General features: G+C 37.1%; 1 protein-coding gene across 2 annotated transcripts; it reads left to right on the top strand.

The window, feature by feature from the left end:
• The first annotated feature begins 25,455 nt into the window (after positions 1 to 25,455).
• On the top strand, positions 25,456 to 54,979 carry LOC121427506 (SPRY domain-containing SOCS box protein 4-like). Of its 2 annotated transcripts, none has more exons than XM_041623936.1 (3): positions 25,456 to 25,556; positions 47,516 to 48,490; positions 50,677 to 54,979. In XM_041623936.1, the coding sequence occupies exons 2-3, from the start codon at positions 47,749 to 47,751 to the stop codon at positions 50,802 to 50,804; spliced, it is 870 nt and encodes a 289-aa protein (XP_041479870.1). In that variant the 5' UTR covers positions 25,456 to 25,556; positions 47,516 to 47,748; the 3' UTR covers positions 50,805 to 54,979. The 2 variants fall into 2 exon arrangements, with proteins under 2 accessions (XP_041479870.1, XP_041479868.1); XM_041623934.1 differs by lacking the exon at positions 25,456 to 25,556 and adding an exon at positions 37,306 to 37,696.
• The last annotated feature ends 17,110 nt before the right edge of the window (positions 54,980 to 72,089 follow it).

Here is a 72,089-nt window from a genome sequence, read left to right on the forward strand (position 1 = left end):
TATAGTTCATGTAGTAAACAGCGTTGAATGAAATTTTACAGTGTACAAAGTTGTGATATTTCTCTTTTATTTGGGGGGGGGACGGGGAAATTAACAATTTATTATGATTAACCCCCGCCCCCATCCGGATATCCAGTCATTGCCCTGTCAATTGCACAGTAGGGTAGAACAATCACATATATTTCTTATTTCGACTTAAAATTTGGTAAATTGGTAAGATAACATTACCTTTCCCCGCAATAGGTGTTTTCAGACCGCCTCAAAGTTCATAATTTCCAGATATTCTCTGATCAGGAAATTAAACCTGATATACCCAATCAGAAAATACCAGGTATTTTGGACAATGTGAAAGCAAATGATTTATAATAATAACAGCATTTATGAGACACTAATTTATCTAGTTTCCTATTCAATGGCGCACTAAATATTACCCCGGCTGTAGCTCCAGCTGCTAAAGGTGCTTGGTGCATTCAAGGAATTAATCCTGCCGGGTACCTATTCACCTCACCTGGGTTTATTGCAGCACAATGTGGATAAATTTCTTGCTGAAGGAAAACACGCCGTGGCTGAGATTCGAACCCACATCCCTCTCATTGAAAGACGAGATTCGTAACAACTCGACCATGACACCCCCACAAATTACTTGTAATATCCCTGAAAGAAAATACCCTTTATTGAATGGTAGGTACTTGCTAAAAATACAAGAACTTTCACAGGGATTTTTCCAAGGTCGTGGGGATTTTGGCAGTGTGAAAGCAAATTACAAGAACTTTTTCTCAACCATGCGAGCAGTCCGGGGCGAACGCTGTGGCCTCGCCTGCTGATCAGACCACAGTGCGCTTGCTCGTAACCTTGAGAACCTACTCCAAAAGGGTCTGCTTCGGGATGGTGTGAATGCAAAAAATTATCAACAGGGATTTTTTAGGCCTGAACAAGTTTTTGTCTCACCTGCGAAGCAGAGTGAGACTATAGGCGCCGCTTTTCCGACGGCGACAGCGGCGGCGGCAGCGGCGTCAACATCAAATCTTAACCTGAGGTTAAGTTTTTGAAATGACATAACTTAGAAAGTATATGGACCTAGTTCATGAAACTTGGCCATAAGGTTAATCAAGTATTACTGAACATCCTATTAGAGTTTCATGTCACATGACCAAGGTCAAAGGTCATTTAGGGTCAATGAACTTAGACCATGTTGGAGGAATCAACATCAAAATCTTAACCTGAGGTTAAGTTTTTGAAATGTCATCATAACTTAGAAAATATATAGACCTAGTTCATGAAACTTGGACATAAGGTTAATCAAGTATCACTGAACATCCTGCATGAGTTTCACGTCACATGACCAAGGTCAAAGGTCATTTAGGGTTAATGAACTTCGGCCGAATTGGGATATCTGTTGAATTCCCATCATAACTGAAAGTTTATGGATCTGATTCATGAAACTTGGACATAATAGTAATCAAGCATCACTGAATATTTTGTGCAAGTTTCAGGTCTAATGATTAAGGTCAAAGGTCATTTAGGGTCAATGAACTTTGGCCGAATCGGGGGTATCTGTTGAATTACCATCATAACTTTGAAAGTTTATTAGTCTAGTTCATTAAACTTGGACATATGAGTAATCAAATATCACTGAACATCCTGTGCGCGTTTCAGGTCACATGACCAAGGTCAAAGGTCAATGAACTTTAGCCGAATTGGGTGTATCTGTTGAATTACCATCATAACTTTGAAAGTTTATGGATCTGATTCATGAAACTTGTACATAAGAGTAATCAAGTATCACTGAACATCCTGTGCGAGTTTCAGGTCACATGATCAAGGTCAAAGGTCATGTAAGGTCAATGAACTTTGGCTATGTTGGGTTTTTTTGTTGAATAACCATCATATCTCTGTAAGTTTATTGGTCTCGTTCATAAAAAGTGGACATAAGAGTAACCATGTATCACTGAACATCTTGTGTGAGTTAGAGTAGTATTCAAAGTCAGCACTGCTGCTATATTGAACCGCGTGATGCAGGTGAGATGGCCAGAGGCATTCCACTTGTTGTAATTTAACAGGTATTCTGGAGATCGAGGCAGTCTGAATACACCTAAAGGTTCAGGTTGTTTTTCTTTCAAACATTTCACTTGTTATGAGTAGTACCCAGGACACTTGCTCTCAATTTTTTCTTCATCTTCGTTCCCCCCCCCCCCCCTCCTTCCTATCCTTGGATTTTGGTCCAGTGACTTTTGGACACCAAGCAGTCCAGTAATAGTTGAATGTCTCCCTCTTTAGTTTATTTTGTGAGAACAAAATCAACATTGGAAATTGGTAATCAACATGTAGGGTACATTCAAATATCATTGCAATGACTTTAATATATCGGACAAATAGAAATTGAATGCATAATACAATAAGCTACTTTTTTAATGTTTCATACATTACTTGCGCACAGTACATTTCCCAATCCAACTTAAAATGAAATTGAAAAACAAAGAGAAATACACTGATGAAGCAAGATGGAGTGGACTTGTTAACATATATGGCCAGCACTAATATTCGCCACTCTTGCATGGTGCTGAATCATGTTTTGCCAAATTTCCCTAGAAATTCACTTTTGATACTGCGCATACATACGCCATTGTCAGAAAACTTTAATGAGATCTCAGAGGAATGTATTCAGTGATCTGTATACATGATGATATATGATATGTTGGCCTTGGAATTCTAAAGATGAAAGTGTATCACATTGTACTTTGTCAGAATTCTCTAAAAAAAAAAATCACTTTTAATGCTGTGCATACGCGATATTCAGAAAACTTGAATGAGATGTCAGAGGTGTGTACTTAAAGTTCTGTATCCATGATGATATGTAGGTATTTTATTATATATAGACACACATCGAGCTCTGCCAGATTTCTCAAGAAATTCACTTTTGATACTATATGCGATTTTTAGAAAAATTTAATGAGATGTCAGAGAAATGTATTTAGAATTCTGTATCCATTTGCCTCGGATTGATTTCATCTCTCAGCAATTATTCATCTGCCACTATTCATTGGCGAGCATCTTAAGCTTCATTAGCATCAAATGGATGCAGTTGCCATGGCGATGTGTCGTTTTGGATTGGAGTGAGTCATCATCCAATGTTTGGAAGACAAAAGCTAGACCCTGAAGCAGAGAGAGAGGGAGGGAGAGGGGGGGGGAAGAGAGAGGGAGGGGAGGGGGGGAAGAGAGAGGGAGGGGAGGGGGGGGAAGAGAGAGGGAGGGGAGGGGGGGGGGAAGAGAGAGGGAGGGGAGGGGGGGGGGGAAGAGAGAGGGAGGGGAGGGGGGGGGGAAGAGAGAGGGAGGGGAGGGGGGGGAAGGGGGAGTGAGTCTGTGTGTGTGTGTGTGTGTGTGTGTGTATGAGAGCGAAGGAGGGAGAGAGGGGGGTAGAGAGTGGTGGTTTGTAGACCTGTATGAGTGCAAGAGAGAGAGAGAGAGAGAGAAGGGAGGGAGAATTGAAGAAGACAATGATCGATATGTGAAAGACACAAATGATCTATACAATAATTATAAACAATGCATTAAAAGGGGGAAGGGGATTATATATATATGACCAAGAAGAATACATATGAAAAGGGGGAGGGAGACAGGGGATATACATGTACATGTATCTAACTGTGTTCCGGTATGCCTAAAAATATCACTGTGACTGTTCAACTACTGCTGGGTAAAGGGACCACACGCTCGAGCTGCAAGCAGGGAAAATTGAATTATTGGTCATCAGCAACATCCATGTACTGCAGTAAAAGGCAGGTGAGAAAAGTAATTGTTATCAAGAATTCAGCAGCGCAGTATACTCTTTCGCTTGAAACAAAAACCTGAAGTATATATATATTCATGGAATTATAAACAAGGTACTTATTTGTTTTCATGGCATGGAATATGCTCTATTCAATTGCGTTCTAGTTCTTTACATGTCTCTCCGTATATTCCACATGATTTGTAAATATTTGTGAATTTTGTAGTTGTTGAGGTGCTCAAACCTTAGATTAATTGCTTTTCATTAATGAAAGTGCCGTCATCCTTGGAAAATATGCTATTTTTGTGTATTAAAGGGATGGTCTGGGCTGAAAGTACAATGTATGTATAGCCTTATAAATAAAGTAGAATTCACTGAGCAAAATGCCGAAAATTTCTTCAAAATTGGATAACAAATAACAAAGTTATTGAATGTTAAATTTTAGCAATATTTTGTGAAATCAGTCATCATGAATATTCATTAGGTGGGCTGATGATGTCACATCTCCACTTGTTCTTATGTAATTTATTATATGAAATTAGGTTTATTTAAATTTTCTCCTCCAAGAAATAGAAAAATTGGATTGACAACTTATTTAGTGCATTAGATATTTATTGCTGCAACTTATTTCATTGGAGATTTATTATTATTCACACAAGTATGAAATAATGAAAAAAATATGATTTTATGTAATAACATGAGAAAACGGAAAGTGGAGATATGACATCATCAGCCCACCTAATGAATATCAATGACTACTGTTTTCACAAAAAATTGCTAAACTTTAAACTTCAATATTAAACTATTTGTTATCCGATTTTGATGAAATTTTCAGCATTTTGCTCAGTGAATTCTACTCTATGTATTAAGATATAAGTATTTTCAGCCCGGACCATCCCTTTAATTATTAACTCTCCAGTTTAATAAACTTATTTATTTCCTCCTTTTCAATCAAATGCAGACTATGCAGGCTTGTTGATAAAACTATGCAAGTAATTCATTTGGAAATTTAAGGAAATGACAAAAAGTCCCGTATACTCTACTTGCTTCTGCTTATGAAATAGTGTGGTTTAGCACTGTCTTAGAATTTTTTTTCTATATCTCTGCTTGGACACTACAGGTTTTTTTTTTTTTAACATTATATCCTCATAATGACATAAACATATATGTATGTCAATGAAACAATGGGTTTAAACAATTGCCAAGATCTTCTATGCAAAAGTAAAATTTTCTGTGATTTATGCAAAATCCCATTTGTATGATGTAATGAGGTAATTTGATCCCTTTTTCACCAATAGCATGTGTGACAATGATAAAATTCATTATTTGCAATCATTTTCATGTAAATTTATTTATTGATTCATAAGTTATTTTTTATTTGTTTTATTTCAATAATTCATGTTTTCATCAATTGATGAATAATTAGTTCATTTCACATTAATACAATAAGCTTTGATTCATCCACATGTCCATTTATTTGTTGATAATTTATGTAAGAATGTATTATTAAGATAAAGTTTATTTTCATTTTTTTCAGTAATATGTTTTAATTCATGGTCTATTTGACTTGTATATTTCTATTTTTTTATTTTCTCTATCATTCCATGTTGTAATTGATGAATCAATCAATTAATTTAATTATTTGTATATGTTGTTGTAATCATGTCTTTATTGAATTCAACATAAAGATACATGTCAATAACATATATTGGTTACATTGTTGAGTTGATTTATTATTATTTGAGTAGTTGATGATGTTGAAATTTGGAAGGAGATCATATTTACTTTAAAACAAATCACTTTGATGTCAAAGACTGTTTCTTGCAATCATTAATCACCGATGGGGTTTCTGAACTACGCTTTAAAGTTTAAATGCATTATTACAATTAGACAAAGTGGTACAAACCATTATGTCAACCAGCTATCTATTTGTTCAACAACTCAATAATTTAACAGGTAATATCTCCTGTGTTTGTCGGGAAGCCGTCAGTTATGGCAGGCTTGTTTAGTAGTGTTATTCAGACCTTCGCTGCAAATTATGCCCCAAATAGTGCACTTCCTTGGCTTTCTGAACTTGAACGATTAACCCCCAGTTGACCCCGTCTTCATAATCACTGTGGCGAGACCAACATACTCTGGAGTGCCTGCCTCGCCCGTTCGTCCATACACACCACCGACCTCCCCATAGGAAGACCCAATTTACAGCAACTTGTTAATCAACGACTAACACCACAAATAATAAACAAAATTTACACTCAATTTCCGGTCATGTCTGCTCATTTGTCCCTGCCCATGCAATGGCTGGATGCAACGTGACAACATTCCAATGCCACTGCAAGGTCCTTGCTCTTTTCAATTGTTCCCCTACCAGTATGCAAAGGATATGCAAATTTGTAAGGTGTTTGGGGGTAGGTGATTCCGTTACAGTCAAAGTGCAGATCACCTTGGTCGGTAATACAATCCTATCCCGAATCTGAGATATCATCTAAAGTTTGGTTGGCAATCGGGTCCTTCAAACAATGCAGTCTGGCAATTTTTCTTTATATCATATCAAACGTCATTTATCAAAAGGTCTGTTTTGAAGAGTCTTCGGGAATGAAAAAGCAAACTGGTTTACAAGGTAAATTTACACTTGAGTTTTAGCGTCCGATTAGTGATGCATTAGGTAAACAGTTGTAATGTAAACAAATGCAGTGTTCAAGAACAAAAACTACTTGATCTGAGATCAGTGTCATTTTAAGCTGTATTTTGGTGAAAATGTATCAAGGAGGTATGAAATTTATGAGCAATCATTTTATGTAAGCTATGTATTGATGGTAAATGTGTGTTACTTTTTATACAAATTTGAATATTACAAATATGTGTGCAACATGTAAAGCATCGGTGGATTCTAAGTTACAAAGTTTAACAAGCAAGGCCCTTATATCTATATCTTATGCCATCACTGGTGTACAGATGGGAGGAGGGGCTTGGAAGCTCTTGCTTCCCCCTCCCAATTTTCCATGACCAAGACACAAAGAGGAAACGAAAGGGAGAAGGATGATGTTATTTCTTGAAATGACATGCATGTAAAAATCTATCATGAAATGTGATTTCTGTAATAAAATGTCAAAATTTTTGCTCGCTCGCTTTGCACGCAACTTTTATAAATTTTATGCGATACACCATACCTAGCCCTCTCAAAATATTGGCCTAATTTTGCCACTGATGCCAGGGGTGTTGGGGACACCAACTAAGCAGTCTATAAATTTGTTATTGTAGTAATCAAAATTTTCAAGAACAATTGCCATGTAATTGTCAGAGATCAAAAATTTCTAAAAGAGGTGTTATACATGTAGACAGGATTTGTCCATCTATTGAAATTTAATTAATAATTTGGAAGAGGTGGATGGTATTATTAATTATCATCCATGGGTTTCACTCAGGATGTAATTCGTTCGATTTGTATTTTGAGAATGGCTATAAAATCTAATGTTTATTTTTACTCTATTGTCTTTCAGGCATATACCTGTACAAGTGCATTTATGAGTAAATGAATTTTCTTTGAAAAGTACATGTCAACCATGGGAAAAAATAATACAATGGGTATTGTTACAAATTCATTATGTGATATTTCATTCTAACTATTGTCTCAAAAAATCTGTTTAGGTGGTGCTGCACCAGTCCGAGTTTGCTCAATCTCGAGATTTTAGCCGATCGGCCCTCTTCGCGATAAATCTTGAGATTCAAGAAACCCCGTCTCTACCATCGCAAGAAGAGCGATTCCTGCTCGAGTGAGGCATCGATGCGTTATGATCTGACGCTGTGAATAAATCATCCCGAGTGCATCTGCACCTGCAAATTAATGGGATCATTCGTAAAATAGTGTGCTATTTTGCAAATAATCCCAAGTTGACTTGGGATCGCAATTTTGTGATTAATCTCGATATTATTCAGATCGGGATAATTTGCCGGATCAGAAATAGCGTGCTAATTTGAAAACTTGGGCTGGTGCAGACGGCCCTACTGTGACTTTCATGTTGGATAATGGTTATTTCTTAAAAAGAATATTCACCACCCGGTCAGAGACCTGGAAAGGACAAAGAACTGTTTATGATACTCTCTTCTTCCACTTGAAATGGAATAGCACTTCCACTTTTTTTCCAGGAGGAAGTACGTAGGTATCCTCCAAAGTAGGAAAAGGCATATTGCATATCTAGAAACCCAGCTACATGTACAGCATTAAAGGTCATGTTCATCTATTAAGGGCCATTCACACATAGAACAAAATTTGAAATAATTTTGGGGTTATTTTGTCATACTTTTCATTACTTTTACTTGTTTTCATTCCAACTTCCTGATGACTTTGAATTCTGTTTTATTAAATTGTAGTTAAAAATCAGGTGTGTTGCATTGTGGTGTAGTTATATTCACTCTTGCCATGTAGTCAAAACACTGTTTAACTTTTCTTAGCATGTTGTTTAAGACCATCACTCTAACACGACGGGTCGTGTGGTCCAGTGGTTTGAGCATAGGACTCATAATCGTAAGGTTGTGAGTTCGAATCCCAACTCTGCCATTGTCTCCACTTTGATAAAAAGGCCCGAGAGTGATATCTGTCATCTATAACGTCAGCCACTATGACTGATTAACCTAGACGTAAAATGTTTCATAGGTAATTGGTTTTATACCAACTTGGCGTTTACCAGCAAAATGCTGTCCTGCCGAGTTCCTACGGGAGTTACCACAAACAGAAACAGAAACAGAACAACTATTGTTTAAACTTTTGTAAACAACTGTTCAAACTTTGGACAACGTTTAAACAACCTATTAAACTTTTTAAACAACTTTTAAAACTTTTTATGCAACTGTTTGAACTTTTTAAACAAGTTGATTGAAATTTTTAAACAATTACAAAAAGTTCAAACAACTTGTGGAAGTGACAGGCTTAAACAATGTGCTATTTTTTTACTGTGTGGTTTGTGTATGTGAATCCCAATGCAGCATTGTGTCCTTTGGCAAGACATCAATCCGTTGATTGCCACACTCTAACCAGGTGTGTGTGTGGGGGTGGGGGGGTTTCAGAGTTCTGTCTTGAATACCCACGGAAATGCCGTGTCATGTTCAAATATCTACGTGTATAGCCTTTGTTTTCTTTTGTCTGGGCTTTCTTTACATTCCAGACATGGGTTGCGGTGATGATATGACATGAGGTAGTTTTCGCAACAGTTCTGCAGACGCTTTCTGGAACGCAGAGAATCTATTGTCAAATGCCCTTCATGACGGTGAAGTCTTTGTCAAGGGTCGGTGAATCAAAACAACAGTTTCGTCTGTGACTCTGGACAAATGACATATTTACGATTTTTCACCAAGTCTGAAACGTCCGATGAAACTGCTGTTCCAATTCACGACTTACCCGACTTACCCTTGACAAAGACTTCAGTGTGATTTGCGACTTACATTTCCAATGCATGCATTTGATATTTTGTAGGATTCATTCCGTGTTGCTGAGAGAAAATTTGCACGTTTCTCCTGCAACACAGCAATGGCTTCATAGACCAGGGTTTGTTTTGATTATGGATCTGAAAGGAGGTACATGTTCACAGCGTTTTTTTTTTGTTACAATTCCGAAGGTTCGTAATTCCGAAACACGTAAATTACCTATACCTCGATGTTCGTTAATCCGAAAACGTAAAAGGGTTTGTTAATCTGAACATTTGTGACGTTATTCCGAAGGTTCGATAATCCGAAAACGAAGTAAGGTTCGATGTTCCAAAGGTTTGTTAATCTGAAAATTAAATAAGGTTCGTTGTTCCGAAGGTTCGTTAGTCCAAAAACGAAATAAGGTTCGTTAATTACGGAACTACAAACCTCACTTTGTTTTCGGACTATACGAAGCTTCGAAATTACGAATGTATGCGTTTTTTTCATGGTGTGAATACTCCATTAATGCAACATACAGATTTGAAGACTAAAGGTGAATAGTACCACTGACTTTCACTTCCTAAATAAGGGTTCAATTGTGGGCATGACCACCGAGAATCCTGATGCATTGTGCACACTTTGACCCTCAAAAGTTCACAGGATTTTTATGCAGAATGAAGATGGCCTGCTTTGTAGTGCATGTCTGAATAATTAAACAGGAATTCATCATTTCAAGAAGCCGTAGTTTCATTCAAAGAGTGCAATTCGATTTTATCTTGAATCAGAAGTTAACCTTTTGATGAATGTGTTTGTATCAAGTTCATAGTCATACAAATTTCATTAAAATGAATATGTCATCATATATGCCTATTGGAGTTAGTGTATCTAATTAGAATTTTTGAGAGTATAAACTATATGATTTCCAATATCAATGCTTGGTTTACTCTTCAGAACTCCATATGTTTTGAGACTTTTCATACAAATTGGCATTGGTTTGCAAACCAGCTGAAGACTATCTCAAAGCCATGGAAGCCTCGCTCATGTCTCGTTTTGTTTGGTGTTTTGTTTACCCACAATGCACTGACCTGAGCCATTCGCTCGCTCTGCGTAGACGGGTCAAGGCTATGCCCTGTATGTAGATCAAGATGACCTACTAATGAACGGTCAAGCTGACCATTATGTGGGTATTAGACCACAGATGGTTATAATAATTGGGACAGCGATTGACCAATTCCATCCATATTCATGCATGTATAGATGTTGTGTTTATAGATCCGGAAGCGGTTATAGGCCTAGAAAAAGACAATATCTTGTGTATTCTCCTTGATATGATATTACCTTGAAATCAATGATCACAGTGACATATCAAATGGGGGTGGAAGGGGTTGGATAGTCTGCTGGGCAAACCCTTCACTCGAAATAAGGGTCTGAATGTGCAGCCTACTCATGCCTTGTGTACTGAAGGCTCTCTCGCTCTCTGTATTGGAACAGCAAGTTTTGTATGTGCTAGTCTTTGCAAGGAGGCATACTTGTTGATCAAAGTTCCAATCAGGGTCTGTGCCTGCAGACTAGGGGTTGGAGGCTATGATGCAGCCGTCTACAAAGCTTACCAGAGAAGAGGAAGGGGGGGGGGGGGGTTGGCAAAATGAACAGAGGGGAATAGAAATCAATTTTTTTTTACTACTTTATGAATTGGTCATACATATTGATGATAATGATATTGAATGAATTATTAAAGGGTCGAGATTCATTACATGCCACAGTATGACATAAGAGGAGGGGGCAATATTCAGCACTTGCTCCTGAAGAAGAAGATGAAGAAGACGAAGAAGAAGAAGAGGAAGAGGATGAAAAAGAAGAAGAAGAAGAAGAAGGAGAAGGAGAAAAAGAAGAAGGAGGATGAGAAGGAGGAGGAGGAGGCTGAAAAAGAAGAAGAACAAGAGAAAGAAGAGGGAGGGAGGATAGATATCTGGTAAACAGATGAAGATTCACAATGAGAGAGAGAGATGGACTGAGAGTCAGTGCGCATACAATGAATCCAGAGGTGAATTGATAAATTGACCTAATTTGAAGGTAAATGAAAGGGGAGGGGCCAGTCAAGGAAATCTGATGTATTCACTTAAATGTAGTTCACGATATTTACATTTCAAGTGCCAGTACTTTGTGTCAAGAGCAAGGTTGTTCCTCCTCCCAACTACCTGGTTGTTCCTATTGAATGTTCGGCGATTGTCCAAGTTTAATGTGGTCAAGGATTTAGACTGTAGACGATTTCGTCATCTTCGTGCCATTGACCGATGAATTCAAAGCCATTGTCATATCTGATATTTCATTATCTTTGTGAGTCCCTTGGGAGAGATAATCAGGTAATTGTCGTCACCAGTTCTATATTATAACTTACTCAGTGTACTATTGTGATGGGGAAGAAAGAACAAATATGATATACATGCTGTTTGCTTTATTTGTGCAGATTTGCACAGGATATGGAAAAGCTCATCCATTGTCGTCTGTTACAGGAAAGTGAAGTGCATGTGACAAAGGTCATTGCGATTTGCTGATGAGGTCACGAGGATATCCTCTCAGTTGCAAGGGGCAACCAGAGACATTGAACAATACAGATGATACCGTTCTGCTATAAATGTTTCATGTATTATTTGCTATCATGGGAATATAATCTATTAATTACATACAACTGCATAAACAGTGACCTAAATTCTGTTACCTTTTCCATTGACGATTTTATTTTATAGCCTGTTTAGAATTGACGTGATGTAAATTAAAAGAATAAAATTGTGTAGCCACTGTGCTTCCAATGTACCAGTATACTACACATGTTCTTGAAATTCTTTACCTTACCTTATTTCGAAGGCATTTGATTAGCTCATTTCTAATTGGTCTGAGCATGGTCTGAGGATAATATGCATAACTTATGTGCAGTAAAGCCTATATACTGTATGTTTTTTTCCCGATGTCAGTATTTTAGCCAATTTAGACTGTAGTGTCTTCTATTGTGTATCTAGCATTGACACTTACATAATAAAAATCCAAGTATTTTCAATTAATTTAAAATATATATATTTATTTTGTCTTTATCATTATTAATAATATCATCATTATTATCATCATCATCATCAACAACATCATTATCATCAAAACCGTCATTATTAACATCACAATCACCATCACCACCATCATCAGCATCATGATCATCATGACCATCATCACCTTCATCGTCAATGTTATCATTATCCTCATCACCATCTTTATCACTCATCAGAATCACTGTCATTTTTATCTTTATATTAATTTTTTTTTTGTGGTTAGGGGCGGGGGGTGGGGATGAATAGAAATTAACTAAAGTGACCTAAATTGCTTTACATTTATAAATTCCAGCTGACCTTATATCACATCTATACTAGGGGAAGGAAGGAGCACTTAATTGGCCAGAAACTTGACTGGAAATGACCGTCATATCATTGGATCATCTATGATCTTGATGAACTAAGTGGAACGGTCAGTTTGGTGATGTCACAGGGCTTTGGGAAGCAATGCATTCCGGAATCGTTCTTCCGCTATTAAAACATCCAGATAGGAATCTATGTCAATGTCATGACACTTCTTCTGCTTCGTCACAGAGTTATGATCCATTAATCATAATTACTCTATTTTAAGGAGCTTATAGATCTTCTTAGGGTAAAATGAAGAGATTAAATGATGAGTAAGACTCCAGTCAGTGGCATACAGTTGGGGTAGGGCCCTGGGGGGGAGCACTTACATTGGTGAGTGGATACCATGCGTGACCAAAAAAACATTTAAAAAGGGTGTCTTAATAAACCAAATGATCTGTTAAGGTAAAACCGACGACCGAAGGACCCGTGACGTAACAAAATATTCTTATACTTGTTAGGGGTTCATTTCAGGGAATATTTGCCAAGAGTATCGTTTTGTTTCCAATACTTGTTAAGGGTAGGGTTTCACATGCCAATACTTGTTAAGGGGTGCATTTTCAGAAGATGGAAATTATGTGTTTAGGGTGCTTTTCGAGACGCCATGGTCGCGCATGGTATCCACTCATCAATGATGGGGGCAAGTTTTTTAGTAGTAGGGGGCAAGCCCTACCCCCCGGGGGTAGGGCGGGTAGGGCTTGCCGCCTCAAATTTTTACAAACTAGAAAAAAAAGAGAAAAGGAAAAAACAATGAAGGAAAAAGAATGAAATATTATATCATGTCAAAACCTATCACAAAATGAAAATAATTTCAACATTTTTGCTCGCTCGCTTTGCTCACAACATTTTATTGAATTTCGCCCGATATGCCATATCTAGCCCCCTAAATTTTTTTGGCTCATTATGCCACTGATAGCCGTGGTCAGTCTTGAGTTGATTTCGCCAGTGTGGCTGTAGAAAGTCCTCATTGTGAACGATTGGTCCCCTCCCCATGAGAAATGATAGATGTCAAAATGAAAGGGGGATTTTGAAGGAAACAACCTGTGTTAAAAGCATAAATTTGCAAAGTTTGGCAATGGGAGGGGTTGAGTTGGACTTGGCCTTTGAACATATCATAAATTACTGGGTCCCAAGTCAGACTTTGACAGGGTGCAAATTTGTCTGAATTTGACAAAAAAAAGGTTGTCACTAATACAATTTTATGAAGGGTATTCTGCCCGTTAAAAAAAATGGCAGGCAAACTTTAATAGGGTGCATCTGCACATCCCCCCCCCCCCGAGTTCATGCCTGCATAATATAAATTTTCAGTGAATTTATAAGAACCATCAGAAGAACGCAGTGTAGTGGCCACCACAAACTTCCAGCTGGTCAAGCATGGTTTGAACCAGTTTGGACATTGCATTGACCATTGCAAATCAAATGTACCTTGACGTTGCACATGATTTTCCCAAACAAATTGGTATGTATCATTGACCATCAGAAGAATGCAGTGTACAGTGTTGTCCACCATGAACTTCCAACTGGTCAAGCATGGTCAGAATCAGTTTGGAGGATGCAATGACCATTACAAGTCAAGAACACATGAATTCCACCTTGAATGTTTGAACTAGAAAACAGATAGCTGTTTACTGCTGCTTCATATATATTTCAGAGGTGCATGTGTCTTATCTTGTGATAAGTTCATGGCATTAAAGGCAGTCAATAATTGTCTTTCCTCACTTCCATTTTATAAAAAAAATCATGAATTGTTGATTGCTGGTATAGACAAGGGAAAGTTTTTGACTTACATCAATGCTAATTCCCTATATTTGGCCTACCAAAACTTTTGATATCTCTCACTTTTAATACTCCAGTCAAAATACAGACCTAGGCTATAGCTCTTGAACTATATATATATATATCCTGATCAATTGAGATTAAAATTACTTATTTATATCATACTCAATCGAAGAAATGATTGTTCTACCATGAGATTTTTTTTAGTAGTTCCCTCCATTTCCTCCTCAATAATTGAAGGTCATTATTGCCTGCAACTTTTCTTTACATTCGGTATCATTAGAAGGTTTTTGATCACTTTTGAGGGCACTGGACTTTTTAGATGCATCATGTGTTTTAATAGAGCAGGTCCATGGTTAAAGACAGGGTCAGGGGCTACAATTGCAAAGCCAAGAGCTTGGGTCAGGTACTTCCGAGACTACCAGAGAGTAAAATAATCTTTTCTGTACATTTTCTCTTCCGATTTCATTTTAATGTGAAGAATGTACCCCCAGTGCCTCCCTTGTATACCACCCCACTGCCAACTTGCCAAGTGCCGGGGGGGGGGGGGGGGGCACTTCCATTGATGAGTGGATACCATGCGCCACCATGGGTTCTCGAAAAGCACCCTAGACACATATTTTTCATATTCTAAAAATGCACCCCTTAACAAGTATGGGCGTGTGAAACCCTACCCTTAACAAGTATTGGAAACAAAACGATACACTCGGCAAGTATTCCCTAAATCAAACCCCTAAACAAGTACAGCGATATTTCAGATATGTCATGGACGTCAGTCGTCGGTTTTACCTTTACCTACATTATTGGGTATGCGGCCCAACCTCTCACGTCTCGCGCAAATCGGACTCTAAAGACGTATGTTGACGGGGCAAAAAGTACATCCTTGTAAAAAATTTTAGTCTTTTTCATACCCTCACAAATTTGACCCTAAACACGCAGCTTTCCTAGCAAAATAGATAACATATTTACATTATTTTTGACACCCTTATCACGTTACGTACGTAACATGCCCTATCTTGAAACGGACATCCTTTTTACATCTTTTTTGGTTGCGCATGGTATCCACTCGTCAATGCAACTGCCCCCCCCCCCCCCCCGGATGAACCACTCTAAACTTGGTCATTGCTCCGCTCAATTTCCAATACTTTCTTCTCTCCTCGCAGTGAATGAAAAGTGGTAAAAGCTGCTGGTAGTATTTATAAGCAGCCATGACGATTATTTATCACTCACGATTCTTAGTTTTCTTTCCTTGAAATAGTTCTTCAACGGATCCAATTAATTATTACTTCTAATTGTTGTTTTTATTTGTGTCAAACAGCCAAGGTCTTCCTATTTCTGGTGGATATGCAAGAGAAAAGCTATTGATATTATTTAAAGCATGAACCTCAGATATGAAAAAAAGTTAGCTGATCTTTTTTGATGTTCCCAAAGTGCTAACACTGATATTATTCACAAACAATACCATGAAATAATATCATGAGTTAGAGAGAGAGTTGAATCAGAATGGGGGAACTAGAACAAAAAAAAATTACTAAAGAAAGATTAATTTATAAATTGATCTCTCTTTGTCTCTTTCAATCTATTATGTCACGGGGGGGGGGGCACTCAGTATATAATGCATAGTGGGTATGTGCTGCGGAGGGGACCCCCATTTTCACACTCAAATTTCCGTTCCAAGGCATAGCATTTTTGTCTTATTGAGAAGAAGAACAAAGAAAGCCGCTCCAAGGCATAGCATTTTCTTATCGAGACAAAAGAAGAAAGAAATCCGCTCCAAAGCTTCGCATATTTTTCGTTACGCCGTTCCGATCGCATTGATTTGCTACAATGAGCTGCAATTTTGGTGAAAAGCGGCCGCAGAGCGTTGTCCTACCATCGCCTCAGCTCTCTGCGAGCGCACCGGGCGGAGGCCGCGCTAGCTGCGTCATGCACACATGACCGTTCCATAGGGATGCATACGCACTCACACGCTGGCGATCCATTCCAAGGACCCCCGTTTTCACAAACATTTGTAGTTCCGAAGCCTGTTCAGAGGACCCTCCTTTTTACAATAAGCCCGCTCCAAGGCCCCCGTTTTTTGTCTCGCCCGCAGCACACTCCCACCATTTTTTGGTCGAGTGCCCCCCCCCCCCCCCCCCGGGATTATGTCAAACTATGTTACACTGGAGTGACTGGTCTAAAGTGAAAAATATCACTGACCATTGTGAAGTAGAGTGAAGCAGTTTTGAAAAATATTTCAAAATGAGATCTTCATCAAAAATAATTCCAACAAATGTTTTTAAGTCAACAAGTCCACTATCAGAAATCCACTTGTGTCAAACTGTCAAGGTCTCCAATGCTCTTGAATTGAGCAGTGTCATTGACCATAGTCACTTGATGATAGAAGTCTTGTGGTCAAGTTGACCGACAGAAAACCAACTCTAGACACGGCACAATGTTGTTTACTTCTTCTTTCGAAACAAGTCTTATACAGCAAGTTGATTATCTCATATTAGTGCCAAACATTCAAGGTTTTGCTCATTTATTCGATTAGCAGTGGTCAAGGTGACCAAATGATCAAAATGTTATTTGATCTGGTATTGACCAATAGCCTTTGAGGGTGATTCACCATTGTTGATCAAATTTTTTCCCGCTCCCTCTCCCAAATTGTTTAGATGGCAACAGATCCATGAGACATGAATTTTTGTTTTTTAACTGCACAGGGACATGTTTCATTATAACAAATGCACAATTTCTATAACAAGTCTACTATCAGCCAATCAGATTGAATGATTTCAGTAGCTTTAAACCATTATTGCATATTAGTTATTTCAACAAATTTTATGAAACATGCCCCAAATCTATTGATAATAACATTAGATTTTAAGATGTATCATCTTTGCCTACTGATCATTTGGTTTTAGAGGTATAAATAGGGCTGTATGGCTGGGTTAAAACTTTTATAACTTTCAAAAGTAAACTAGTAAGATGTGGCCACATTTATTAAAGAGCAGCAACTACAGGTATAGTAACTGTCATTATGACATTACCATGGCAACAGAGCTGGGCAGCCAATCACAATTAAGGATTCCATGGTAGTAAAAGTAGTTGCAAAGTTATAAAAGTTGTATGAATTGGCCCCTGGAATTATTTCCTCTTTATTTTGATTTATTTTCCATGGAATGATAACCCCAAAATGAACTTGGAACTCCTAAAAATTTTTTATATTTTTTTTGCGTTTTTTGAGGATTTTATGCGTAATTTATGAGGTATTTTGCACCTGTGATGGCCGATGTTGACTGTTGATGATGTGAAAATTGAGACCTCTATTTTGGTTGCTATGGTAACATGCACCTTTGGATTGATGGATGAGATTGACCTTTAGGGGAATATGACCTGGTTTATCATTTACTTGTCATGGATGGGAACTTTGAGAGGCTAAATGTTCAGACAATTGATCATTTGTTTTGCAAATAGATGATTGTAAACATTTTCTTCTCCATCCCCTTTTCGATGTCTGCTGTAGATTGAATGATTTGTCTATTGTGTGTGTGGAGTGGGTTGTCTGGAGCCAATCAAAATGCAGAAGTGGAATGATAATATGAGTAAGATAGTCAAGATCATTTAGTTGATGAAAAAAGAGGAAGAAAAGGAAGAAAGTGAAAAAGATTTAAAGAGAAATCCTGCCTTATTTCCATATATTGGTAATTTATGCACAAGGTGGTGTCAAATTTCCAATTCGTCTACTGCCAACTCGTCCGTTCCCCACATGGTACACCTTCATTTTATTGTCATTCCGTTCATAAACACTTCAACTAACAACTATTTGGTCCATTTATCACCTCATCTACTCACGAGTTTGTCTACACGTATGACCATTTCTTCTCATAACTAGTTGGTCTAATTTATATTTGCCCAATTAACACTAAGTCTAATTAGACCAAATGGTATATGGACTAAATGACTATTGGACCAACTGGTTATTAGACGAAACGGTGAGTGGACGAAATGGCAACTAGACCAAGTGGATAGTAGACGAACTGATGGTAGACCAAATGATAGAAGACGAGTTGGTAATTGGATGAATTGGCAGTAGACCAATTGAAACTCGAGAATTTAATTCGTCATGCGGACGAATTAGGTGGTCTGTCTTTATTATTGCCATCATGATCACTATTACCATGTTCATGCAGATCAATGTGATCTTCATGATGACAACTGAATGTTGATTATGGATAGAATACTTGTGAAAGACAGGAGATGATAAAGCACTGTAAAAGGGTCTCTTTGATGTATGACAATACATGTGATTTGAAAAAAAAGTAATTAAAATCTGTTTTATCTTGCTAAGTTTTAACTTTTGTACCTTTAAATTATCAAGAAGGATCATGTACGAGGTGGTAAAAAGAAAAAAAAATGGAAAAAAAAATTGTTTACCCCAGGACTCGAACCTGCGCCCTTTAGAAAGCAAGTCAAATGCGTTATCCATTGAGCCACGATATTCCCCATAGAGATTACACGTAAGCAATTTTGAGAATTACAATTTCAATTTTGCAAGCGAATTATGGGCATGATCCCGGCATCTGATCAATAAATGCAGGGCACATTCCAAAAGCTCAGAATCTCAGCTACAACATACTAAAGGCTCAGGGAAAACTGGCAAGAAACAATTGAGATATGGCTCATGAAATAGAGGAATGTCGAATCTATTTTTGACAAAAAGTCAAGTCCCATACAGATTACACGCAAAATACATGTGATATGAAAAAAGCAATTATAATCTGTTTTATCTTGCTAAATTTAAACTTTTATACCTTTTAATTATCATAAAGGATCATGTAAGAGGTGGCAAAAAGAAAAAAAATCATCTTGTTCACCCCCAGGACTCGAACCTGCGCCCCCGAGAACACAAGTCAAGTGCGTTATCCATTGAGCCACGATATTCCCCATAGAGATTACACGTAAGCAATTTTGAGAATTACAATTCCAATTTTGCAAGTGAAAAACGGGCATGATCTCGGCATCTGATCAAAAAATGGAGGGCACACTTCCGAAAGCTTAGAATCTCAGCTACAACATATTACAAGCTCAGGGAATACTGAAATGAGAAAATGGAGATATGGCTCACGAAATAGAGGAATGTCGAATCTAGTTTTGAGAAAAAGTCATGTCCCATAGAGATTACACGCAAAATGAGGAAAAATGACATGCCTCTTTTCATCGCTGTTTTACGCAATGATGCGTTTCTCAAATTGAAATTTTATGATACTAAGGAGAAAGAGTACATTCTAAACTACAACATATCGAAATCTGGGCGAAAAACGATCTATATTTGAGAAGTTACAACCAAATTTGCATAAATTTAATGACGTCATTTTTGAAAAAATGAAATTTTTAGTTTAGGCGCCATTTTGATGACGTCATGATCAAATTGAGGGACATTGATGACATGAAATCAAATTTACAACTAATACCCTATCGATATATGAAAAAAAAATGGGGGTCAACGGACTATTTAAAGAGCTACAGTGAATTTACAATAGGCATGTTTTTGCCCATATATGGCCTATAGTGAGAGCTCGCGCGCACACGTGCTGCAAAGTTTAACGGGTGTTAATTTCGTTATTAATGGTTGTAGAAGGTTGATCAAGGTATCAAATTGTTCAGAAATTTATTATCAATGCAATGATGTAAAAAAAACGGTGTTTCTGTGTTGCGTTAGGGCGTTACGCGCGGAAGCGCGCGTGTGCGCGCGCAAATTTTTGAAATGCTCAAAATGACCTGAAACGTACCCAAAAAAATTTATAGGTCATTTAGACGATTTTTTTACCTTTGACGTGCGCGTACGCGCGCGTCATGACCTTTACATGACCTTTGATGACATTGACAGTTGACCCTTGACATGAAGTTAATGTCATGTAAATATTGTTAATTTTTGATAATTGATAATGAAGATATGATCAAATGAAGAATTTTACAAAATGGCGCGTAGATGACGTCATCATAACCATATGACCTTCAAAAGCTTAGTATGCCGTCTCTATGATAGATTCTATGTATGACGAAAAAATCAGCAAAATTGATTCAGCCAATTCCGAGAAAAGTTGGCGACAAACATAGGTGCTAAAAATAAATAATAAAGAAAGAAAATTCTGACGAAATCAATAGGTGATCTGTCATAGACAGACCACCTAAATAGACTGTGTCATCTCTGTGAATAGCCCTGAGAAGCAGTATATGGGCTACTGCAGTAACTCTATGAGTAAATTGTTTGTATTTGGCAATTGAAATTGGGGGTGGAAGAAAATCATAAACTAAAATTACCCAAAGTTCTCTATGTTGTAGAGGAATCAAGCTGTGGAATGATTTAAATAATGATATTAAACAAAGTAAAACTCTTTACAAGTTTAAAAAACTTCTGAAAGTTTAATTTTTCTCTCAGTATGAAAATCCTGCCTATAGCACACTGTAGGTCGCTATGATTTATAATTATTACCTCCTTGTTTGTTTATTTCCCATATATTAGCCCATTGTTTGTTTTTTATCTTGTTTTGAGAATTGTATTTCATTGTTATTTGTTGTTTATTCTTTATGCATGTCTTATATCCATTTGTATTCAATTGTATCATTGTGGTGCCCCACCCACAAGTTTTTGAAAATGAAAACTTCTAGGGGCTCCCAATCACATGTTTTTACCTCATTTGTATATTTTTATGATTGATTGATTGAAATAAATTTTGAATTAATTTGTTTTTATTGATATACGTTGACCTACAATATACATGTTTTTCTCCCCCCTCCTGGATTAAATTACAGCAAGTTCATTTGCTCTACCTACCTACAGTAAAGGACACAAAAGAACAAGGCCAGTCAGACTGATATGAAAGAAAATATGACATTATTACCAAGCTGGCATTGTGAATGTCACTATTTAAGGTTTTTGCAGGAGTGCGGGTAGATAATAGCAACTTTTTAATTTCAGCCAGTTCATTTTGACTTGGACCTAGTTTTGATACAAAGGGTCATTGCTCCAAAGCATGTGTCTAGAATATTTCAGTGGCTTTGGTAAATAATATGGGTCATAAAAATGAAAAGGATGTCCATAAAATGAGAGTTCTATGGAATATGATCTCCCTTGCCAGTCTTGGATGTAGGTTGTTCTTGTCTTATGTCAAATTCATGCGCGTAATTTAGAGATGTTAAAATAAAAACACTGTAATTACGCCTCATTTGAGTTATTTCCCCATGAAGGGAAGACACTTCAGGCTAGTCCTGTTCTCCAAGCAGGTTCTGAAAAACATACAAATTTACATTAAAGGACAATTCCACCCCAACAAAAACTTCATTTGAATAAAAAGAGAAAAATTTAACCAGCATAACACTGAAAATTTCATCAAAATCGGATGTAAAATAAGAAAGTTATGACGTTTTAAAGTTTCGCTTCATTTCATAAAACAGTTATATGCACATCTCGGTCGGTATGCAAATGAGGGAACTGATGACATCACTCAATCACTATTTCTTTTGTATTTTATTACATGAAATATGAAATGTTTTTATTTTTTTGTCGTTGTCATGTGAAATGAAGTTTAATTCCTCCCTGAACACATGGAATTCCATTTTAACATTTTGTGCTTCTGGCAAGGAGGTCCTAATCATCAAATTCGTAAAAATTGAAATATTGTATAATTCAAAGATTAAAAAAAAGAAATAGTGAGTGACATCATCCACCCCCTCATTTGGATGTAACTGGCTCGTTCATATGACTATTCTGTTAAAAATAAGCGAAACTTTGAAATGTCACAACTTTCTTATTTTTCTCTATTGAATTAAATCAACATTTTTCTGAGGTGAACTTGACCTTTAAATGTGCTCATTATACATAACTTTGTAGCCTTATTGTAGATGAGCATCAAAAACGTAGTATCGTACTATAGAAAGTTCTTTAAAACTTTTAAGAAAAATTTTATCATTGTTTTTGTGTGTCTGATGATTGTTTGGCCATCATTCATGTAGGGACTTTGAGATATGCATTTGTGCCTGAATGGGCTATATTACACAATAAATGTTTACGATGCAAGGTAGGGTAGTCACATTTTCCTCAGAACATGTGCTTCTCTGCTTGTAAACATGTTATGCAATAGCTTTGAAGATAACAACAATAACTGGATCGCTGTGAAGGCCTATCAATGATACATGTACTTTACATGTATAGATTGCTTAAAATCTTGTATATTTTAAAAATTCCCTCATTCTTTCTTTGTCATGACTATATTATAGATTGGGATGTGTATTATGATTACACATTTATTATTGTTGTTTAAAAAAATTTAGGAATTGAAATTGCATGTCAAATTATTCTCAGTTGTTCAGTAACATATTTATGAAATATGGTGTTTATATATTTAATCCCTCTTGGCATATCTTTTAAATATACACATAACATGGGTATAGGGTGGGCCCAGGGGCCAGTCAAAAGTATTACTGTACACATGCGTGGCCAAATTATTTCCGAACACCCCCTAAATGAGTTTTTCTCTGTGTGCGAAGCCCGTGTCCAAAACTTTAAAAAAAATGCCCCTTTAAACACGTTTTTTGGGTCGCGCGTGTGTACAGCTGGCACCCCCCACCCCCCCCCCCCCGAAAGGGAGGGTCGGGTTCCCATAACGCAAATCTTCAATTTAATGACAGATTTCTGATTTCATGATTAATTGCATTGGTAAACTGCAGTTGAGAATTAAATGACCAGTCACTTGTGAATATGGTATCCCATAAAATGCAAAAACAAAAGTCTCTTGAATCTGCAAAATTCTCATAGCGCCATTGATGAATTTAACTTAATTTGATAAGGGATGGTAGCTGTTGAATCTATCATGGAGTTGGTAACTGTCCCCAAAATAAATAAGTGTGACACATCAATTTTAAAGCACTTTGTCAAATGACTGCATTCATCCTTGCAATAGGCCAATTAAAGCATAAGTCACATGTGTACAACAATCTGCTTTGAAAAAAGAGGAAATGTGAAGTGCCTGTGTTTGCTTGCCTGCAAGCTATGTGTCTTTGGGATGTCCTTAATTAGCCCTTCTGGACACTTTTCAAATCAGACATCAGTGCAGACCTGAAGATAGGAACATTTCTATTATTGGCTGGTGCTCTGGGCAAAGTAGAGGTCAAACGGTCAAGCTGGAAACAAAGAAAGGGTCAGCTGATGTCTATTTTTAGAACTGGACACCAGACAGGAGACAGGTTGATAGAAGAAAGGGGCCAATTATTCTGATGTTTCAGACCCCATATCAAAGTTTATTCGTTGTGTCGTGAGATTCCAGGGCGAATATTTTTCGCTGACTCACTGGGTAGATTTATATCACTCCCAGCCCTTATGAAAGTACTGTGCACTGGACATCAGTGAAAAAAAATCTCTAACTTGGCTTGCCTGCTTATGTAGACTAGCTGGAGTTGACCCACATTAGTATCTCTATGTATGGTTAAAGTCATTGCCAGGTCAAGAGGTCAGTTTGTTTTGGCCAGTACTTACCAGGTGATTGTCCAGTCTGAGTTGCATGGCCTCAAAAATTTGATATCTTGACCCTACATGACCAAAGAGTCATATGTTTGCAATTATTTTTGCTGCCCCCCAACAATTGATTGATGATGCAGGTTAGATTCTGTGCTTTCCAGTTCTATTTTGTATGACAACCTAATCAATATTGTAACAAGCAATGTCACTGACACAGCAACAAACTTGACTCATCATCCATATTTCTTTCATAAAGAATATGTATTATTTTTAATTACAATGTACATGACAAATTGAGGACATTCATTACCAATAGCCAGATAGTTAGTAGATCGAGAGATTTAGGTAGGTAGGTAGGTAAGGTAAATGATTTGGGTTTATTTAGTTTTGGAGGTTTAAGTTTATATGTTGGGCTTAATGTGCGGATTTTCGATTGGAGCAATGGTCGCCAGGGGCAAATGTCGTTGAACCAGATAGATAATTAAGGAAATGAAAATAAATGAAACCGTAATATGATATTTCATTTGGCACTAATTACCAGCATGAAATCCTGCAAGGAAAAATATCCTTTGGTGAAAATTGATTTATAGAAATAAATGATACCCAGAATGGGAGTGCCCTCTGGTTGAACTACATATCATAGTTACACTGAAGCATAAACCACACAATTATTCAATTTGTTTCAAAATTGCTAAAATATCATTATAATACATGATATTTGTATCGCTCACTTTCCATCTTGATTAGATGCTCAAGGTGCTTCAGAGCAGAAAAAAAAAATTATTTACAGATTGTACATGTCTGAATGACAAACACAAACAAATTAGATAGCCACCAATGGCCTCATCCTGCTGAACTGGATTAAGAGAAAGAGGACAGGGTTAATACATATTGCCTGCATATATGGTTGTGTAAATAATACAAAAATGAATATTACTCATGATAGGTGTCTCTGAGGAGACCGACCTCTTGCTTGTTCGTTGTCCGTGACCAGTACAAGCAATAAAATCCTCTGAAGTGATTACAAGCCTCTTAAATTTTCATTTTTTCTCTCTCTTATTGCAATTTCCCTCCCATGCTGTATCCATCTTTTTATCACTCTGTTCATTTGTCTTTCTTTGTTATTGGTGTCTTTATACAGGCATCTATCTCTGTATGTCTGTCCGTTCGTCCATCCATCCATCCGTCTGTATATCTATCCATCCGTCCGTCTTTCCATCCAGCCATCCAGCTATCTATCTATCTATCTGTCTGTCTGTCTGTCTGTCTGTCTGTCCGTCCGTCCGTCCGTCCATCCATCCACATTTATCTGTCTGTTTGTCCGTCCGTTTGTCCGTCTGTCTTTCTGTCCGTACGTCCATCCACTCACCCACCCACCCATCCTCCCACCCATCCACCCACCCTTCCACCCATCCATCTATCCATCCAGACCATCCTTATATCGATCTATCTGTGGTCTGCATGCCTGTCTGTCCATGAATTTGAACTCTCCTATCTATCTTGATTACTATTTTACTGTCCATTGGGTGGTATGAGTAATGTATAAACCTGTTAATATATTTTTCTCTCAGGTGGCAATGTGGTCAGCTGATTGAACAATTCTCAAGAGAGGAAAAGGCGCTAAAGCAGACAAAAGTGGGACAAGGCCAGGAGGACAGACACTGCACAAAAGGTAAATTTAGTTGGGGTTACATGGAATCCAGGCTATCTTGTCAATACTGGAAATATATCAAAGGCATCGAGAGCATTGTAAGCATATCCTAGAGGCTGTTCTCACTACGTTCCTAAAACTAGTTTACTGGAAACTAGTTTAGTGGAAACTAGTTTAACGCGTAGTGAGAACGGTCGAAGCGGTCTTGGAAGCGATCTTCTAAACCAGTTTGGAAAACCACCTCGCGATGTAGTTTTCAAGATCGCTTTGCCTCGTTAAACTGGTTTTAGCGTAAGTGAGGACACAACCGTTCTTCGGGAAGTGATCTTCGCACATTTTGAGCGCGCTACTCCACACGACAGGTGTAGAATGACCATGCTGCGGTTTCGAATTTCGTGCGAAACGTGTCACCCCACTGAGAGCGTTTCCATAGCAACAAGAGCGCTTTACGTGAAGTGATTTTGAAAACCACTTTCGTGTGATCAAGTGGGAACGCTAGCAAAGCGACCTTCCAAACTGGTTTCCTGAATCGGCTTCCAGTAAACTAGTTTTAGAAAGCGTAATGAGAACAGCCTCCAAGTCAAGCATCAGTGGCATACAGATGGGGTGGGGGCTGGGGTTGCTTGTTCCCCCCAATTTTTCACGACCAAGAAAAAAAAAACAGAGAGAAGGCCAAGGGTGAAATATATTACTTTCTGAATACTATTTCAAAATCTCTCACAGAATTTGATTTTTGTCATAAAAATGTCAACATTTATGCTTGTTTGCTTCGATCATCGCAACTTTTTTTTAAAAATTGCCTGATACGCCATATTTTGTCCCCCCCCATTCAAAAAAAAATTATTATGCTACTGTCAAGCATGTACACTATATACATTCATCAATACCTTCATATATTTGTGTGTATATATATGTATATTCATAACTTTATATACTAATAGAGATTTAGCACACCTATTTTTTTATCATTTTTTTTTGGGGGGGGTTGAATTCTTCCACCCATAACTTTTAAACATTAGGGCAAATGGACAATCACCAAAAACATTTCTGAATGGAATGCGATTGATTAAAGTGATACCCTATTTCACATTATTCCAGAATTTTCACAGAGCCCTATTTTGAATTCCGAATTCATACTTTGTAGTTTGGTCGTTTGGACATCATTTTATGAAAGAAGTATTGATACCTTGTCTAGTACATATTTATATCATAAATCACAAATGATAAAAGACGATTGCTTTTTGTGTAATATTTATTGAATATTTTGAGATAAATCCTCTGGCATGGAAAAACAAAATATTGTTCATATCAAAACATTCTTGGTTAACAGTATTTTAAAGTGCATTTGTAAGGCAATCTCACCATTTTTGCAGTTTGCGTAGACTGTACGTCACTCCATTTTGAAGTTGTTTGTTTACATTGATACAGATCGAGTCGAAAATCTTTGACTTTTTCAGGCATATTCGACCTTTCTTCAGGAATTCAGTGTGTCAGTAACAGTGTACCTTACCAGACGTCTGTTCTGTTTGTTGGTCCAGGTTTAATATGTGTTCAACCGATTTTCTCGAGCTAGAATCCTTATCGAGCCCTGATACTTAAAGCTTAGCGATCGATCATTGGGTTGGGTTCTAGAATTGATTGCATTGACTATTGCCTATGATTATTCGTAACAATCAGCCAATAATCAGTCACTAAGTTTTATGCTACAGGACTCATGAATCACAGATGAAAACACAAATTTGGTTACTCTTATTAAGGCCTGGTCACCGCCCGAGCGTTGTTGGAGCGGTCGTGGAACGGAGAGAAAAAATCATCACCGCTCGCTACCGTTCACCATTTTCGATTTTGATTTTTTTAATTTTATTTTTGTTTTTGATTTTTTCCCCAATTTGTGTGTGCGAATTTGACCCTCTCTCCCTACCGCTCCACGTCCGCTCCAACATCGCTCGGGCGGTGTGACCAGGCCTTTAGATAGTGTTCAATCGATTTTTCATTGCTGTTCCTACCCCTATTTTGAAGCCCACCTACCTCTTGTCACAGCTTGATGAATTGAAACTGGGAAGGACAGGGGCCTGTTACTGAAAGACTTGCAATCAAATGCAACTCAAAGTATTAAACGCAGCTTGACTTTGAGCCAATCAGAAGTGCCTATTTAGGTCTTGCGATAGATTTCTTGAGTTACGATTAATGGTAAAAGACGGTAGTTGCAGCAAACAATCATATCATGAGAAAGTCTTGTAAATGAAGGGTAATTGTCAAAATATCATACATCTAGATCTAGTACATTAATGTAAACTTATTTTTGTAAAATCATGGAATCTTAGCTCAAAATCAATAATTCTGATGATCACTAACACAGAAAAGCATATGTGGGACAGTGTATTAATATTGCTTCAAAAATAACCGACATGTGATGGAATTCCATGCTTATTTATGTGGAGCGTTGTGGCCCAGTGGATTAGTCTTCGGACATTGAAACAAAGGGTCGTGAGTTCAAATCCCAGCCATGGCGTAATTTCCTTCAGCAAGAAACTGATCCACAATGTGCTGCACTCAACCCAGGTGAGATAAATGGGTACTGGTAGGAAGTAATTCTTTAAAAAGCTGTGGTGCTTTGAACTCCCAACTTAGTCGGATAATATAGGAGCGCCTTGAGCACCTAACAAGGTGGATACGTGCGCAATATAAATACCCTATATTATTATTTTGCTGATTTGTCAGCAATTTAGCATTTTCTTCCAGAGCTATTTGGCATATATTTTTCATTGTACATACAAATACTTGGAGGTAATTTCATTTGATTCTGTTCAAGGGGAGCCAAAAGTTAAAAAATTATGTTTATATTGTATATTTCTTATGTTTACTATTTTGTTTCCTTCTGCAATCATAATGAAAGAAAATACTTCAGTTATCATTCCCAGACAATTATGAACAATTTGGGTGTCATACGAGTCAATAAATTGAATGTGTACTGTTAGGGATGTGTGCTCCAATTGGCTTTCCATAGTTAAACCACAACTTTAAACTAGGGTTTAAGTTAAACCCGAGTTCAGAATACAGGCCATAGATCATGTTGATCTCCTTTGCATTCAATTGATTTTTAACAGCCATCATTCTGTGGAACTGCTTGTCCAAGTGTTATCCTTTTCAGCATTGAGAACTCTGTTGCATCAAATCGATTCTGAAAAACCATGATTCTGCAAAATTGCCTTTCATTAGGCACCTTTTCCAGCAGTTAATGTTTTGATTTGAAAGACATAGAGGCCCTACTTCACAATCGTTAAGAAATTGGTTTCCAAGTTGCATTTCTAAAATGCAGCTACACAACTGCGTACGTCTTTGAAAATCATGTTTCTGGGGTAAGAAAATGCCAAGTGAACGCAGCCTTGAACGTAGCCTTTTGTAAATCTACACCAGGAGGTTGATGACGTAGCAACCATTCACTTCTCCGAGCGGTATTTAATATCCTGTCAGAATAGGGCGACATTAATTTTTTCTTCTCAAGTGTAATTGAGACTCCCAAGTAATCTCTTATGCACATTTATTGCACTAACTCGCTTGCTCTGTAAGAAGTAAGAGTTGGTTTATGTGCGACTTTCAGAATTTTATGAACTAGAGCCAAGAATGCATATGAGGGATGAAAAACAAAAATGTTAAGAAAAAGGATTATAATATGCAGCCATGCAAGCAGAATGTACAATACAAGCATACCTTTAGCGATCATGTTACTGTGACATATACATTTTGAGTAAATTTGCATAGAAGAAAATGATTGAACATCACTTTTTCTCAAAGGAGTTACAGCCTTTCTTTCTTCCAACCTCTGCTATACCCACTCACCAGTGTTATGTAACTGTATTACGTACCTCCATCGGCACTGTGCCTATATGGCCTCTTAGTACCGGCGGCATGACGCAATTCCAAAGCAAAGAAACGTCAACACTCAACAGTTATTCTCAGAAAGGAGATCGCTTGAGCAGACGTCAGTCAATCTACTCCCTAAACGACGCTCGCCGACACAATCAGAACTTTACATTGTATTTATATAAATGTAGTGATTACATGTAATGAACTCGAAGTACACCATCAGCAGGCTTTATTATCACAGATACATTGCATGTTTATCTTGACGTGAATAGCTTTGTTTTGAATACTTTGTTAATCTGAAATGATATTCAAAGAAAATGAACTTATTATAATCTTCAAGGCTTAAAAACACTTTTCAAAGGTCATATTATTTTTGAAAGAAACCATACTATTTGCATCAGTTATACTGGTGTTGTGAGACGACATACAGTGTACATAGATAAGTAATCTTCAAGGCTTAAAAACACATTTTAAAGTTCATAACATTATTTCTACGAATGTTTTTAATATTTACACCATTTGTATATGTAATTGTGAGTCTCTCAGGAGAGGTCTTTTTATTTTTTTGTATAATCAATAAGGGTATTTTTGCTTGCAGATTGTTATTTAAAAAGAATGATTTTAATCATTTAGATTTCAGAAATAAAATACATTCTGCATGTTTAGCAGCACGAGGGTGAGTTTGTCCTAACGATGCTGCCCAGCGCGGTAACAGCCCCATTATCTGGCGCTAGAGAACTGTTATAATTGGTTTGTGAGCGTCGGTGAGGCAGGATGTCTCACTCCGCTGTCTCCTCTGACTCACAGTCATCTACCTGTATGTTGATGGTATTATCAAGTTACCATGGCAACCGAGTCATACCTAGCCCCGTGCCTCCCCATCTGGTCTGTTCCCACTCATTAACCCACATCTCTCTCTCTCTCCCTCTCCATCTCTTTCCCCTCCCCTTCCTCTCTCCACAACCATCTCTTTCGCCCCCTCTCCCCTTCTTTAGTCTTTCTTCCCCCCCTCTTCACTCTGCAAGATTGCAATCCAGTCTGCTGTGCAAACCCTTCATTCGAGTCAAGGGTCTGAATGTGCAGTCTATTAATGCCTTGTCTGTGTACTGAAGGCCTTTGAAAAAGCAAATTTTGTATGTGCTATACTCTTTGTGTGGAGTTGTCAACTCAAAATATTTGAAGAAAATAATTAGAAATTTGATTTTGGATTTACTTAAAGATCTTGGAAATTCAGCATGCATCAGTTTTTTTCTTTTCTCTTTATCTCACTTTGTCTTTTCCCAGTGGTCTTGAATGACGTAAGCTTTAAGAATATCACACTGCTTCTATATTTCATTACAGGTTATAAGCTCTTTAGGTTTTTTTTAGCTGTACTTGAACAATATACAGTAGGCCTATTTCTGAGTTTTTAATGAGAGATAAGTTTGTCTCATGGTCTAAAATGATATTTTAAGATACTTTTTTTGTAAGTCTGCACAGCACAGACATAATGTAGATTTATAATCATGGAATCGTGTATTTCTGTAAATCGCTTCTAGGAATAATGATCACTCAGTGCACACAACATGATTCGTTGCAATCCAGGGTGCTACATAAGCACTTGCCCGATTGCCCGGGGCAAGTAAAAGTTAGAGTCGGGCAAGTGTTTTGAAGTAAAGACCAAAGATACTTGCCCGAATTGGGCAAGCAAAATTAGGGGATATATGATATTGACCCTAATTTTGGTCATGGCAATAACAAGGTAGATCAGTTCATTTCAAAAGAGAGAAAAGGGTCAAAGGTTAATAAAACCGCAATACTTTCTTTTGAAGAGGTTAAGCTTTTTTAAAGGATTTTTCGGGCAAGTGAAATAGATCTTTGGGCAAGTATATTTGAACTGTTTAAAAAATTACTTGCCGACTGGGCAACTGCTTCTAAAAAGTTATGTATAGCACCCTGCAATCTGATTTTCAAAGACATTCTAATAGCATTTAGTATGAACATTACAACCAATAAAATCTCAGCGATCAGAGTTCGTTTGGTGATAGGACTGCTCAAATCAAAATTCAGTCTGTTTTGAGCTTCCGTGTAGGAATAAAAGTAAATTCAAATCCAAATCACAATGACACCATCAAGCCGATTTGGACTTTACTCAAACCACAGGGCTTGCAGCAAAGCAAAATTATGAATAATAATAATAGATAGTTCTTGTATAGCGCATATCAGTGATGAATAACGTCTCTGTGTTCCAAAAGGACTTGTATATTATCACCCCAGCTGTAGCTCAAGCAGCCTTCCAATGCTCAGTGCATTTCAAGGAATAAATTCCTGCCAGGTACCCATTCACCTCACCTGGGTTGGTGCAGCACAGTGTGGATAAATTTCTTGCTGAGGGAAAACCACGCCAATTCTTGGGTTTGAACCCACGACCCCAAGCCCGCCAATCCTGAATTTGCGTATCCTGAACATGGATTACTTGTTCAGTAAATTAAGATAATATCTCATATTAGATGAGTGGTCAGTGTTCGTGCTTTGGACATAAGTAAAACTTAGATTGGTAATACATGTTTTGAGTGTGGTGGAGAAATGAAGTGTCAGCACATTCTATTGTGGAAGTATTCACCTTCAGATGGAAATACAAAAATATTACAAGAAGCAGAAAGGAGAGGGAAGGGGGGGGGGGGCTGACAGAGTGAAAGAAACAAGATATTTCTCATTCCTCGTGTTTTATCACATTGGAGAGCTGATGTATATCATACACTCATATCAATAAAATATTTACTTCTATTTTAAGGCTACAAGAAGTTGAGGAAATGATTATCATGATGAAAATTGAGGAAGATGGGTCTATTTTGGGGTAGGTGATAATTTGTTCTAGACGTCATTCTGTGGGGGAAAGGTGGTCATGGGGCGCTGAGCTCAACACAAACCACATTTCTGACTCACCCGTACCTTTTTAGCATCCATTTTAGTTTAGTTTTGAAACTCATGTACAGTTTGGTAACCCCCCAAAGAATTAACCCCATTTTAGGCATGGTCATTTATAAATAGAAGGATAAAGTATATCCTTACATATCTTCCTTTATAGATCGACAGATAGACAGAGAGAGAGAGAGGGGGAGGAGAGGGTGGGGAGAGGTGCATGAGGTGGGGGCGGGGTCGGAATAAATAAGAGAGGGTATTGAAAGGGGCACTTAACCTTTGATTGCCTCGGTTCGCAAAAAAATGGGGCTCCAAGAGCAGCTGAGCGAGCGAAAGATGTCAGAAATGAATTATACCAAACAATTGAGAGGAATTGGATTCTACGGTGAAATGATGGGAAGGTGAAATAGTCTTGAAAAAGGATATTTGCATACTTTGATAATAAAAAGCGATTCTTCAAATTGGTATGTATGGCAACATATGTGGATTTCCTCTCCCCCCCTCCCCTGAATAGAGGGTGTGTTAATGTAAGGGGAGAAATGTAATGAATTTGTTTTTTTAATTTTAACAGTACTATCCATGTATGTTTTTAGATTACCATTCACAAATTGAACAGGCCAGCCCTGCAGTATGAAATAAATCGCATACATTCGTAATTCCGAAGGTTCGTTAATCCAAAAACGAAGTGAGGTTTGTAATTCCGAAAGATTCGTTAGTCCGAAAACTTAATGATTAACGAACCTTATTTCGTTTTCGGACTAATGAACCTTCGGAACAACAAACCTTATTTCGTTTTCAGTTAAACGAACCTTCGGAACATCGAACCTTATTTCGTTTTCAGATTATCTAACCTTCGGAATAATGCCACAAATGTTCGGATTAACGAACTCTTTTACGTTTTCGGATTAACGAAAATGGAGGTATAGGCAATTTACGTGTTTTGTAATTACGAACCTTCGGAATAAAGAACCTTTGGAATTACGAAGTGTAACCAAAATAAATAGAGCAAAACAAACAAATAAATTACTGATATATTCATTAATTGGTTGATTGATTTTTTTATTAATTTATTTATATGTTCATTTACACAGATTTCTTTTTAAAGAAGGGATATCATATTCAAAGATATTAATTGTCAAGTTGTATTTAGTGTTTCAAACCTTTATTTTTAATGCATGATGTGCTGACATTGCAGTATGAGAGAGGAAGAAGGATGTTATCATGATGGTAGCAAGAAGGATGTCAAAGACTATCAACCTAGAAACACAGAACAAAGAGGATCTCAGCTCTGGAGATACTGCTTGTGTCGTGTAACATCCTACTGGCACTGGCCGGAGATGCCTTCCCCATTCTGTGGCCTTCCAAAGCTGATCAAAACTTTGCATTTAAAGGGGAAGTTCACCCTGAAGAAAACTTTGTTGTAAAAATAGCAGAAAAAATAATAAAAAATATTGGTGAAGGTTTGAGGAAAATCTGTTAAAGAGTAAGAAAGTTATTAGAGTTCATTTGGATTTGTGACGTCATAAACGAGCAGCTGCCCGTTGTGTTATGTAATATAAAATGCATGAATTTCAAATTTTGTATGGTTCCTGATGACTTATTAGGTGGTCTGTCTACGACAGATCACCTATTGATTTCGTCAGAATTTTCTTTCTTTCTTTATTTCTTTATTCATGGCACCTATTTTTTGTCGCCAACTTTTCTCGAAATTGGCTGAATCAATTTTGCTGATTTTTTCGTCATATATAGAATCTATCATAGAGACGGCAAAATAAGCTTTTCAAGGTCATATGGTCATGATGACGTCATCTACGCGCCATTTTGTAAAATTCTTCATTTGATCATATCTTCATTATCAATTATCAAAAATTAACAATATTTACATGACATCAACTTCATGTCAAGGGTCAAATGTCAATGTCATCAAAGGTCATGTAGAGGTCATGACGCGCGCGTACGCGCGCGTCAAAGGTAAAAAAATCGTCCAAATGACCTATAAATTTTTTTGGGTACGTTTCAGGTCATTTTAAGCATTTCAAAAATTTGCGCGCGCGCACATATGCGCGCGCGTTTCCGCGCGTTACACCTTAACGCAACGCAGAAAAACCGTTTCTTTAATATCATTGCATTGCTAATAAAATTCTGAGCAATTTCATACCTTGATCAACCTTCTACAACCATTAATAACGAAATTAACACCCGTTAAACTTTGCAGCACGTGTGCGCGCGAGCTCTCACTATAGGCCATATATGGGCAAAAACATGCCTATTGTAAATTCACTGTAGCTCTTTAAAAAGTCCGTTGACCCCCAATTTTTTTTTCATATATCGATAGAGTATGAGTTGTAGATTTGATTTCATGTCACCATTGTCCCTAAATTATATCGTGACGTCATCAAATAGGCGCCCAAACTAAAAATTTCATTTTTTTCAAAAATGACGTCATCAAATTTATGCAAATTTGGCTGTAACTTCTCGAATATAGATCATTTTTCGCCCAGATTTCAGTATGTTGTAGTTTATAATGTACTCTTTCTCCTCAGTTAACATGAATATTCGTTTTGAGAAACGCATCATTGCGTAAAACAGCGATGAAAAGAGGCATGTCATTTTTCCTCATTTTGCGTGTAATCTCTATGGGACATGACTTTTTCCCAAAACTAGATTCGACATTCCTCTATTTCGTGAGCCATATCTCCATTTTTTCTTGTCAACTTTCCTTGAGCTTTTAACATGTTGTAGCTGAGATTCTGGGCTATCGGAAGTGTGCCCTTCATTTTTTGATCAGATGCCGGGATCATGCCCGTATTTCACTTGCAAAATTGGAATTGTAATTCTCAAAATTGCTTACGTGTAATCCCTATGGGGAATATCGTAGCTCAATGGATAACGCATTTGACTTGCTTTCTCGAGGGCGGAGGTTCGAGTCCTGGGGTGAACAAGATGATTTTTTTTTCCATTTTTTTTTTCTTTTTGCCACCTCTTACATGACTCTTTATGATAATTAAAAGGCACAAAAATTTAATTTAGCAAGATAAAAGAGATTATAATTACTTTTTTCATATCACATGTATTGTCATACATCAAAGAGACCCTTTTCACAGTGCTTTATCATCTCCCATCTTTCACAAGTATTCCATCCATAATGAGCATTCCATTGTCATCATGAAGATCATATTGATGTGCATGAACATGGTAATAGTGATCATGATGGAAATAATAGACAGACCACCTAATTCGTCCGCATGACGAATTAAATTCTAGTTTTTGTTTCTATTCACGATCGGGTGTGAAATGATTTGTCTATTGATATACAAAAGGTACAGTGAAAACCATTTTCATTTTTTCTGAGAAAATTACATTTCATTGATTTTTTACCATTCGCTATGTAGGAATGCTGCTCGCATATCACGTCACAAATCGAATAATTGAAATTCTAATAACTTTTTAATTATTTGATGAATTTTTCTCAAACCTTCTGCAATATTTTTTAATAATTTTTTTCTGCTACTTTTACAGTAAACTTTTTGTCAGGGTGAACTTCCCCTTTAATGAGCCTTGTGGGGGGGGGGGGGGGGAATCGTGATGAAAACTACAGAAGGAATACCATAGGAATAGAAAGTAGGGCACGAATATAATGAGCTTTGTTTTCTATACATATCTTCGAGGCTGCATTAACGCCGCTGTGCATCAGTTCCCTTGTCCATTTTCATGTGTTAGTGAGGAATTAGAGCTGTCATTCTGCAATATTACGTGCCCAGAAATTCTGATGCATAATGATTATGATTATGGTATTTGCGTCCGTCAGCCAGCTTCACTTACTAATAGCATCTTGTATTACCATGATGATGCAATGCGTGTTTGCTACAGTTCAATGCTTAAAGTCAACACTCTTCTTGATTGCATTGTGCAGACAGCACTAACATCTGTCTTAAAAAAAGAGTCAAAAACATTCATTCTCCACTAAATAATTGAAGATGGGGGATAGGTAGAATATTTCTTTCAAGAAAATAAATTCACGGTTTTCCTTGGCATTTTGCACAATCTACGACTGTGAGCAAATTTGTATATTTTGCTGGTTTTATGCCACATATGCCTAAACTATATTGAACATGTAAAACAAAATGTTTGATAAGCAATTAATACAACATGGTGATTTTTTTATAATCTATAATTATCTTCTGTATGAACATGCTTTCTTTGAGTGAATCACCATCTTGACCATCCTGTGCATCTTTTAAAGGATGTATGAGTAGAAATTTGAATAAAGCAGCATCTGTAATGAAATAAATTCCAAAAACATTTGTAATTGTACCCCATAATGGCATTCTGCTCCGTATCTCAAAACCGTATTATCATCACATTACCTTATGCGTTACATTTAGAAAAATACTAATAGGTTTATTTGAAGTTAGGTACTTTCAGATGCCGTGACAGGCAGTGAAAGATTGAAACTCTTTAAAGTCCTAACTTCTTAGAATAAGGAAGTTCGTGATATCCTCAGCACAATGCGATGGGCTAAACAACTTCAATTGTAACTTCCCCCAAAGAAAACAGAGGAGTATGTTAGTTTGGACTGCAGGCACAAAGGTGTGATTTGTTGAAACATGAAGGGGTCTGGATTTTAGACCAGAAGAGATGTGATTTAATTTAGCATTATTGTTTCCTAAACTCAAATCATATCTACTTTAAAGCAACAAGTTGGCTTTTGTTTTAACTCTGTCAACATCCCTCTGTTGATGATATCATCACTTAGGGTCTATGCATTGTAGACTATGTACTGGAGCCATCAAATTATCACTTCCTTCAATCCCTCCAGCTAATCTCCACTGTTGACACACCCCTGCGTAGAATGTAGCAGTCCAGGGGAAGCAGGATGACTGTCCACACACAGCAGTGGGGAGGCTGAGTACAATTATGCAAATGAGTTGCAAACTCTACCATGTGGCGATTCTGAATGTGCGGTGGGGGTGAACCGTTCCTCCGAGTGGAACACAAAGGACAGAAAGAACCCGGCCTTGTGACATCATCAGCCCTGAGTCTCTCTATCTCTCTCTCTGTGAGGTCACACACAGGAATCTCTTTTTTTCTTTATCCTTCAGCAGTCTGTATAAAACCTGATGCCAGCCAAGCAACTTATTCAGACTACCAAGTGAATTCTTACATGGAAACTACCCCCTTTATGCTGCAGAGCTTTTCATTTTTTTGTTGTTGTGCATCAAATATTTTCAGTGTGTGTGTGTTTTGCCGGTAACAGCTGATACGAGCAGAGCATCACAAATTCTCTTTGTTTCCAACTGCTGCATACCTACCAATTCGGATTGCTACATCTTTGTGAATACTCTTAATTTGGATATAAGCCTGTATTTTTTTTATTCTCCATCCTTTAATTTGTAAGTATTAATGTTCATTACCATCCATTTACCCTCTTTCCTGGATATTCACCATTTAACTCTCATTTATGGGGAGAAAGAGCACACTTTATTTTCCTTTTTGCCTATGCCTCCAGCCAGCAGAGTAGGGACCATATATGTGCGTAAAGGGTTTGGTACCTATTCCACACACACAAGCAGTGCAGGAATATAATTATCTCCATTCATATCTGCTGTTGGCCGTTGACTTCCGACTCTCCTATATCATGTACATACGCTTCAGAGTGAAATGACATCACTTTTTGTTATTGTTTGTAGATTGGTGTGCGAAACAAAAGAAAAGATGATAAAGTTCTCTGTACCTGGCAGATTTCCAAAATATGGACTTCCTCTTCCTAACATCCGCCTGCTGCAATTTATCAATTTTCTTTGAAACATGATGTAAACGATCATAGTGTCATGATCCTAGTTTGCATATAATCACTACTTTGTAGCATATTGATTTAGTGATGTAGAATACTTGACTGAAGTCCCATTTTGAAAGAGCAATAATTGACAACTAAGAAAACAGAGAGGAAAAAAATATTCCATGAGTTTTACAGGATACTCGTGTTGTTGAGAGTAGAAACTGAAAGTTTAACGGCATGAATCACTTTGAAAGTCGAGAGCAGGAATTGAGTTACAAAGCCGCTGTCACGCAATGGTCATCCTCGTGCATAAAGAAATGCAAAGCAGGATAGACACAAACCGCATTGTATCATCTACTTTGATGTCAAAAAGTGAAAGCAGGGATTTTTGTTTGCATCAAGACAAAAAGCACCAAGCATTTCCTTCAATGTAGTGTCTTCAATGCAGAATATAGAGTAAAACTGAAGACAAAGAATTCTAGGCCTATATGTATTTTGTAAGAGACACTTATGCTTTTCTTATGTTTCAAATAATTGACAAATATAAAGTGCAATTGAAACGCTAATGAAAAAACTGAGTAGAGAACTAAATGATATGGGTTCAGAATGTAATGCATATTGATAAATTATACTGCATTCAGTGAGTGCAGAAAAACAAATTGGATGTGTTTGTACATTATGTAGGCATCTCCGGTTTTCTGGAATTGATTTGCACAACAAAATTATCAGAAAGAAAAAAACAAGGAATCAAATTTTGTTACAGTTGTTTTGTTGGCCTTGTACTTGTAAAGGTTCAATTATACCCAATTGTTGGACCATATGGATAAAAATCCACTGTTATACATTCCTGCTTTTGTCTGGTTCCAGTGAGTGAGTTAAATTCCAAAGTAAAGAAATCTTTCCTTAATTGTCTAGACATAAAAGTTATTATGGTATCCTTATTCTGAGACAGTCTAATGGAAGTATTGCTATAACCAATAAATTAAAGGTTCTAAGCCAATTTTTACCAAGCTGTTGGATTTTGGGGTCGTCTGGTCATTATCAGGTTGGGTGGGGTGGGATTTGTTGTGGTGGGGGGGAGAGGGGTTGTGGTTAGGGGGTGGGGTTGGGTTAGGGGATCAGGAGGCATATCATCTGGTTCAGGTTCAAGTTGAGGTCACATGCCAAACGCCATGCATGTGTGTGCTGTGCGATACTACTGCTATGGGAGCATAGGGGTTTGCCACATGGGCATGCTGATGATGTAGGCATATTGCACATGTACATGTATATCTACGGGGAATATTCCATTTTGCCGGTCTTTGTTGTCGATATTTTGATGTTTCTACGTCATAAGTGTATAGTCCCATTCGGATTAAATCGCATAAATTCCCTGGTTTGGCTTTACTTTCATGTGTTATTTGTCCCTATTTATCATTCTCTTCATTGTTCGTTCAGTTTTTGTTTTCATTGGTACCCATTCCCCTTCATATGTATGTAAGTACAGCTAAGGCATATACACATTACTGAATGCCCCGATCATTTCAATTTACATATGCACATGTGCCAACTTTTTTTTTTATTGGGGGGGTTTTATCTTCCCTCTCCTTTCTTTCACCCCTCCCCATTTCCTGTTCTATTCTTCTCTCATTTCTCTCCATCCTTTTCATTTCCCCTCTCTTCCTATTTCGCCTCCTTCACCCCTCCCCCATTTCCTGTTACATTATTATCTATTATAATTTCCATCCCTTCTTTTGTTGTTCCTCTCTCTTCCTCTTTCACCATCCCCGTTTCCTGCCCTATTTTATCCATTTCTATCCAACCCTTTTGTTTCCTTTATTTTCTTCTCCCCTCTCCTCAATTATCCTTTGGCTTTATCTTTTCCCCCTCTCCTTTCTTATCCTGTATCTTCTCCCCTCTTCTTTCTTTCACCCCTCCCCCATTTCCTGCTCTACATCATGTATTCTTCTATCTACCCTTTTATCTGTCTTTGTCTGTGTATCTTGGCTACACTAACTAAACCGGTTTCATGGAATCCCTCCCCACAGCCTAGCAAACAGTGGCATTCAAATCCGCATGATTCATACCATGGTCGCCAATGAGAACCCGCAAATGATTTAGTAAAAAAAAAAAGTTGAACATAGAAAGAAAAAGAGAACTCGCATGGAGTCATGTGGTGATCGGGAGTGAACGGCACCTAGCAAGCCACATGATATTGAATATTTGGTCCTTTTACCCATTTTCAGTTAAATCGGGTAATTGTTTCTCACTAGCAATTCACTGCCCTAGCTTTATATGACCATTGTCTGAACAGGGACTTTCTCCCTACACATAATTTTCAGTGAATTATCTTAATGTGTCAAAGTCCACATTACTGAATGTTGTTTGTTTGTGGTTAATTGTCCGCACACTCATTTCTGGATAAGATTGAAGGAAGTGTTTGGTTCTGTTGAATTCAGCAAACACAGAACAAAAGCTATTTTAGTTTCTGTAGATCATTTATTTCTTCATTCAAATACTCACCAATCTACATGTATTGTTCATGACAATAGAATATTGGGTATCTCACTGTATTCATCTTTTGGGGATTTTAAAATTTTTTTTTGGGGGGGAGGAGTTTCAAGTTTAGTTTTGGTGAGAGAACTGGGGAAAAATTGTTGTATTGAGTTAAAACACAATGATCCTCCGTATTCCAACCTACTACCTGTAAATGTACACAATGCCATGTGGGAACCTGTCCCATCTCAACGATGGGAAGAGGGGCATGTGTGCCAGCATGTACCAGAGTTCACTATCAGAGAGAACAAAGCATCCAAACAATAGGACCTGTGTTTGCGTCTTTGCAAAGAGTATCTCTCTCCCTCATTTAGAGCCTCTATTGCCAATAATTCACAGTTAATACCTTCTTTCTTTGTTGGGCTCCAGTCACTTTGTTCCCTGTGGTTTTTTGTACCCTTGTGTGTTTTACTGGCAATCATTAGGGGTTAATCGTCGGTTGCTGCCCCCCCCCACAGTCAACAACCTCAATATTTCTCGATTTAACCCTGTCCCTCTTGCTTTCCATTGTTCTGTATTTAGCACAATAGTCATTCCATCATCAGTCGGTGTCAGAGGTGTTAAATTCTTAGGTTTATTGGAAAAGAAGGCCTGACTGTTGTGGGTTTGAAATTTCGGAAGATCTGGAAAGTGTTGTTCACCAAACAAGAGGATTAGAAGAATATTGCTTTTTCTTTTTTCATCAGAAGGTGAAAAAGGACAAGTTCCCATTCGGTAGAGAAACGGAGAATCGATCAATTTTGTAAACTGATTAGAATTAGATCGTTCATCCCACGTAGCCTATACCACAAATTTAATCACCATGGATTGCTTCTAAATGTTTTTTTTGTTCAAGTAAAATAGAATCTCCTTCCTGGCAGTTAGATATATAATGCTCTTTTCGTCAAACAGCATTAATCCTTTTTGAAGGATAAACAGCAAGGCTGCTAGAGTTTATCAATAGACAGAGAGATGTCCATTTTGTCTCATGGAAATCCTTTTCAAATAAAAACGTGATCATTGTGCCAAGGGAAAAACAAAGCTAGGTCATATTGTTTTCAAAGTTGGAAAATAAGCAAGTAGGCCCATGCCCATGGGTGAATGGTATTATCGTAAACAAACATCTATGCAAGCCTGTATATCTTATCTTCCATAACATACAAAGGGATATTTACACAATCACCTATACATGTATGTTTTTGCAGTCAATGAACTTTGTAAACATACTGTACTTGAATTGTACCAGTATTATCAAGTTTGTGTGAGGATTAGGTTGCTTTTAGAGGCTTTTTGCTTGAAACTTTATAGTTTATGGTCCTTGTATGTGGCCTGATAAATGGAAAATCAATAGGTCTAATAGGAGAAGATGATGTTGGTTTTGTTTTGCTCCGCATACTTTTTCAATATAATAGACCAGTTAATAATCCATTTCACAGAGTTTAATGCGTTACCCAACATTTGTTTATTTCTGTTAGTCAAACTCGGGTTAAAGCAGTGAACCGTGGGATGTTGATCATTCCACAATTGAATTGTTTGAAAGTGTAAGTACAATTTGTTGAAATGATTTATTGTTGCATTTCACCCAGCTGAGTCAGGGAGTTCGTAGAACGAAGCCCGACAAAGGAGAATTGAAGTGCCATGCTGTCACATTCTTTGCTCCTTGTGCTATCCCGCTATTGTCTTGTTGGCGTAGTGTGTCTTCTGAACCTTGCCCATAGAAAGGTGTGTACCCCCACGGTCTGGTGACGTCAACAGTGAGTTTCCCTGAATCATTGATTTGCCTTCCTCCTCCACGAAAAACACCGACACTGAGTCTAATCAAATGAGCACATGCAGTACCGGGAGAGCTGATGTTCAGGATTTTGAATTCATTTACAGGGAAAAACAGTTCAGATTAGGGTATGTGATTTGTAGCAGAAGTGGTTGATCCACTTAAAGCAGCATTCAATTTGTAGAATACTATTGGAAAGGTTCTGGTATACATTCAATAAAATCTAAAGGGTCTTTATTCTGAGACTACTTGCAAAACAATCATTGACCATACTGTATACCATAGTAGGTCCGTGAGTATACCAAGGGGGAAAACAGAATCGCAGGATCGATCCATTCTTGTCAGTGGGTGGGGGTGGATCATTATTCACGGCAGAAAAATGCAGGATTGATTACTAATCAACCGATAGGTGTGATGGCATCATTATCTGATGACATAATTAAAACATGATGATTCTGGAATAGCAAATGATGGTATAATAATAATAGAGTGGGAGTTTACTAATCATTTGTCTAATTGATAGTGGTTGGAATAGGATGGTTGGTATTTGCATGTCTGTATTTGGCTTGGCTGCATTGGTAGGTATGTCTGGTCAGTGACACCATTGACAGCTGTCAGGATTTTATTTCTAAGAAGCAGCGCCCACTATGTGAGCTTAGGGTGGATCTCCAGGAATCACCCTTTCTAATAGAATGATGATGTCATCCCCGTCCTCATCATGGTCATCACCATCGCAGTGGTGGTAGAGCTAAAGGGCATCTCGGCTATTTTTATCTGGTCGCTAACAACGTATTATGAGTCAAGCGTGGTGGATTCTCAATCAGTTTCTACTGGACCACAAGGGCATGATGCATGATTCATTGTTGGGATTTAGATTTAGACCAAAAAAAAATAATATGAAAGGTGTTCTCTGTTCCATATGCCACCTTGGTGGACATCATTGTACGTCCATGCTTCTGTAATACCACTACCACACAGTCGCCACGCCATGCAGTTCACCCTGTTTCTTTAGCGAACAATTGAGATTATGATTGAGAATGGGGTCATGTTGAGGTTACCACTGCCAAAGTGAGAGGGAGTCCATTTGTAAGTCTGTTTTTCTGAGGTTGTAGGACCTTTATTTGTCTGAAAAGAGGGATTGGGGGATAAAAACCCAACCACATTGATAGGCATGGCTGCAGATATGTAAACCTCAAAGAATGTTTGCTTTTCCACCTTTCATTTTTACTTCTCTGCATGATCTATGGAGCGCTCCACTTCTCTGTATATGTTCTTTCTTTTCTGTGATATCTGACTTCTTTGTGAACTCTAAATTCTTAAATAGGTTTACATCCTTTGTTCGGAGGTTTGTGCTCAGAGATGCTCCAATTTTAGTCATAATAACTAGTACTGGAAGCAGTTCATGTTTCTTGTTCTGTTTATCTTTCTTTGTAACCATTTCCTTCAACCTTTTTTTTCTTCTATCAATCTCTTATTTTAAAGGCCTGCATCTTAGTCCAGTAGCCGAGTATATTAAATGTATATTAAATGCTTTTCTATTAAACAGAAAGAAATTCATCCTTTGTTGGATACTAGTAGGCCTACATATACATGTATGTGTTGGCCTTGGCCAAATTTCATAATTGTTCTGATTTTAATGACTGGCAAGTGAAAAGGGAAGTGGCCAAGTCGGCCACACCAATTCCTAGGACGCCCACGTGCACCGAGTATCATTCCATACTACTTCCTTTCCTTTTTACACACGAACCAGCTAGATCACCTGTGCCTGAAAGCAGTTGATCCAGTTATCAGTGAATAGCATATAATATTTCATTGTCATATCGCTCACCTTGCCTGCAAGCATTTATCAATCAGCGAATAGCATATTTTATTCCATGTTCCTATTGCTGGGGGTGGAAGCTTCCGATTGACGACGTGCAAGTTGATCAATGACAATGGCAGATCATGTCTTTGTCCTGTCCACTTCCTGCGTCACAAGTATGACTTCCTTTTCTTACATTATCCTAGAATTAGGGAAGTCACCTTGCCGAGAGGAAGGTTGTACAGTATTCTTTGATTTTTATGATTATGATCCAAAGCATCTATTGACTCCTTTTTACGATGAAAAGTGAAAGTCTTTAATACCGAACTGACAGTACACTTGGTATTCAAGCGAATAGCCAGATAAAAAAAATCCTGTTGAAATTGTATTCATTGAATGTGTAGTTTTAGTACAAAATTTTCACAATTAAGGAAACAGCAAAAGTTGTAACCTGGGAACTACTACCCTGTAACTACGACAGGGAACTTCTAAGTCCAACTTATGAGACTGAGTCACTGAGAGGTCCATGTATCAGTAATTAAAAAAATTTGAATGCATAAGTCGAACGTTGAATGAAAAAAAGTGATTTGTGTAATTATTTAAGGTTGACCTATTAAATCAAGGGTGACGACCTATATCCATTATCCAAACTTTGACTGGAACTTGGAAGACAACCATAGCTATCTAGACAGGAAAACAGGTGTAAGCTATCCTTCAAACAGAGACGCATAGGAAAATGTTTGTCATGGTGCGTTGATGTGCTATTTCCTATGCGCTATGTCTTGGGAGATAGACAAGAAAGGAAGGACCATTTGTTTTCCTGTTAGATTCATTTTTTTTGGGGGGGGGGAATGGGGTGGTGGGGTGTGGTGAAAAAGGTCATTACCCCTTTCCAGTTTAACCCTTTTACATAAAGTTTATAGTGTGCTTCTAGTTGTGGATTTGTAAAAAACCTTAGAAAGCCTATTGTCATTCACATCTTATCGGATCAGAATTTAATGTAGTATAGGCCTACAGATTTGCAGACTCTGGTTTGAGTGTTAAGTACTTCCTGTATAGATTTACATCCATATCTTCTGAAAATGTGTTATCACCTATAAATCTTGAATGTACATGAAGGTACATGCAGAAATAAAATCATTGCGATCTATTATCACTTCATTCTTTGTGAATTGGAGCAGGTCATCTTTATGAGACAGGTTGTTTGAGTCAGTGAAGAGCTTAAAGTGTTAATGAAATACTACTACCAGTGCCACCAGCAATTTTATGCTGTATGCTTCTGCAGTAGTGCATCATTTAGTTCAATGTTATAGGCCTATTAAATATGCGAACTGTTCATGCATGTAATCAATCACTGCAATTTCAGAGGAGCATCGGAACACATAATGTTGAATATCCTCCGTCTATAACATATATTTGCAGATTACACAGTGACACAAATAGCGCTGTTAATTGGTTTGAACCACCATTTCCTGCAAGTTCCGACTATAATGTTGCCCCCTATTCCCAAGCCGGTGACTTTTTTGGACTAATTGGGTGACAACGCAAGTTGTTAGGACCATCCTGTTTGTGCTTTCCTAGTGCTTCAGGTTTCAATGATCGCAAAGGCTGGGCTGAATCATTTTTTTCCTGTCCTTCTTGCCTACAGATATGCCTTCGTGCATTTAGTTTTAAAAGTGTAGTGTAGATATAGGCTATGTCTTATCGTTAGTACATATAATTTTTATTATCCTACTCTGATTTATTCTGCATTTCTACTTACAATTTACAAACTATCCAAAATTGTAGGCTACATGTACATGTAGCTTTGATAATCTTGTAGAAATTTATTGATCACAAGGCTATATAGGCCTCCTTGTTGGCACTCCATAATATAATAATTAGTCCCATTGCCATGTAGTCTCTTGCTTATTTTTCTATATGGAAACTCAATGCAAGGCCACAGTGACCCCCTCTAATTCTATCACTAGCAATGCAACCTTTTTAAGTTTAGTTAGTTTACCCCATCTCGCTTCTATCCTTTCATTTCTTGGCCTTTATATTACCTTGATTAGTATTTTTTTCATGGCATAAGAACTGCATTGTAGGCCGACAATCCTTCAGAGAGATTCTGATTTTCTACGAAGAAGTTGGCAGTCATTTCAGTTGTTTGTTTAGTTTCCTGTAATTCAAGGCACCCTTGACATCTATAGCCTCTGTCCCAGGCAGAAAAATATTGTCAAATAAACAACTTTTAATTGAAAATGTATGTGTAAAGAGTGAATTCTTGCAACCCAGCATTGTTGAAGCAATGTGAATTCTAGTGTGGGTCGTCTCTGTCTTATCTGCTGTTTTTCCGAAAAGATATGTCACGTTTGAAAGAAAAATATTATTGTCTAGGAAACTGGAAGTCAGACTATGTTGACAACCTTCCCAGAATCCCATGGAGATTTTCGTAGCTGTCAAAACACATCCAAACAGAGTATGGTAGTCTCTGTTTCCCAGTCTTGAATGAATGACTTTCTATTTGTCACAAATTCATGAGTTGAATTCAGCCCTTTTTTACAACATGCAAGTTCAAGTATTATATTGTATTTGCACAATTATGTGAGAGGAAAAATATAAAATATGAAATGTTTTGAGTTAGTGGAAGGGATTTGTCGATCATTTGCTTGAAATTCATATGACATTTTTGTAAGGCTTCTATGCTTATCGCATTAATTTCACTCAGTTACATGTATACCCTCGTACATCCCCCTCTTTCTATTCCCTATTTGAAGCAAGGTTTCATGAACTTCCTTTCTGACTATTCAATTATCGAAGCTTGTTTCAGTTGCGACCTAAATCCCCTTTTTTGCCTCTCGTTGGTCTCATTAAATTTGGTAATCCTACATACATATGCACTTACAAATGCATAAGCCTTGCTTCAGGGAAAAGAATTACATGTATAATTGGATACCATATCCGCTGAAGATATATGTACATTACGTGTATGCATGGTACGATTTCATTAATCTTTGTAAGTCTTTCTTGCATTCTGTTTGTGTTCTTTTATTTTTGGCAACCACTGAACTTATGTTGGAAAAGCTTGACAGCTTAGGACTGAACATTTATTTGGAGACTGTTTGGGATTTTAGTGGTTTGTAGTAGCATTCAACAAAACAGCTGTGCAAGTTTGAGTTGTCAAAACAGGAAAGCAAGTTTTTGATCACACTTCCTAACACGCAAACGCAAGCGATTGAAAACGAGGATATATATGATTCTGTTTTTACTCTGAAAAACCTCTGCAGTGTACCGTTCAATGTGCATGTAGATTACAGAGTTCCCTTCAAATGCTAAGCACCCCATTTCCTTTCTTGTCTTCACAGATTGACTCAGCGCGTAGCAAGGATTTAAATGAGTGGGGCACAGACAGACGCAGGATTCTAGGGATTTAAACCTGACACATGAGAAGCTAGAGGATCGCTGCTGAACAGTGAGCTGTCGCTGTCGTTGCGGGTACCATCTGCTGTCGGCACAGCTGCAGTGCCTCTCTTCGGCCAGGGATTTTCTCTTTTTTAGTTCGGAGGTTTTGACGAATCGTGGCAGAGACGGCGGTCTGATGCGCCAGGTAACCAGCACGGCGGGAAATTGCATGAGTCGGTCGTTGGTCATGGGGCAGAAAGTGTCCGGGGGCATGAAGCAGGTCGCGAGGGAACCCAACTTCAAGTCGCTGCATCGCGAGCTGACCTACAGCGGCGATCTACAGAAGCCAAACAGATTGGACATGTTGCTGGACATGCCCGCTGCTGACAAGGACACGCAGCAGAAGTTCGCATGGAACGAGGAAGATAGATCATTGAATATATTCGTGAAGGAGGACGACCCGCTGACTTTCCACAGACACCCTGTTGCGCAGAGCACGGACTGTATACGCGGGAAGGTTGGTTTCTCGCGGGGACTGCACGTTTTTGAAGTCACATGGAACTCTAGGCAGAGGGGAACGCACGCCGTGGTCGGTTTCGCCACCGCCAACGCACCCCTTCACTGTGTCGGTTACCAATCGCTGGTCGGGAGTAACTCGGAATCATGGGGCTGGGACTTGGGACGAAAGAAGCTCTTTCACGACTCTAAGCACAAAACAGGACACCAATACCCACTCGCAGGACATTCGGAAAACTTCAATGTACCAGATACCTTTCAAATGATCCTTGATATGGACGAAGGAACCCTTAGTTTTTCTGCCAATGATCAGTTTCTTGGGATTGCATTCCGTGGACTCAAGGGAAAGAAACTCTTCCCAATTGTCAGTGCCGTTTGGGGACATTGTGAAATCACACTCAAATATTTTGGAGGACTAGAACGTAAGTATCTCACCCATTTTCATGTAAATGTATAAGACCTAACTAAATGGAAAATGGCTCAATATCACGGGAAATTACACAAATTTTCATTGCAAAATTTATATCTGGCTGTTCATATATTTGTCAACATTCCAAAGTCTCCTTTTATCCCAAACCTATTGAAATTATTACATTCAATACATTCCGCAACTTTTCTGAGCTCTACATGTATATGCCTCAGAGCACCCCTCCCTTAATCCTGCCTTGCCCCCCCCCCCACCCTCTTTAATGCACAGCCTCTAATTCATTGATATGGCAGTAGTCCAGCCATTCAGCTTTTAATCTGCCAATATTTGTGATAATTCGATGGATAGGATTGAAACCAATCTGTTCCAAATCAGAATCAGCATTACCCCAAATTGTTCCCCCTTCCCTTTTATTATAGTCCAGCAACCCAGGCAGTCTTTTGAACCATCAGCTACATGTACAGTATCATTTTTAATCTTTCCAGTATTAAAACACAATGCATAAATTATTGTAGCACATCATATAAATCTAAATCGATCAGTAGTAATACCCTCAATTGTTTTACCCCCTTCCCCTGTACAAGCTCTGGAATCTAGTCTTAAACCATGCATTAAGCTGAACCCTTGGCCCTCATTTTCAATCTTTTCAATATTAAAACACAATACATAACTTCTAGTGGCATGATGAAGATTGCAGTGTATGATAAACAATTTATGGAGAGACTGGGGAATAGAGTTACAATAACAAGAGGAAGTACTTCAGTAGCTCTTAAAAGCCTTTAAACAATGTCATACATGAAGTCATTGCCTTTAAACGATCTCCATGGTTTTGCGTGATTACATATTAGGCCGTATTTTCAAGTCGAATGTGATCAATACGGAAGCAGGCATTTGCGAGGAATTAAGCAGTCTAATCTCTTTCTCGGAAAGAGAGTGCAAGCCAAGTTCAAATGGAATGTTTGATAAATCTCCCTTATCGTTTTGACAATGAATGGTTGTTACATCATGTAGGAGTGTGTTTATGGTTAGAATACACTGAACATTCTTTGCAATTTCTGATTACATGTATTAGACACGTTTAGTATGAATATTAGAAATTAACAAATAAGGGGCAGTATTGTGAATGGATTTCTTGTATTCGGTATCTGATAATAGTGCTTTATACAGCTATTTGATTCACTAGTACATCACTGATACATTCTACAAAAGTAAAGCTTATTCAAAAGAAATAATCACAAGTTGCCCGTTTTTATGTAATTGAAATTTGAAAATGAATGAAAAAGATTCTTTTCCTTACTACATGCTGTTAGAACAAGTTCATCTACTGAAAAACTAATTTTAACATTGTAATATTGTTGGCACAGATACATAGATGTTGATGTTTCTTATAGGCATAATGATGACTATCTTAACCTTAAAACCAGATGTAGGAAGGGTATGAATAGCATGGGCGTGCAGAATATAGAATGGGGAAAACAACATGTTCTTGAATGATGGCTTGCAAAGAGAGAGAGGGAGAAAAAAAGGGGGAAAGAGGGGATGGGAAGGTGGGATACATTGTGATTTTACAATCACAAAAACAGGGAAAAAGTAGAGAAAGACATTGAAAGAGATGAAATTTGAAGGCTCATGGATTTTTGGACAGGCTGACAGTTTGATGGTTAATCTGAGTGATATCTGGCCATCACACACACCGGGTGTTATCCCCATTCGTTTCCCCCTCATGGCTATTTTGGGCGACGCTCGTGGAGTGAGTCAGCGCCCACACATGAAAATTTAGAAAAAAAAATGTAAAGAAGGGAATTCTCTTCCCGTCCCAGCTCTGTGAGTGTGGGGCCGCCATAGCCCTTCCCCTCCCCCCCACCATCGGGCTATTGCTCCAGATGAAAATATCTTGTTACATGTAAATTTTTGAGAGCACTTGCTGTGAATAACAAAAAGTCCATGTTGATGTCCATGTTGCAACCAACTAGCCTTTCTTCCATCCACACTACTACATGTACTGAGCAAAGAAAGGCCCTTTTTTGAAATAGTACTAATGGCAATAGGAATATGACTTAGGATTGTAATCTGCTCCCGATCATCGTTGAAAAAGTGTGAGATAAGTGATTAAAATGTAATCTTCTTTCTAGATTGTGTAAATCAGTTTATGTTTATCTTTTTTTTCTTCTCTTTCTCCAGCCTCACCTCTTCCACTTCAGGATCTGTGCAGGCGCTGTGTCCGTGTATCAGTCGGCAAAGAGCAACTGGAAAACGTCTATCAACTGCCCCTACCTAACATGGTGAAACGCTACCTCCTCTTTCAGTGAACAAACACAGACTGACTAGAAAACAACTCTAAAATCAGATCCAATCCGTCCTGGGTGACTTCTCTGTGTTTTTACGAAAGAAATCATAGCTGAAAAGTTGATTGTTTTTTTTAAATAACACGGTTGATGTTGACCAAATTTTGTGTAAGCTCCTTGATGACATCTCCAAGGGCGAGAAGACTCCACTATTGCGAGATGCCAAGAAGTGGCTTTCCGCGAATGTAGGTGGACAAGTGCACGCAACTTAAAGGGACGTGTGTTCTATGCGAGGATAATCGCTGCTTTTATTTATTACCTAGAGAACAACTGCCATCTTGTGCCAATCTGTGCCTCATGAAGTTTGATTCAGGGTCCGCAAACCATGTCGATGAACCACCGCTGTTCTTCCGTCACTCGTGACGTGCCCTCCCGCTGTCTGGTGCAGACATGGGATGGCTGTATCCCTGTGAAGTTTGACAACTCTTGACTGTCCAACCTTGCTTACCTAGGACAAGGCAATGCTGTATCCCTGTGATGTTGACAACTCACCGACAGTTCGACCTTGCGTATCCTAGAACAGGAGATCCTGCTGATTGTCCACTCTGAAACCCTGTTGGACTACGACCGGTCACCATGAATCCTTGTCTCTCCAGTGGTTGCAGCAACGTTAAATTGATAATCACTGAAATAACTGTTTAAAGTGTACACCTATGCTTATACATCCGACCGAAGCGTGACCTCAATCACCAGGTCAGGATGCTAGGAAGACAGTCTCTGCATACATATATCTTATTCATATACCAGAACTGTCTGGAATTTGTGTGAGAAGTCAGCAATCATCTATGTAAACTTTTCTGTTGAAATATTAACTGGATGTCTCATTAAGAAGCCTTCATTCGAAGTAAAGTGCTGAGAAAGTTATCTGCAACTTGCTTATGGACACTGCCCAAGATTTTGGCAATATACAGTCCTCAACAAGTGTCCGTCTGTAGAGCTATCTTTCTTTTCCTAGTTTGGTGAAGTGGCACATTACAGATCTCTTACAAACACTTTCCTAATAGTTATCCTTCTGGAATGTGACAGGAAACCTGGTTATGGTTTCCATTTTAAAGATGTATAAAACAAAAGTGTGTGATAATAATATGTTGACTTATTTGTAACTTCGATAAATGGCCCCACTCTTGAGGTCGCTTGGGTCAGCAAGTTTGTGACTGAAGAAACCAAACATGGACAAGTTCGTTTGGCTTTCTACTTCTTGTCTAATAGAGCAGTTATGAATTTTAACACTTGATACTCTATTATGCTCAGATGAAATTTTCAAGCTTTTTACTTCCAAATTAATGAGAAGACCTTATTTAAATACCTCAAATGAATTGATATCGTGGATTTTTAAAAAAAGTTTATGATCAAGTATTCAAGGAATTTTGTAAGAAATGACCTGGATGAACAAACAAATCAAATTTTCATGATATGCAATTTTCTCCTTTTTCCTGAAAATTCCATAAATTTGAAGATCATGAATTCCCATATTGAATACAATCTGCATTATGAATTGAAATGCTGCAATTCTTTTACTTTTCAATGTGCAACGTTAACATATACCTTTTCTTATAATGTATTAATATTTTGTTTTCTTTGATAAAAAAAAAACGAAGACTGGAAATCAATCATTGATGATAAACTGTAGCTACATATACATATAGATTCTGTCGCATGCAGTAATACATGTAGTCCTTCTGTAAATCATTCAAAATATATCTATATCGATTAAGAACAGTACTTTATGTAGGTAAAGTGATGCAGGCATGGTTGGTACAAAGAACGTGCCGATAATTTACTGACTGGCTATTCCTGTAAATAAGGACACATTTCCATATTCATGCCTTACTTTATTATACGATGTGTGACTGACGAATGTGCTGCAAAAGAACCGAAGAATATATTCCGACACCTGCGTGATTATTCCATGTTACCCCTGAAAACGTAGTCCTAGAGTATTACACACATGTATATCTCTCATATTCAAACATTCACGTATGAGTATAAGTTTACCCTAATCATACAAAAATATCTTAATTTTAAATTAGTATTATGTGCCCTCCCCCCTTGAAAAAATTCTCTACCGGATCATTTTCTTCCGGGAGTAAATAGGATTTTTTTTTAAGTAACCCCAATAGGAAAACGTGCAATGGCTTTATGATTGGGAAGGAAATGTCTAGATTCATATATTTCAGTGCAGAAATGGTTAGAGTTGAATAAATCAAGGTTATCAATGTTTGAGGAACAATTGGCCTCTCTTTTGAAGTTTGCAATATTACATTCAAACAACGGACCATACTAATCTCTTTCCTGATACGTTTCTTTAGTGATAGCATGTGGACTTCGGATGGTCCCCGATTCCTTGTTGTTTTCCAAATATATGTAGAGAGAATTTATCAAGTAATAGGTTGCCCAATATGGTTTCTTTTGGTCAACAAATTTTCTCTTTAAGGTAATATGCACAACCATTCTGCCTTGGTTTGGCTACATTGTCAGCCGCCACGAATCTACTTGCAATCCAACCTTTTATACTATTTTCTATGGGTGTACAGTGTAGTGCAGAATACTTTTGTCACAGAACATACATTTCGAGTAGAAGAATACATTTTTTTTGCATATTCAAGTATTTAAAATGTATGTATTATAACTGGAGTCTTCTTCATCTTTTTATTATGTTCCATATTTTTATTGTTAAAAGCCTTTCATTGCTATTTATTGGATCGTTGGATCCGTATATTCTGGCTGCTCCTTTAAAGGTATTTTTTTTCTATATTCTTGTTTAAATCTTGAACTGAAGACGTAAATGGTGCTATAAAATACTTGTATCATTGATGTGTGGAATGAATGCTGTTACCATGGTAACCTTAGTTGAAAAAAAAAACATGATTGCGTTCATGCAGTACCACGCAACACAGTGCAATAGTTGTAATATCAATGAGAGCAGGTAATTAACCGCAGAGGTTACAATCATGAGCATTTAATTTAAATCCAGGGTTGTTGAAGGTTTAAGACCTAAACTCTGTTATAATTTTGAAATGTTTTAAGATGAATCATGAGAGCCATGAAAATGGTTTCATTCTCAGAAATTTGTTTTTTTTTATAACGGTTCTAAATTCTGATTACTTGCCAGAGCAGAATACAGTGTTCCAGGGTTTGATATCTTTTTTAAACATAATGTGTGTGGCTATTTGGAGAAAAAAAATGTGATTTTGTCTGTAACGCAGAAACCTTTTAGATCATTGTGGCTCTTTTACTATTTAAAAGCAATACTAAGGCAGAGAAATTAATATTTTATCATTAATACCTCGGTCACATTTGCTCTATGGCGGCCGTACGGCGAGTCAAAACCGACCGTTTTATTCATTTTTATTGAAACCACCTATATTTAGCTGGTACAAAAACTGTTGAAACAGCTGTTTCCGACTTGCCGTACGGCCGATGTAGAGCAAATGTGACCGAGGTATTAGCGCTAATGAAATTTTATTGGAAGTAGTTGTAACTAAATGAAACTACATATACCTATAGGTACATGTCACATGGGGTTCCACAGGGGTATCTTTTACACCCATTCTTATTCATCATCAGGAGTACATTATACATATATCTTCACACCAAATATAGTAGCTCCATGATATTAACCTATCCTGTGATGTGACCACCACCCCTTGTTTACACAGTATTAATACCGATCTTCAAATTGGCAATTTACTTCTGCCCCATGTCATAAACGTTTCTTGTGAGTATACGTAGTACATGTCACCAATATATATTGTTTGTGCTGCTCCGTGTCGATAAGACACTATCAGGGCCTTGCATGTTTCAGATATCTGATAATCATTTCTTCTTTTCTTCTGTTTCAAAATTATCATTTGGGTAATATTTATCAATACATGTATTGTATATTGCGTCTTTGGAAAATGAATATTGTTTTTCTTTGTGTTGGAAGGATGTCCCTAATATTCCATCTTGGGGGGAAATATGCCGCTATTTGTTTACGTGTTACATGTTTTTAAGTTATTGATATGTGTTTTATATATATAAATGTATAAATATTATCATCATCACAGGAATGATCACTACGATTGAGTCATCAAATTTGTCTGCATTTGTCGTCGTTGAAATAAATTAAAACTGTTTGAAATTTTGTGGATATATAATTAGAGCCTGTAAAAGCTTTGTTATTTCTGAACAGTTTGGATGTACAGTAACATGTATTTTTTAATAGGTAATAACATTTTCTAATCGAGTGCGAGAATATTAGATTGTGTGTATGTACACTGTAAACAATGGAAAAAGATGGGCTAAAAGATCTTGAAAGGGAATGCAAATTATCAGTGTCAGAGCGAGAAAGAGACAAATAGACAGAAATGAGAAACAGGATGGGGGGGGGGGGGTAGGAGAAAAGAGGGGGAGTGCAAAGAAGGGATGACGTGGTACAATTATGAAAGTGACAGAGAATTTGATGATCTCTTGTTTGGTGATCAAAAAAATAAGATGTATTATAGTGTAGCACATACAAAGAAAGGGAGAAAATGTTCCAAGCAGGTGGACTAATTCTCAGATTGTCTAACACATCATCATGGCTAAACCCACTTGGTCTACTATTGAAACCATTTGGTCAACTGGCACTTGGTCTAATAGTCATTGGTTCTGTTGTCTCAACATGTAGACTAAATGGCATTTGACCAAGTGGATGTTAGCACATAAGGGCAAGCCTCTAAAAAGTTGGAAAGGGACTAACTGGCAATTAGACCAAAAAGTTTACAAGCCTAGGTTTAATAGCAAAAAATTTAATATCCTAGATGAACTTGTGCATAAAATGGGATAAGACCATGTAAGATGAGACCAAAAGGAAATAAGATAATAATAACAGTATTTTTACCCCCAAGTTAAAAAAATGTTCTCCCAGTGGGCCCTGCTATTATTACCCCGGCAAAGCTAGGCTACCTATATTCAGGTGCACACAGCTTTTTGAGGAATTACTTCCTGCGGGTACCCATTCACCTCACCTGGGTCGAGTGTAGCACACTGTGGATTAATTCCTTGCTGAAGGAAACTACGCCATGGCTGGGATTTGAACCCACGACCCTCTGTTTCAGAGTTCGGAGACTAATCCACTGGGCCACGACACTCCACAATAATAATAAGATAATGTGTATGTTGTTTAGGTGGCAATTTTATTTTTAGTTGGCATGTAGGTTTGGCCATATGACTTTGATTATGACTATAGCATCATACAGTACATACCAAGTACCTCCAGGGTAATATGGGCCTAGCAGTCTGGCAGGTGCTGTGTTAATTTGTTAATGAGTGACAAAAATGGGTGTGAGCTCGAAAGGGGCAAGAAAAAGGGGAGGGGACATCTATTGAATCATAATAACGACAATCAATAGACCAAAAGTAACATGCCCAAAATAAAACACAATCCAAGCAAGCGGAGTGGCACTTAACTATATTGCTGTACAAAGTGGCAGCTGCAGTAATGTGATGAACCAATAAAAAAAAAATTGAGGGGACATAACATGGCATCTTCAACAAATTTCCTTAAAAGGCGGTTTCAAACCGCCTCGATCACAAGAATCCCCGTTAAATTACGAGAACTTTTTAAGGCTAAAAAATACCCGTTAATTATTCCTGCATTCACACCGCCCCGAAACACATCCTTCGGGATAAGTTCCCAAAGTTACGAGCATGCGCAGTGTGGTCTGATAAGCAGGCAAGGCGGGAGATTCAAAATCACTTGCCCAGCAGCCACCCACGCCGCCGCGCCCAACGACACGCTGGAATAAAAGTTCCCGTAATTTGCTTTCACATTGCCAAAATACCTGTGACCTTGGAAAATCCCCACAAAAGTTCTCGTAATTTCGCCAAGTACCTACTATTTAGCGGGTATTTTCTTTCGGGGAAATTACGCGTAGTTTGCTTTCACATAACCAAAATACCTGGTATTTTCTGATCGGGGTAAATTTCCTGATCAGAGAATACCTGGAACTGGCGAACTTCGAGGCGGTCTGAAACCACCTTATCTCTTTCATCACAACCATCCTCCTCCTCACAATATTCATAACCATTACCATCTTTTTCATCTTCATCATCATCATCATCATCATCGTCACAATATTCATAACCATTACCATCTTTATCACTATCTTTTTCATCATCATCATCATCCTCACAATATTCATAACCATTACCATCTTCATCACTATCTTTTCATCATCATCATCATCATCATCACAATATTCATAACCATTACCATCTTCATCACTATCTTTTCATCATCATCATCATCATCATCACAATATTCATAACCATTACCATCTTCATCACTATCTTTTCCATCATCATCATCATCATCACAATATTCATAACCATTACCATCTTCATCACTATCTTTTCATCATCATCATCATCCTCACAATATTCATAACCATTACCATCTTCATCACTATCTTTTCATCATCATCATCATCATCACAATATTCATAACCATTACCATCTTCATCACTATCTTTTCATCATCATCATCATCCTCACAATATTCATAACCATTACCATCTTCATCACTATCTTTTCATCATCATCCTCACAATATTCATAACCATTACCATCTTCATCACTATCTTTTCATCATCATCCTCACAATATTCATAACCATTACCATCTTCATCACTATCTTTTCCATCATCATCATCATCATCACAATATTCATAACCATTACCATCTTCATCACTATCTTTTCATCATCATCATCATCCTCACAATATTCATAACCATTACCATCTTCATCACTATCTTTTCCATCATCATCATCATCATCACAATATTCATAACCATTACCATCTTCATCACTATCTTTTCATCATCATCATCATCATCACAATATTCATAACCATTACCATCTTCATCACTATCTTTTCATCATCATCATCATCATCACAATATTCATAACCATTACCATCTTCATCACTATCTTTTCATCATTATCATCATCATCACAATATTCATAACCATTACCATCTTCATCACTATCTTTTCATCATCATCATCATCATCACAATATTCATAACCATTACCATCTTCATCACTGTCTTTTTCATCATCATCATCATCCTCACAATATTCATAACCATTATCATCATCACCTTAATTGAAAATTGAGTGAAAAGTGAATGACACCAATGTTAGAAACGACAAAACACATTTCTAAAATTGTCATATTATTCTGGATTTCAATGTATTTATTGAATATGCATGGCTTATCTACTACTACTACTACTACTACTACTACTACTACTACTACTACTACTGCTACTGCTACTGCTACTGCTACTACTACTACTACTACTGCTACTGCTACTGCTACTGCTACTGCTACTGCTACTACTACTACTACTACTACTACTACCCACTATTAACACTACCACCACTACCACTACTACTAATAATAATCACAATAAAATTGTTCGACCATAGTTGGTTTGACAATGAAGCTGTATTTCTTTCTTCTTTCTCTTTACATTCTTTCTTTCTTCCTATGTTTTCCCTTTCTTTCTTGTTTTTTTTAATTCAAACTGCCTCCAGAGGGTTTACTGTTACATAACAGGCACATTTCAAGTACCAGCTTATAGTTATTAGCTCCTCAGAATTTACAGTTAGGTTTTCCATTTCCATGGTCAAGAGAATTCGAATAAGGTATCCATTATTCTTTAAGGCACAAAGGGGATTAAGGGCAGGAGATGTTGTACCACTCTTATACCCTTTTTACACAGGATTTTCTTAACCCCGGACTATCGCTAACCCCGTACTATCCTTAACCCCGTACTATTTTTTTTTCCTTTTCACACATGCCAAATTGTTATTGCTAACCCCGGATAAGGAATGCTTGCTTTTTACACACGAAACTCGCTAACCCCGGACTAGTGGTTTTTGTCGATCATTCGTAGTACAAGTACTTCACTCGTACACTTTTTACACACGCTAAAATTTCCTTAACCCCGTACTATACGTGGGGCTAAATTGCCATTTAGCCCTACCTATAGTACGGTGTTAAGGTTAGCCCACTTTCGTTTTACACTAGCGATCTTAACCCCGTACTATCGCTCTTTATAGCACCGCAATTACTCGGATAACCCTGCTTTTTTGCAGGGCCAAATAATCCCGTACTAAAGGTAGGGTTAGCCCACTTTCCAAAAATGCTGTGTAAAAAGAAAGTGGGCTAAGCTTAACCTCGTACTATAGGTGGGGCTAAATGGCAATTTAGCCCCACCTATAGTACGGGGTTAAGGAAATTTTAGTGTGTGTAAAAAGGGTAAAAGTGGAGTTTGAGAAAAATGAAGGAAGATAATAATTGTTCATTTTCAATTTTATTCCTTCCATAACAACAATGAACACAAAAAAAATAAGTAAATATATCATCACAAAGAGGAGATTAAAGGTAAAATACACTCAGTACTTTGAGAAAACAATAATTATTTCATGAAAAAGTATTCAAAATCAAGGTTAATTGCCACAATATTATCATAGATCCAGATCTAGTACATTGAAATAAACTTATCTTTGAGAAATCATGAAATTTTGGCTGAAAACCGATAATTCTGATGACCACTAACACAGGAAAGCATTATGGGATAGCGTATTAATACTGCTCGGAAAAATACCAGACATTTGATGAAATTCAATGACTATTTTGTTGATTTTTCTCAGCATTTTCTTTCAGAGCCACTTAGCACATATCTTCATTTATACGTACACTTGAGCGGTAATTTTATTGGATTCTGTTCAAACTCATTTTGAGATCATTACCAAAACTGGTATTTATCTTTAAAAAGTAATATTGAGGAGAAGAGAAAAAAGGATAAATAAAAGAATGAAAAGGAATAGAAAAAGTGTGAAGAAGAAAATATCCAAATACATTCATGTAATTGTAGGCTAATAACCTTTCTGGTTGAGTAATATTGTCAAGTAAATTTCATTTTATTTTTCATCTTCTCCTTATCATTGGCATACAACAATCAACATCGCCATTTATATCATTAAAGATGGAAGGATTTTGTTGCATCTTCCGATCGTCAGAAGAGTTAACACAATGATTAACGAGCAAAAAATTATTGGGGATCCCCTTTCTGATATCCAATCAATGAAATTTACAAAGTAAATCTAAATGGATTCTGAAAAGATTTTTTTATAGATTATAAAGCCAAATTTGGATAACTTGTTCCCAACAAACTTGGTACCTGTAATATTCCGAAGAGATGATGACTCCTGTTCTAAAAATACCAAGTTCAAATTTTCTTTATACATGGAGGTATAGGTATACCAGTCGTACCTCCAGGGGTGCCTGTAAGTACCCCTTTCTTTACCCCTCCAAAGACCACTTAAGAAGATTAGACAAAGAAGTCTATTTGAGGGTATGGATCTCACACACAAATATCAGGAAGTTCTTTGTCCCCTTTGTGACTCACAACAAGGCCTGTAAATAAGTCCAGGCCTAGGACCTACTCATAGGGGTCTAAATTGTTTTTCCATCCTCCTAACCATGGATCTGCCATGATCCAACCATCAAGTTTGATCAAGGAGTTACTCCTTCTTCCTACCCCTATGGTTTGAGCTAGATGCAGGTATGTGTAGATGGTAAACATATATGGGATTGGGGTGGGCAGTTTGGGGAATATACATTAGGCCTATACTATACTGGTAGAAAGGTTGAGGTCAATGTTATTTGGATACTGGTATATAGCTTGGCCTACCTTTTCAGAACAACAGGGAAATAAACCCTTTTTATCTAAATTTCTGATCAAAATAAGGGCATCGGTCTTGTGTCACAGGGCAATTAATATGTATGATTCTCCGCAAAATCTAACCATGCAAAAAAGTGAAAATACAATGCAATGCAATATATAACGGAGATAAGTAATTATAGTACTGATATATTGCATTGCATTGTATTTACCATTGTCATTAGTAGGCCTATATTTTGTATTTTATATATTGGTTTAGATCCTGATGAAGGGCATGTGCCCGAAAGCTTGATGAAGATGGGTACTGACCTTGCTACAGCCGTCTCCATACTACTGATCTCAAATATAATTATGAAGGAGACCCGTACACGTACATCGCCAAGATTGATCACATTTTTTTTCTATTTATATATATATATATATATATATTCCTACATCCTACGAAAGGGCAAAATCTATGAATGGGTTTATTCTATCATGGAAATGAAATGGATGAAGTGAGCAATGGTAGGCGTAGCTTAATTCAAGGTTGCCCAGAGCTATCTGCCCATTGAAAAATTAAGTTTTAGTTTATATATATATATATATATATATATATACATGACTGTGAGCTTTATTGTATTCCTGAAGACGTGTGTTTAACGTTGAAAATTTGGACTTCAAAATAAACTTTGTTGGAACTAAGTACAATGCATTACCACTTCGCCTCTTTTATCTCAACACACAGAATGTAATATTGTTTTATATATATATATATAAATATATATGTAAACTGAAACTTGTAGTACGGTTTTGTAAATATATGCTGCTTTCACATGACTTGCCAACCTTCAGCTACAGTAAATATCATTAAAAAACATCGCTCACAAATAGCATGGGAACATCACAAGCTCGAACTCTATTGGTATAGCGAGCTCAAACAATGTGAACACCTTGAAAAGTACATTAGCTTTTATGGGTGGGACACTGAGTCTAATGGACCTAAACTGATGAAATATAGGGAGAGAACTCATCAAAAATCTGTATCGAAATAAGGATTCTATTGTTTTTTTTTTCATTTTGTACGGATTCAGTGAACTTCTGCTAGGGCATATTAATCAGGAGATGACAGAATACGTAATTTCCTTATTTGAACTCGACTGTAAATACCTGCATCCAAACATATCTTTCAAAGCCATGTTGACCAACTTGAGGACCAAGCTATTGAACAAATATCAAAGATATTCAATCAAACATAGAACTGAAATGGAAAAACAACAAAAGGCAAAAAGAAAGTATGCCATTAAAACACAAAATTAATTGATGGGTATTGCTAAATATGGGGGGGGGGTTATAGGAATAGCATTTAACTTGAATAATAGTGAAAGGGCCTATATATATTCTTTATTCTACCCCATTTTATTTTAAATTGGTTTAAACAGGTGCCGAGGCGAACAAGGGCCGATCAAGCATGCCCCCCCCCCCTCAATCCATCTGCCATTGACAAGACCTTGGCTCGAATCATCTATTCTGCCCACACCCAAGTCAAAGCTATACAAGTTTATATGGCTTCTAGTTTAGATGATGGATGCCTATCTGTTATCAAACCAGATTCACAATGAACTTCATTTTATACAGCAAGAAATCTCTGTGTTTCAGTAATGACTACATGTATAGGCCTATACTGGAACATAATTGATCTTGCACAATATGTGACAAGTGTCAATCAAATTCCTGTTGATTGCACTACACTGTCATTGGTGTATACAGATGGGGAGGGAGGGGGGCTTCCCAGGGGGGGGGGGGCTTGTGGGTCATGGCCCCCAAGTTTCATGACCAAGAAAAAAAATGAGAAAAAAGAAAGAAAAAAAATCACTCAAGTGAAGGGTTTGCGTAGCAGACTATTCTTATTCTTTGTGCATCCTTGGTATAGTAATAACATGGTAACATTTTCTTATCTGAGGAAAGGGTGTGTTTCATAAAGCTTAGACATGATTTTACAAACGAATGTAATTATATGGAGTGCCATCATTTAAGAAAATGTTTTTTATAATTTGATGGTACTTTTCGTAAAGCTGTCTGTAAAGTTAAGCATGATATTACAAACAAACGCAACATGGAGTGCCAAAATAATTATAAGCCTAAAATATATCCATCCTTTTTTAAAAGTTTGGCAGTTATTACAATAATCCTACTTAAAATAATGGAATATTGTGTAATTGCAATAACAAACCAAGGTAATAAGTATAATTGTTCATATATATCAGCACTGAAATTCATCCTTTAGAGCTAATGCGATTAAAAGTGATTGAGGCCCCAAATTGGCTTGCCATATTCTAATTTGCTTCTAAATTCAAGTATATTACTTTACAAACACCTTTATGAAACCGCACCCAAGGTATATTTATTTGCAGGTTGCCTCTGCTACAGATTTCATAGGAAATATGTTCCAATTTTAACAACCTATTCATATTATAAATGTGAAGTTGCACTTCATCTGCTTTGATTAAACTGAATTCTCTCCTCATAATGTTCACTGTGCCTAACGAAAAAAGTTTTAATATGCTTGTATGGAAGTTGCAGATCCCTACAAGATGGGCACCCAGAACAACTACATGTAGATGACTTTGAATGCTCTCTGCTTACATTACTATCTTTGATACCAATAACAAAAGAATCAGTTTGCATGGTCAACACGGTCAATGGGGAAACTAAATTTACCACCAAATAATTAGGGTCTTGACCTGAACTTCAACTTTACCCAACCTCCATCTTTTTCCAATAAATCTCAGAAGCTAATAGTTGGTTAAACAGATACAAGGATAGGATCTCTGACCATAAGAATAGAATGGACAAATATCATTCGCACTCTGACAAACATTGGTCTATACAAGGTACTTCACAATCGATAGTTCAAGTTTAATCTAGCAGAGGGATTGAAGGGGGGGGGGGGTCCACATCAATATAATACTATCTTGGAAATTTAAGAATAATCATACATTCTGAGCTATAAATGATGAAAACACAATGCATCATAATACTACTTCAATCGACTGAGAATAAATGTATATACCTTGTTATATTTTCCTCAAACTTAATTCAGAATGATTTTAATTTGTGTTTTGGAAAGAGGAAAAGGGGTCTATTATTTCATAAAAAGTGTATTTTTAATATTTGTCTTTATATATAATGGCATATTTTTTTATTGAGGCAAAGATTTCTTCTTATTTATTCATGAAATCAGTAACCTCTTATTTTCATCATATTCCTTTTCAGTGTATGTGAATTCAGTTTTTAATGTACCTGGATATAAATAATTCTATTCATTTACAAAGAATAATATTTCAATTTTTAATAGTCAAAATGAGAACTGTGTATATTATATGCCTGTTGCTAGGTAAGGTATTCTATGTTCCCACAAACTGGTATCATATCCCCACCATTTCAAACAACTGTCTCGAGAACCACTTGTGGATCCACGATTGACCAGTTAAGGGTAAAGGGTGAGAAAGGTGCAAAATCTTTCTTCCAAAATTGTTTCACACACTGTCCTAATCACTGTCTAGAAAATTTTATGTTTAAAGTTGTGGTAGAATCCAATGAAACTACCAACAAAGTGTTTGAATGTATAAATAGAAAATATGTGCCAAATGGCTCTGGAAGCAAATACGTAATTGCTGAGAAATTAGCAAAATAAGCACAGAATTCAATCAAATGTTGGGTATTTTAATATCAATACACTGTTCCATATATGTTTTTCTGTGTTAGCGATCATTAGATCAATTTTGAGCAAAGATATCATGGTTTTACAAAGATAAGTTTACATTAATGTATCTAGAAGTATGATCATATTTTGACAATTATCCTTGATTTAAAAGACTTTCTCATGAAATATTTGTTGGCTGCAACTACTGTCTTTTACCTCTAAATACATTTGGAAATATGTTTGAATAAATTGTGAAAATTAACTATTCATCTAAGTACAGACTTACCCTGAACTTATTCTTAAAATATGTCCTCAGTTAAGGCTACCCCCTCAATTTCAACAACAAACAAACAATCACCTCCTGTAAACACTATAAAGATCAATGAAGTGATTACAAGTATTTACTTAAAAGATCAATTGAGTTTCAATCACTGTAACAAGAGCTGCCCACCTGAACGGTTCAAGAACATTTCAGAATTTCAATAGCCGGCTGAAAAATCAGTATTTTGGTGAGGGGATCAATATTTAAACAAAAATACCGACAAACACATAAAATGGACTTTAAAATTTTACATCAGCATTTTGCATGAAATTATTGGTATTTTTTCTCATATTTCATAACTAAATACTGAAAATCAGTACTTTTTGGTAGCTCTGTGTATGAGCCATAACTGTAGAAATTATCATTATTACTATTATTATTTATTTGGCAATAAAAACATACAAAAAATGTACAATTCAAAGACAAAAATACAATTTGAAATTGAATAATCTAATATGAATAAGCTAAAATGAAAGGGGAAAAAGAAGAGAGTAAGAAAAAAGAAGAGAGTAAGAAAATGGTTTTCAATGGGCTGGGGCTTGCAAAATTAAAATTCAGAACTATTGCCCACAGAGGCATGCAAGCCCTCACAGAAATGAAGTTTCCAACAGGTACCTTCAAAATATATTTCAAGGAAATTATTAAAAGGTCTTTAAAAAGAGGTAGATTTTCTCTAAAGGTGCTACTCAGTGCACCTCCAATAAAGGGTCCAGATACAGTTGTGCACCAAGGTTTGTGAACCCCACCAAAAATTCACTCCTTTATGTTGAGTGTTGAATGTAGAAAACAACACTACAATAGGCCGGGAGCCTTGAAAAACAAACTTTATGAAAGTAATAATTTATCACCTGACTTCACAATTGAATATCTTAAACATGGCAAAACTTGAATATGTTCATTTTCTGGTGGGGTTCACTAACTTTTGAGCACCCCTGTTCCTCTATAATGGTGCTCTCTGGCAGACAAACATTTATGTATTCCTTTTAAAGCGTAAATCCTGTATTTTTATATTCTCTTGTCTGATCTGAAGAGCCTCCTCTGTAAAAGCGCTGTTTGAAATTTTAAGCATGCCGTTTAAGCCCATCACTCTATAATTTAAAGCTTTAAACAAGTTGTTTAAAGTTTTAATCAAGTTGTTTAAAATGTTTAAACGATTGTTTTAAAATCTAAACAGCTTGTTGTTCAAGTGACAGGCTTAAACAAAGCATCTAGAATTGTAAAAAGCAGTTCTACAGGGTTGAGCATGATTAAGACGGAAAGTGTGTCATATCACGTTATCATTATTACTTCCAGGAGTACTTTATGCATAAATAACCTGAAATACATAACTTATTTTGATTAAGAAATAGATGACACTAAAAAATTTGGAAATCTCTATGGCACTAAAACCTTGAACTTGTAGATAGGATGTACAAACATAGATTTCCATCATTAGATTTTGGAATCACTGCTTTTGCTTGTTTGAAAAGAAATTATTGCCTGATAAACTAATAGTGAAAAATGCCAAATAGAAGAAGCCCTTTGTCATCATGCACACCAAAATCATCTGAACTCTTTTCACAGAAGTTCATCGCGGTTATAATGGAATGCTAAATTTGTAAAAATAAATATGATGAACAAAGGCAAGATATCTGTACTGTAAAAGATGACAGGCATTTTGTATATTACTTAAGGTGAAATATATTCTGAGTTGTTGAAAAGGGAATTTGTGCCCCCATTCTCTTTCGATATAAAATAAACCAGTGCAGAGATGTGTATGTTACAAGATGTTTTTCTCCTTTCTTTTTGTTTAAATCATTCTCTTTATTTTCCCCTTGAATTTGTTATATGTTCTTTAGTTATATCATTTTCATGTACATTTGTATCACTACGAACATGTATTGTTCTTTATTCATCTTTATTACAAGATGTCTATTCAATTCTACATTTGAGTTGCAATGTTTGTTTGTTCGTTTGATTTTTGTTTGGGGGGTCACTGATTACCTTTCATGTAAAAAGAAATAATTCCTTTTTGCAGGGTCAAACTAATAACTAATCTATGTACTAGATAGACCTACATCATTCTTCAAAACTAAAATCTATACAGAAACATTTTATCCCTTTAAATTGACTTTTACATCGATGACTACCATAACTACATGCCCGATGCCACAGAAATCACAAGTAAAAATCAAATAAATTGAAAGGTACTATAATGATTATTAATTCAATTTTCAGTAAATTTTGTAGGCTGCTTTGATTACATACAATGGTTTGCATATATTGTAATGACACTACTAAATTCAAAATCAAATTCGTATATAATACAAATCCGAATTTGAGTAATTAACTTAATTTGCTTCCTTTCACATCATCATCACTACAGCCTCTTTGGAAGGCACTGAGCTGAAATAATATGGCTAATTAATCTAATTAATCTGAATTTCTATCAACTGACTTCTTATTAACAACATGACATTACTATAAAGCCAAATGTGTTTATTTTCATTTGGCCCAATGCCAATTCATCCAACTGTCAACTCGTCTACTATCATTTGGTCTACCATCAGTTCGTCCACTATCCACATGGTCTATTTGAAAATTTGTCCACTCATCATTTCATCTAATAGCCACTTGCTCCAATAGCCATTTAGTCCATATACCATTTGGTCTAATTAGACTAAGTGTTAATTGGGCAAATTGAATGAAAATAACACAAGTATTAGACCAACTGGTTATGAGACGAAATGGACATAGACGAACTGGTGATAAGACAAAGTGATGATTGGACCAAATGGTTGTTAGAGAATATGTTGATGGACGGAATGGCATTACTTAGACTAAATGAAGGTAGACCATGTGGTGAGTGGACGAGTTGGCAGTGGACGAATTGGCATTTTACCAGCCACATGTATCTCAAAAAAACAAAATCATATTCTCCCATATATCATTCATTGAATGGTACTAATCCAATGGTGGATGGTAGCTAAATGGATTTACTTTTCATCAAACCTGAATGATTTTCTTAGAGTTTGCATGAATCAAGTATCTTAGAAACAAAAAAAGGAAAGGAAGGGGAAAAGCTAACAGCTATTAAAATAACATGTAATACAGAATCCTCTCCATGGTGTTACTTTGAGAAAAATTGTTAGAACATGGGTAAACTAAGGATTATTCTCAACAGATTGCCCCCCCTCCAAATAAAGTTAATCCTTTATTTCATCTAGTGTGTAGGATCAACATTGAAATTAGTTTTGATCAAAATTTATATTGATTTTCTTTACTTTATATATTCTTGAAGTTATCGTATATAACATTTAAAGAAGAAATCCACCCTCTTTGATAGCATTGGTATTATAACTTGTGGGAAGGAGGGGGGAGGGGTTACCAGATGGTATATGCAGTGGTAGATCTATGATGGACACTCCATATATGGTTGAATGTGATTGGTTGAAATTTTTGTGACTATCTTTGAGAAATTTGAGGGTAGCATAAGGGAACTCCAAAACTGAATTTAATGTCAGCATGGTTAGAGATTATATGCATGAACATTTTTTTGTGGGGGTTCGGGGGGGGGGGAGAATTTTGTGCCCCCCAAGTCTACCACCGGGTGTATTTGAACATGAAATAATAATCCTTCACATCCTGCTGAGTAGAGTCAGATTTGGGGGTCATAATTCTATTATACACAGGATTAAACCACATTATTACGAACCTTGGGGGCAGGGGACTAAATAGTTTCACCTTACATTTTTGCCACCGCTTGATTGCAAACACATGGAAGACAGTAACCTAGGTAATCACCAGGTTCACACAAAACTCTGTGCATGAACACAAATCATTTTTAGTTAATGACCATTATGGTTTGAATTTTGAGGGTAGAGGCCGTTCTCATTACGCTTTCTAAAACTAGTTTACTGGAAGCCGATTCAGGAAACCACTTTGGAAGATCGCTTTGCTAGCGTTCCCACTTGATCACACGAAAGTGGTTTTCAAAATCACTTCACGTAAAGCGCTCTTGTTGCTATGGAAACGCTCTCAGTAGGGTGACACGTTTCGCGCGAAATTCGAAACCGCAGCATAGGCATTCTACACCTGTCGTGTGGAGTAGCGCGCTCAAAATGTGCGAAGATCGCTTCCCGAAGAACGGTTGTGTCCTCACTTACGCTAAAACCACTTTAACGAGGCAAAGCGATCTTGAAAACTACATCGCGAGGTGGTTTTCCAAACTGGTTTGGAAGATCGCTTCCAAGACCGCTTTGACCGTTCTCACTACGCGTTAAACTAGTTTCCACTAAACTAGTTTCCAGTAAACTAGTTTTAGGAACGTAGTGAGAACAGCCTCTTAGTACTCTCTCATTTGTTTGCTTTTTCACACAATTTATAAGGGACGCCATTTCAATAAATTTTTACTGAATTTTTTTTTCATATTAAAGCTTGAATCGGAAATTTAATTATCAAATGGATCTGTGATGCAAATATTTATATTAGAGTTATAGTATCATACTGAATTTTAATAAAAAAAGAAACAAATAATAACAACAACAACAATAATAATGATGATAATAATAATAAATTATAATAACACATAAAATGCAATATGTATATAGAACTTAATACTATGTTTCCAAGCAGAGAAGATTATTACCCCAGCTACAGCACAGGTACTCTTATAAATAAAACAAAGTTCTTCCACGTACCTCACCTGGGTGGAGGGTGGAAAATGAAGATAAACGCCTTGCCAGAGGATGCAAGTGCTGCAGAGGGATTAAAAATTTCTTTATTCAAGTCATATTCTCTTATTTTTATCTCAAGTAAAATATTCAACAACAACAAATAAATATACAAGCACGGAGATATCTACACATCCCTGTGCCGAATAGTGTGATATTTCAAACAGAATAACATCAATAGATAATGATCCAAAACCATAACTTCTACTCAAGTGTAAAATGCTCATGGCATTGACTGGTGAATTTTTAACACCAGTTCTTGCAGTGAAACACCGTTCTGATTGGCTTATGCGTTTGGAACAAGCACCCAGTTTCCATCAGGACGTGTCTCCAGAATTCAGCGATGCACTGCATTTAAAATTTGAGATGGAAAGCCCCATATGTGAACAGGGCTATCAATAATACATTCAGGGCAATATACCCTGATATATTTCTCTCTGTAAAGAAAATAAGAGGAATATAAGAGGGAGCAATAAAATGAGGAGTTCGGGGGATATTGGAACATTGTGAGGGAATGTGAGAAAAAAATATCAGGGAAATTGCTGGTCAGGAGTTCACAAGTTCATTATTAGGTGATGGAAGTTAGTGGTTGCCGATGGGGGGGGGGAGGTTGGGGATAGATGACATTGGGAAGCGGGGAGCATATAGGATCCAACACCTTTCCTCTTTCATTAGTAAGGCTGATGGTCTGTGGATCCACAGGAAGGGTAACACAGGGGGCACACTCCCCCCCTGCCCCTCATTCCTGGCCCCAGAGGTGAAAACTTCTGCTTTGCTTGTCAGGTTGTTCTAGGGTGTTGCAAAATAAAACTAAATGGATTTTCAGTGCCCCCCCCATCTTATTTTTTAAATTTCTGTACCTTGCAATTAATATAGTGTCCTCAAATGACCAATATTGTAAAGTATACAGATATTTTGATTTTTGTGTAAGGGAATACTGCAGGAATAGCATCGATACATAGACCAGCTGATATGGATGTCATCATGCCTTTACTTTTTCCAGGCTTTTAGTTTTTAAATGGCAATACTCGTCTAAACTTGAAATCACATGATGCAGTATTCAAAACAATAACAGTAGATTCTGTTTGTGGGGATTTAAAACACATAAGGAATATGGCTTCCTTGAAAACAGGAAAAAAGCAGACATATGCTGCTAAAGATTGACAAAAGGAAAACCAACAACTCAAAGCCAAGAGGCAGGGTGACCACCCCCCCCCCCCCCTTAATTCCTATCTTTATATACAGGGATGTGCTGTGTATTGATTTTAACTCTTTTTTTTAAGAATAAAAGTTTGTTTTGATAAAATGGCATAGGCTAGCTGACCACAAAACCAGGAACTTAAAGATAAATTCCAGTATTGGTAACGATCTCAAAATGACTTTTTACAGAATCTAATATAATGACCACCCAAGTGCCTGTTTGTATGAATAAAAAATATGTGCCAAAGGATTCTGGAAGAAATTGTGTGATTGCTGAGAAATAAGCAAAATAACCGCATATTCGGTAACTTAATAATAATAATAATAATACACTGTCCCACGTGTGCCTATCTGTGTTGGTGATCTTCAGTGTGAACATTTTTCAGCGTAGATTTCAAGATTTCACAAAGTTCAGTTTATGTAACTTTACCAGATCTAGATCCTCGATGATATACTGACAATTAAGCCTGGTTTTACAGACTTTCTCATGAAATCAGTGTTTACTGCAACTACTGGCATTTCTCTTTAACCCTTAGATGCTTGATATCTTAATTTGATATGTAGAGTGAAAGAAATGTGGGGAGAGTCAAAGATGTATGGAAAGACTGACATAGAGAGGGACACAGAGCAGAGTGAGAAGTGATACATTACAAATATGAAGACAGAGAGAGAGAGAGAGAGAGGCAGACAGACAGAAAGGGTGAGAGAGAAAGACATAGAGAGGAGTAAAGAGATAGAAAGACAGAGAGTGAATTTGGGTAATGCAATACCTATTTTTCAAAATTTGAAACTAAGTGCATAATTAGTCTGTTGGAAACATATTTCATCTACACAAAATAAAATTTGTATGATATACAATACATACATTTTGAAACAACACTACATATTCACCCCTACAATACTTTTGCAATCATAATGAATCGGTGCTCACTAAATTGCGTTGTCATGTTTTATTTTAGTTGTTTTTTATTATTATTATTATTGTTAAAATCATTGATATATTTTTGTTTATGTTTATTCATTATATTGATTCAATAAAACACACACACAAAAAAACAATATCCGATAAAGATCCTTTTTAGATCCAATTTTCTATTTCATCCTCCTGAAAGGCTAAATTACAGTACCATGAAGTTTAGATCGAGTGTGTTGTCATAGATTACCAAGAATAAGGCGATTATTTCATGGAATCTGTACAGGAACTGTATATGGTGCACCTTGGAATATGATAACTGTTTAGTATGAGGAAGAGGAAGCAGGAGGCAGATAACCTACTGTCAATGACCCTCGTCAAAATTATGCCATCATTTTATGGGGTAACTGCTGAAATTTTATCGCAGAAAACAATAGGAGGGTTGATGTATCCTTTTCGATAACCTGGTGCGACCCCAAACCAATGATAGAAATCCTTTAGGAAATTGTGTTTGCCTCCATTTTCACAAATTTTCCGATAAGGGTTTTTCAGGACAGAAACATTCTTTTTACATGCACTGGCAATACAGATGAGAGTGGGGGGGGGGCTTGGGGCTCTGGCCAACAGAACTTCCATGACCAGGTAAAAAAAAAAGGAAAAGAGAGAAAAGAAAAAATCAAAAGAATGATGATGAA

Source organism: Lytechinus variegatus, chromosome 14 (genome assembly GCF_018143015.1).
Source record: "Lytechinus variegatus isolate NC3 chromosome 14, Lvar_3.0, whole genome shotgun sequence".
Classification (NCBI taxonomy): domain Eukaryota; kingdom Metazoa; phylum Echinodermata; class Echinoidea; order Temnopleuroida; family Toxopneustidae; genus Lytechinus; species Lytechinus variegatus.

Excerpts from the sequence above, each read along its gene's own strand:
- LOC121427506 (XM_041623936.1), top strand. The coding sequence starts at position 47,749 with ATGCGCCAGGTAACCAGCACGGCGGGAAATTGCATGAGTCGGTCGTTG. Across the intron at positions 48,491-50,676 it reads ATATTTTGGAGGACTAGAAC|CCTCACCTCTTCCACTTCAG; the intron begins GTAAGTATCTCA and ends CTCTTTCTCCAG.